The sequence below is a fragment of the Camellia sinensis genome, chromosome 14 (assembly GCF_055761805.1).
Source record: "Camellia sinensis isolate YWXY chromosome 14, ASM5576180v1, whole genome shotgun sequence".
Classification (NCBI taxonomy): Eukaryota; Viridiplantae; Streptophyta; class Magnoliopsida; order Ericales; family Theaceae; genus Camellia; species Camellia sinensis.
This window is the reverse complement of record NC_138974.1, coordinates 32,103,757-32,175,845: the sequence shown is the minus strand read 5'-3', so window position 1 is coordinate 32,175,845 and position 72,089 is coordinate 32,103,757. Positions and strand designations below refer to the sequence as shown.

Below are 72,089 nucleotides of genomic sequence, written 5' to 3'. Positions count from 1 at the left end.
AACTTCATATATTCTGTTAGTACATCTCTACTGGGCTTTGACTTACCCTACTTGAGAAATCATTTTTAGGTACTGGTGACATGCCACCTCCAAGGACATAGCTTGGGAGGACTAGGGGCTGAAGACTCTATTTTTGTTATGTTATTTTTAAATGTTCATTCAAGCCGAGGGCTTTACATGTATAGAACTTAGGACTCTTTCTTTTGTTGTAACCAACTGATATCTTGAAAAGATGTAAGCCCGTAGGATATTTATTTTGTTATCACCAACTTGTATTACATGCTGTAGATTCAGAATGAATGTTTGTGAATCTATAATACATGTAATACGTTTTTGTAATATAAATTATGATGAATGAAAGTATATCATTTTCATTAAATCGATGGATCTTATGAATGGATTATTTATATTGTATTTTGAGAGCGTTACAATCTTGCTTGCATGACTATAATTAATTATATTATTAAAACAATTTTTTGCTTCAAATGCAATGATGCAAGTTAATTCCATGATTATAATCACATGGATGACAATGTAACAAGACACATGTCAGAGAGGAGAAGAGGTTAGTTGATTGACTTCGATTTATGTTTCAATTTGGAAAATGTTTGGTAGCCCAAATTTTTGTGGCTCGAATGGCTCAAATGTGTCAAAACTACGTCATTTTACACCCAAAACAACGTCGTTTCAGGTGTTTCGAGCCATTCGAGTCATGATTTTTCGGGTCACCTAGCATTGTTGTTTCAATTTTTATTAGTAACATTCTAAACAAATTAAAGTTCGATTTACTTTTAGCGAGACTATCATTTATAATCACGTAATTTTATTATATTTAATTTTTAAAAATAAATAATATATATAATTTCATAAATAGATCATATATTTTTATTAAAGATAAATACATTGAAATCACATGAACATGACTTTAGAATGAATTTGATATTTTTTTTTTTTAATATGCATATGAGTTTACAAAATGATCGAGTATGATAAATTCACCAACCTAAGTTATGCCTCTCTAATTCCCATTGGCTACCTTCCATTTACTTTTTATTTTACAATCTTACATCAAACAAAGAAAGAAAAAGTGAATTGTGTTCACTTACATAAAGTGAATCTTATGTTCCCATTTATATAAGAAAGATGAGATTTTCAGTAAGAAGCCCTATAATCAATATCTCATACTCATTTTTTTGATTTTCTTAATTTTAAATAATTAAGAAAATCCTCATTGGCTAGCATAAAGTGATTCTTATGCTCCCATTTATATAAGCAAAATGAGATTTTTAGTGAGAAGCCCTATGATCAATATCTCATACTCATTTTTTTAATTTTCTTAATTTTAAATAATTAAGAAAATCCCCATTGGCTAGCATAAAGTGAATCTTATGTTCCCCTTTATATAAGCAAAATGAGATTTTTAGTGAGAAGCCCTATGATCAATATCTCATACTCATTTTTTTGATTTTCTTAATTTTAAATAATTAAGAAAATCGCCATTGGCTAGCATAAGGTGAATCTTATGCTCCCATTTATATAAGCAAAAGGAGATTTTTAGTGAGAAACCCTATTATCAATATCTCAGACTCATTTTTTTGATTTTCTTAATTTTAAACAATTAAGAAAATCTCTATTGACTAGCTTTTATTTAACTTTTATTTTACAATCCTACATAATTTTGATTTTAAAAATAATTTTGTATGAGATTTTGAAACTCTCATAATATTTAACTTTAAAATAATTACAATCCCACATCGAGAAAAGAAAAGAAAAAAGCTAGTTGTTTCACTTATATAAAATGAATCTTATAAAGGGAGTTTTAAGGGAGAACCTTTTAGAAGATCTAAATCGTCATTCTAAAATTATTGAATTTTTTTAATTTTAAACAATTAAGAAAAATTCTCATTTCAATCCCACACCGAGACAAGAAAGAAAAAGTGAGTTATTTTACTTATATAAAATTTTACAATTCCACATCGAGAAAAGAAAGAAAAAGTGAGTTTTTTCACTTATATAAAATGAATCTTATAAAGAGAGTTTTAAGGGAGAAGCCTTCTAAAAGGTCTAAATTCTCATTATAAAAATTATTGAATTTTTTTAATTTTAAACAATTGAGAAAAAATTTCATTGGTTAGCTTTCATTTACCTTTTATCTTACAATCCCAAATCAGAGAGAAAAAAAAAAGAAAAAAGTGAATTGTTTCATTTACATCAAGTGAATCTTATGCTCATATTTATAAAAATTATTGAAATTTCTTAATTTTAAACAATTAAGAAAATCTCCATTGATTAGCTTCTATTTAACTTTTATTTTACAATATCCCACATCAAAAAAAGACAAAAAAAAAAGTGAATTGTTTCACTTATATAATTTGAATCTTATGTTCCTATTTATATAAGTAAAAAAAGATTTTTAATGAGAAATCTTATAATCAATACCAATTTTTTATTTTATTTTTTTGTGTGTGTGTTTAAGAACACATGTACAATACTCCTAGTATATCACCCGTGCTATGTGAAGGTGCTTTTGTAAATACAGTTTCAATCTACAATCCAATGTGCATATCCATTTAACTTTTATTTTACAATCTCACATCGGGAAAAGAAGGAAAAAGTGAATTGTTTCACTTATATAAAGTGAATATTATGTTCCCATTTATATAAGCAAAAGAATATTTTTAGTGCAAAGCCCTATAATCAATACCATTTTTTTTTTCTTAATTTTAAACAATTAAGAAAATCTCCATTGGTTAGCTTCTATTTAACTTTTATTGTACAATCCCACATAGACGTTCTGATTTTAAAAATAATTTTGTATGAGATTTTGAAACTCTCATAATATTTAACTTTAAAATAATAACAATCACACATCGAGAAAATAAATAAAAAGAGAGTTGTCTCACTTATATAAAGTGAATCTTATACTCTCATTTAATATTATTGTTGGAAAATTTATAAAGAGGTAGTTGTGAATTGAAATAGACTCCATTTTGAATGAAAGGGTGTAACCTTTCATGGTGTCTTTTTGTTTTAAAGGAAGGGTCAAACCTCCATTTGAATGAAAAGGTGCAAACCTTTCATGGTGTCTCTTTATTTTAAAGGAAGGGTTATGTCCCTTCTTCATACCTTTTCTATTCAAATTGAATAGGTGCGAACAAAGCCTATATAAAGGCAACCCCATTCCAATTTTGTTGATTCTGAAAAATTCATTTTCCTTGCCTTCATTTTGCTCTCTTGCGTCCTTTATTCTTCATATTATTTTAGGAAAAATTTCAGAGAGTATAGAACACAAGGTTTGGTTCGCCGTACAATTTTGTTTGGTGTGCTACAACAATTTTGTGAAAATCATTGTATCCTGGGAGATAGACGCCACATAACCGTAAGCACTGTAGCGGGGTGAATCTGTCTTAAGGACAGAGTGTCACACACTCGACTTGGTCTTGTAATTTTATTTGGTTCGACAAAATAAATCCGGTATGTTATTTATTTATTTTGTTTGAATTTATTTCTAGTTATTTTATTTACACAGAAGATTGTTCCAACAATCTTAAGACAGATTCAAATTATTCTGTTTACAGAATTTTTCATTTGTTTCCCTTTTTTCATTCTTCGTAAATAATTTCGGAAGAAAATTATTTTCTGTGAATTTACAAAATAATATTCTAGTTGGAAAAACAAATAGTGATTATATGCTATTTGACAGATAGTAGTAATATACTGTCTCTTTTCTTTGACAACAACTAGTAGTACGAGACTGGTGTCATTAACAATTCAGAATATATTTTTGTGAAATTTTGTCAGAAAATTAATTTTGGCTTTTTAGAAATTATTTTCTGAGTTTTCATTAATTAAAATTCTGTTTTTCAGTATTTTAATTATTGAAGTGTTACTGAAATTAATTTTCTGTGTGGAATTAATTTGGTTAAATAAAATTTTATTTTATTTCCAAATTAATTGAAAAAATAAAAGTTATTTTCTTATTTCTTTCATTTTTACAGAATTTAATTTCTTGTGTGGAATTAATTTGGTTAAATAAAATTTTATTTTATTTCCAAATTAATTGAAAAATAAAAGTTATAGTTTTTATTTCTTTTATTTTACAGAATTTAATTTTCTGTGTGGAATTAATTTGTTTAAATAAAATTTTATTTTATTTTCAAATTAATTGGAAAATAAAAGTTACATTCTTGTTTCTTTTATTTTTACAGAATTTAATTCTGTGAATTTGGTTTAATTTTCTGTGTAGTGTAAATTCTAATTATAATTTTGTTTTATATATTAGAATTGATGGCTACTGAAATAAATGCCCAAATAAGTACTACTGTGGTGGCTGCAATGACGCCAATCCCCTCTCCTGTTGTAACAGTACTGGTAAATCACGGTGAAAAGCCAGAGAAGTTCTTGGAAACTGACTTTAAAAGATGGCAACAGAAAATGTTGTTCTATCTTACAACTCTGAACCTGGCTCGTTTCCTCCGTGAAGATGCTCCTATCCTGAAAGAGGATGAAACCGACCGGCAAGTGGTTGCTGTGGTTGATGCCTAGAAACATGCCGATTTCCTTTGCCGGAATTACGTCTTGAACGGACTTGACAACACATTATACAACATCTACAGTCCAATCAAGACAGCAAAGGAATTTTGGGAATCGTTGGAGAAAAAGTACAAAACGGAAGATGCCGACTCAAAGAAATTTGTGGTTGGCAGATTCTTGGATTTTGTAATGGTTGATTCAAAAAACTATGATCAGCCAAGCTCAAGATTTCCAACTTATTCTACATGACATTCACGCAGAAGGTATGTCTCTCAGTGAATCCTTTCAAGTTGCAGCCTTAATTGAAAAATTACCAAAAGGCTGGAAGGAATTCAAGAACTACCTCAAACACAAGCGCAAAGAAATTTCTATGGACGAGTTAATTGTGCGTTTGAGGATTGAGGAGGACAACCGCAATTCTGAAAAGCGGGCTGGTAAGCATCCTATGGAGTCTAAGGCAAATGTGGTGGAACATGCTTCAAAAACCAAAAAACGAAAGTCTTCTGGAGAAAGTTCATCACAAGGCTCTAAAGAGGGGGATAATAAAAAGTACAAGTTTAATGGCAAATGTTACATCTGTGACAAAGAGGGACATCGGGCCAAAGATTGCCGTAACAAAGGCAAAAGCAAAAGAAGAACAAGCAAAAAGCCTGCTCAAGCCCATATAACCGAAGTGGACAATATTTCCAATGGTGTCGAAGACATCAATCTTTCTGCAGTTGTTTTCGAGGCAAATCTTATCGGAAATCCTAAAGAATAGTGGGTGGACACTGGTGCTACTCGCCATATCTGTGCCGACAAAAAGATGTTCACATCTTATTCTACAGTGGATAATGATGAACAACTCTTTATGGGCAACTCCTCAACTTCCAAAGTTGAAGGACAAGGAAAGATTGTACTCAAGATGACATCTGGAAAGGAACTCACTCTCAATAATGTACTGCATGTATCGGACATTCGCAAGAATTTAGTTTCCGGATCTTTGTTGAGTAAGAATGGGTTTAGGCTAGTATTTGAGAGTGATAAATTTGTACTTACTAAGAATGGGATGTATGTAGGAAAAGGTTACATGTCTGATGGCCTTTTCAAGTTAAATGTAATGACCGTTGTACCCTCAGTTATTAATAATACTACATCTTCTTCTTACTTGCTTGCGTCTTCAAATTTATGGCATGGTAGACTAGGACATGTTAATTATGGATCTTTGCGTAGATTAATTAATATGGAATGTTTACCTAAATTTAACATTGATTCAAATCATAAATGTGAAATTTGCGTTGAGGCAAAATTATCTAAAACTCCTTTTCATTCAATTGAAAGAAGTACGGAACCACTTGAATTAATTCATAGTGACATTTGTGATTTTAAATCAATTCAAACTAGAGGTGGGAAAAAGTATTTTATCACTTTTATAGATGACTATACTAGATATAGTTATGTTTATTTAATTCGAACCAAGGATGAAGCCTTGGAAACTTTCATTCAATATAAGAATGAAGTTGAAAATCAACTTGGTAAGAAAATTAAGAAACTTAGAAGAGATAGAGGTGGTGAATATGAATCACCTTTTGGTGAGTTTTGTAAAGAACATGGAATAATTCATCAAACCACCGCTCCTTACTCACCTCAGCAAAATGGAATTGCTGAAAGGAAAAATAAGACTTTAAAAGATATGATGAATGCCATGTTAATTAGTTCTGGATTACCTCAAAACTTGTGGGGGGAAGCAATACTTTCTGCTAATTATATACTTAATAAAGTACCCCGAAAGAAAGTGAATCAAACACCTTATGAATTGTGGCATGGAAGAGTACCATCCTACAAATACTTAAAAGTGTGGGGGTGTTTGGCTAAAGTGGCTATTCCTAATCCTAAAAAGACTAAGATAGGTCCTAAGACCATTGATTGCATTTTCATTGGTTATGCTAAGAATAGTAGTGCATATCGGTTTTTGATTCATAAATCAGAACATTCCGAAATGCATGTAAATACTATTATTGAATCTCGGAATGCATCCTTCTTTGAACATGTATTTCCGAATAAGATTGGACAAGAGACTAGTAATAAGAAAAGACCTTTTGATGCTATTACTAGTAATGATCAAGAACATGATCAAGAACAAGAGTTAGATCAAACTGAAGAAGAGGAACCTAGGCGTAGTAAACGTGCTAGAACCTCAAAATCTTTTGGTTCAGATTTTCTAACATATTTGTTAGAAAATGAGCCTTTAACTTTTAAAGAGGCTATGTCCAGTCCTGAAGCTCCTTTATGGAAAGAAGCTGTCAACAGTGAAGTTGAATCCATCTTGCAAAATCACACTTGGGAATTAGTGGACTTGCCACCAGGTTGTAAACCTCTTGGGTACAAGTAGATTTTCAAAAGAAAATTAAAAGCGGATGGATCAATTGACAAATACAAAGCAAGACTTGTGGTCAAAGGGTTTAGATAAAAAGAAGGTCTTGATTATTTTGACACATACTCACCGGTTACTAGAATAACATCCATTAGAATGCTAATTGCCATTGCATCTCTATACAATTTAGAAATTCATCAAATTGATGTAAAAACCGCTTTCTTAAATGGTGAGTTAAATGAAGAAATTTACATGGAACAATCAGAAGGGTTTTCTGTTCCAGAAAAAGAAAAGAAAGTGTGTAAATTGGTTAAATCATTATATGGTTTAAAACAAGCGCCAAAGCAATGGCATGAGAAATTTGACAAGGCAATGATGTCAAATGGATTTAAAATTAATGATTGTGACAAATGTGTTTATATTAAAAACACAGATAAAGGTTATGTCATTGTATGTCTTTATGTAGATGATATGCTCATCATTGGTAGTAATAATGACATGATTAAAACTACCAAGAAAATGTTGAATAAACATTTTGACATGAAGGACATGGGCATTGCTGATGTAATACTTGGTATGAAAATTACCAAAACATCAGAAGGATATGCTTTGTCACAATCTCATTACATTGAGAAAATACTTGACAAATTCAGCAAAGATGATGATCATCTTGCTAGAACACCTGTAGATGTTAATTTGTATCTTTCTAAGAATGTACAGGAAAGTATTTTTCAATTAGAGTATGCCCAAATTATAGGAAGCTTAATGTACTTGATGAACTCCACTCGCCCAGATATAGCTTATGCAGTAAGTAAATTAAGGAGGTATACGAGTAATCCGGGAGTAGAACATTGGAAAGCAATTATAAGGGTTCTTAGATATCTCCGATTTACTCGTAACATTGGGCTTAATTATACTAGATATCTAGCAGTACTTGAAGGATACTGTGATGCAAATTGGATTTCGGATACAAGAGACTCAAAGTCCACTAGTGGGTATGTCTTTACTCTTGGTGGGGCGGCTGTATCTTGGAAATCTTCTAAACAGACTTGTATTGCTAGGTCTACTATGGAATCTGAATTCATAGCTTTAGACAAAGCAGGAAAAGAAGCAAAATGGCGTCGCCACTTTCTTGAAGATATTCCAATATGGCCAAAACCGGTGCCTGCTATATATATACATTGCAATAGTCAGTCTGCAATAGGTAGAGCACAGAGTCATATGTATAACGGTAAGTCACGACACATTCGTCGTCGACATAACACCGTAAGACAACTACTCTCTAATGGAATTATTTCTATAGAATATGTTAAGTCTAAAGACAACATAGCGGATCCACTAACCAAAGGGTTAGCAAGAGAGCTAGTTGAGAATTCATCGAGGGGAATGGGACTAAAGCCTATGAAATAAGAGTTACCACAACGGCAACCCAACCTAGTTGACTGGAGATCCCAAGATCTAGGTTCAAAGGGACAACCGAGTTGTGATTGACTCAGAAAGATCACTGTGGAGTCCAACTCCTACCCATTTCTATGATGAAATAAGTGATGTCTGCAGTGATTTAGGTTAAGTAATACTTTTAATGATTTTTATATCTAGGTAAACCTAGTGGAGTATGGCAGGATACTTTTTATAAGAATCACCTATATGAGTGTGAACTGGGCCGGTTCTATAAGATTTGTGAATGGCTACAAGTCTTTAAAGCACTCATGAAAGACCAGGTTGTTCAGGGCCAAAATGAATACAATAGTGAGAACTAAACTGTGTCTGGGGATATACTGTGTGAGTTCTATTGTCTTGGTTTACACAAATGGCTAAACAGTTCAAGACATCATGTTCACTGGTTAGCTAGTAAATCCGATAGTGTCTCACAAGGGAAGGTTCAAAGCCAAAAGCTACCTATCCTTTGCAGAATATTACCAATTTTTGTACTCTCTGTATTTACATCACGTTGTTGCATTTTCTCTCTATCAATTTCATTCATGTGGGGGATTGTTGGAAAATTTATAAAGAAGTAGTTGTGAATTGAAATAGACTCTATTTTGAATGAAAGAGTGTAACCTTTCATGGTGTCTTTTTGTTTTAAAGGAAGGGTCAAACCTCCATTTGAATGAAAGGGTACAAACCTTTCATGGTGTCTCTTTATTTTAAAGGAAGGGTTATGTCCATTCTTCATACCTTTTCTATTCAAATTGAATAGGTGCCAACAAAACCTATATAAAGGCAACCCCATTCCAATTTTGTTGATTCCGAAAAATTCATTTTCCTTGCCTTCATTTTGCTCTCTTGCGTCCTTTATTCTTCATATTATTTTAGAAAAAATTTCAGAGAGTATAGAACACAAGGTTTGGTTCGCCGTACAATTTTGTTTGGTGTGCTACAACAATTTTGTGAAGATCATTGTATCCTGGGAGATAGACGCCATATAACCGTAAGCACTGTAGCGGGGCGAATCTGTCTTAAGGACAGAGTGTCACACACTCGACTTGGTCTTGTAATTTTATTTGGTTCGACAAAATAAATCCGGTATGTTATTTATTTATTTTGTTTGAATTTATTTCTAGTTATTTTATTTACACAGAAGATTGTTCCAACAATTATAGTATTGTGCATGTTTCAGTTCAAGATGGTTTAAATTTTAAAATAAAATTTAAAGGTTTTAATTAATTAATTTTGTTGTAAATTAGTTAGTCTTTTGACTTAACCGATTAGGCTGAATCGTTTTCGGTTTGACTGATTCGCTGCTATAACCAAGGTTTTTAGCTGTTTTATTAAAATATATTGTTTAGATTTGTTTGATTTGAAATAAATTAAGATTGACCTTATTAAAAATTTAACAAATGAGATTGCTTGATTAGAAATGAACTTCCCGTCCAAACAACTGTTAACTTTTATTTTACAATCTCACATCAGGAAAAGGAGGAAAAAATGAGTTGTTTCACTATATAAACCTTATGCTACCATTTAATATTGTAGTGTTATGTATGTTTCAGTTCAAAACAATTTAAATTGTAAAATTAAAATAAATTTTAAAAAGTTTTAATTAATTATTTTTTGTATAAGTTGGTTGGTCATTTGACCCAACCAATAAGGTGAATCGTTTTCGGTTTGACTGATTCGCTGGTTTATCAAAATATATTGGCTAAATTTGTTTGATGCAAAATAACTTAAAGATTGACCTAATTAAGAATTAAACGGCTAAGATTGCTTGGTTCGAAATAAACTTCCTGCCCAAACAATTGTTAACTTTTAAACAAATAAAAAAATCTCCATTGGCTAGCTTTCATTTAACTTTTATTTTATAATCCCACATCGAGAAAAGAAGAAAAAAGTGAATTGTTTCACTTACATAAAGTAAATCTTATACTTCAATTTGTATAAGCAAAATGAGATTTTTAGTGAGCAGCCTTATGATCAATATCTCATACTAATTTTCTGGTTTTCTTAATTTTAAACAATTAAGAAATCCCGATTAGCTAGCTTCTATTTAACTTTTATTTTACATAATATAAAAAGAATTAAATATAATTATAATATTTTTATTAAATAATATATTATTTTATCCTGTGCATAACACGGGCGATATGCTAGTATATTTATATAAGCAAAAGGGAGTTTTTAATCCATAAGGCCTTTAAGAGCTCCAAGCTCCTAATCTAAATTTCATAATTTTTTTATTTTTAAAAATTAAAAAAAATTATATTGGCTAGCTCTTATTCAAGCAAAAAATAAAAATAAAAATCAATATTTCTTGATTTATAACTTTCAAATGGAAAGTATATCAAATCTAAAAATGATGGAAAGTATACTAATCTATTTTAAAATTCAAATTTGAAGGTCACTAAATATGAAAAAATAATCTATTAATTTAAATTTAAAATTGGCACAATATAAATTTAAAATTATAATGATCTATTCCATGATTTATAAGTTTTAAATACAAATTTTATAGTGATCCAGATTTTACCCTGACCTTTGTTGTGTTCCGGACTCGGGTTCCGTGGTTGTATGTTGTTGTCTATATCATATTTTCATCATTCAATTCTTTGTATTTGAGTTTTGGGACGTGTTGGGTAAGTTTGGAACAGGTAGGTTGCTAGTTGGTCTAGAACCTTGTTGCCCAGAATTTTGGTCTTCCGCTCGAGCGAGGTTTGCAATCATTCAGTACTTTGTGCGTCTGCAAAATTACTGTAGAAGTGTTTTCAACGCTCGAGCGGAGTTTATTACGCTCAAGTGGGTCTAAGCTCGAGCGGCCCCTCAGGCACTCGAGCGACTGTTTGAAGTCTGTAAAATACTGGACGAGTGTATTCTACGCTCGAGCGGGTCTCATTGCACTCGAGCGGGTAGTGCCTTGTTGATTGTGTCTTGGCACTCGAGCGGCCTTTCTTGCGCTCGAACGGGACTAATTTTTGTTTCTAATGCTCGAGCGTCAAAATCTCCGCTCGAGCGGACTGTACGTATATCAAATCGCAAAAGTGACTTTTTAAATCACTTTTTCTGTCCTTTCTCTCTCTAAAGTTTTTCAAAACCCTAAGTTGAGAGCCTCTCTCTCTAAAATACTCTATCTCTTTACATTTTGACCTAGATCTAGTGACCTCCTCACCCTCCTTCCTTTGATAAAAAGTTTGAGCTCTTTAAGATCTCCATTTTCATCCGAGTAGAAGTTGGTTTTGTCATCTTTGGAGCTAGTCTCTTGCTTGGCTTATCTTCTCTTCTTGAGGTAGGGATAATCTACTCATTACTATGAGCTTTAACATAAATATTGGTCATTTTGTATAAATGGTTGGTTTGGGTGAAGTTAGGATTTTGAGTTTGAAATAGTAAAAAAAGGGTTTTCTATTTTTGGGTTCTATTGTATGTGAGGTCTTGGAAATGAGGTTGTTTGTGTATAATGGGTGAAGTTTGGCCTTGGGTGCAATTTTTGAGCAAAATGGGGAAAAAACCCTAATTTGAATTAAATAACTATTTCGTATTAATAGTGAAATAAATGTGAAAATGTGAAATTGGTTTGAGAATTATGAGATTGGAGAGAAATGTGAATAAATGGTGCAGTTGGATTGATAAATCACTCACTTATGGGAAAGTTAATAAATTATCTGTTTGATAGATTTATTTATCTGTTTAGAAATAACTGTTTGGGCTATCGGTGGAGGATAGCCATGATTGTTGTAGAGAATGCATGATGATTAGGTAAATTGAAACTAATCAATTGAATTATGTCATTGAATATGACGGTTGGATATAAACATTGAATATGTGATTTAAATTGGTCATTGTATATGATGACGCGTTAAATACATTGTATATGTATCTTGTTTGAGAGGAGATAGGAGATGTACTCCATTGTGTAGGAGGAGATAGGGGATGGACTCCACTGATAATTAAGTTGGTCAGAGTATCCATAGTGAAAGTCTCGAAATCTTATATATATTTGGGTGCCGATTCCTTCGGACGTAGTTCCGTAAAATGGCAAGTGAATGGAAGTGTATAAATGATGTTCATGATTGAAGTGTTGATAATGTGAGTTATAGTTTGTAGACACCCCATTTTTGACCGTCCTCAAGACTTGGGCGTCACCGTTGGAACACTCGGTGATCATCCGTGCTTGTGTTCGTCTCGAGTTCCCGGAGGTCTCGGCTACGCGCCTCGCCTCAGGATCTCTCGACTCGACTTTTCGGTGTCTGGTTTTGCACCAAACACTTGTGTTTTTGCCTTGAAAGGCAAGGAATGGCTTGTTGGCCATTCCCACACTCCACCGGCTGTCCCCTCACATCACCGGCCGTTTATTGGTGCCACCGGCAGTGGTTTCTTAAAACCAATGGCCGGTCGGCACTATATTTTGCCGACCGGCACTTTATTTGGCCGGTGACCTATTTTGCTGGCCGGTGTACCCCTTTTGCACCCTTCAGACTTGGTGCATGCCAGCTGTGCCAGCTGGAATGCACCAACACTCCTCCCCGTGCATGAAGTGGCTGTTTTGAGCCTTTGCACCCCTTTTCCTTCTAGAAGGTTGAACCCTTTGGCCAAGCTTCTTGAGGAAGCTTGGCCAGCTGTCCTAGCTTCCTCAAGAAGCCTTGACTCCTTTGCCCCCTTTGCCCCTTTCACTTAGCTTCTTTGAGAAGCTTAAACCATTTCCCTTTGCCTATATAAGGACCCCTCTTCTCCCATTGTCAAGGGTTGGTGGTTTTGAAAGAAAAACCAGAGCTTATACATATATATATCTGATATATACACCCTCTCTCTCTATATTTTACTCTCTCTCCTCCCTTGTGTGTGTTTTGTGGCCTAAAAGTGCATTTTTACCTTAGTTTTGCACTAAGACACACACTACCACACCTTGCTTCGAGTTTGAGAGACATTGAGGGTTGATTCTTAAGGCATTGGACTGATTTTGGTTAGAAAAGAGTGGCTGGACCAACTATTCTTGAAGTGTTCTTCAAGGGTGAGTTTCTTGCTTTATTTTTCCCAATCTTGCATTGGATTTTTACCTATCTTTCATATTGATTTGAGCTTTGTGTATAACTAAAAAAAGTCTTATATTTTTATGCTTAAGAACTTTCATTAAGGGTGTTTTGGCATTGGGGGTCTCAATCCCCCTCTTAGGTCTCTTTTGGTCCCTTTTGGTGTCTTTTTTTTTAAGCCTTATTTGCTTTGTTGTATTAGCCTTCTCACCACTGAAATCCAGTGGATTTTCAGTGGTGAAGAAGATGGTTTAAAGTCTTGTATAGGGGAGGGACACCCCGCTCCCTTTGTGTCTCATTTGTGCATGTTTTGGGCTCATAAGGGTAGCATATATGCTTGGTTGTTTTTGGCTCCATATCAGATGTTTTTGGTGCTATTTAGGTCACATGTTATCTCTGTTTTTGGTCAGATTGGTGGCCCTTTGCATGCTTAACATACTTGCTTTGTATTCCCTTGTTTGTGCCTAAAAATGCATCTTGACTTTTGACTACCATGCTCTCATATTTTGGCTTCACTTTGTGAAGTTCTTGACCATATTTTGTCATGCATAAGGTCTGTTGGCCACTGATTTGGTCTTGTTTAGCATGCTTGATATAGTTGCTTTGCATTTTGGATCATGAGCCTTGAGTGTATGGATCATTAACATGCCTAACTTGGCCTATTATCATCATTTGGCATTAGTTGAGATCATATTCCAGTCCATATAATGTGGTCTTACATTGTCCTTTGTGTCTCTTTCAATACCTTGAAGTGTTGTGTTTTCATGCCTTGACATGTGCATTGTGTATGCCTATGTGTTGGGGTCATTTTAGGGCTGCCATACTAGCGGGTTTTGGAGCTATTTTGCATGCTAAAATTCTGTTTTTGGGTTGTATAGTTCATGCCATGCTTGTTTGGGTTAGTGGTAGTGGAGTGCCCTGTTGTTATGCCTTAGCCTTGGGCCCCTTTTGACTTGCATGCTTGTAGTGCATTTTGCCCATCACTTGAGACATTTTTTGCCACTATTTTGGGAGGTGTTTGAGGCCTCCCATTTCAGTCTAAGTCCCTTCTCAGACATGGTTGTATGTGTGACTTGTTGCCTCTAATCGCATGCTTGCATTGTACCATATTAGCATTGCATGATGAGTTGCATTGTAGCATTGCATGTTAGGAACATTGCATGCTTGCCATGATATGTTGCATCACATTTGGCATGCTTTGCATTTTAGTGATATGTTGCATTTTCGAGCCATGGTTGCATAACATGCATTGCATTGCTTGGTCTGGGGTATCAAACCAAGTGTGAGGGTCCCAAACCAAGCGTGAGGGGGGAGAAGTGTTCATACTACAAGTGATGTAACGCGTCTCAACTCTCGGTCACCGAGGCCCTTGACTTTGGCATGATAGGGTTTTGGTATTCATTTATATGTTGCATGTATTTTCATTGAATTGCAACCTTGGCTCCTTAGGCCATCACGCATCAAGATGCATGATTGATGGCCCGAGGGTCGAGGGTCATGCTCCCTTGAGTCCCTTGCATGATAGGGAGTGTGGCTGTTCATACATTTGCTTGAAATTCCATGCCATACACTGTTTGCCCTTGTTGCTATCAAAAACCAGTTTCTGCAGGGAGTTTTTGCCGACCGGCACTGTAGAGTGCCGACCGGCCATGGATTGGTGGCCGATAATATGAAACCCTAGCCGATGGATAAGTTCCATGGCCGGTGGGTATTCCCTTCAGCCGATGGTGTCCTACAAGGTTCAGGGAACCTGTCCCAGGATTTTGGCAGTTTTCAGAGAAGCAGGGCAGTGTAAACAGAGGCAGCAGTGGTATGGTACGGGCTTTCGGGGCAAGATAAATACGAGCATGCATCATTCACGCATCCCGAGGCGGGGGCTGCGGCCATCTTCTCTTTGCATTTAATTTGTTAATTAGATTAGAAATTTTGTAATAATTAATTTAGTATTATTTATTCGGACTGTAATATTTATTCGGACCCTCCGAGCGAGGGCAATTGTGTAATAAGTGTGCGTGAGTGTGTGTATGTCTTCCAACCCTACGTCTTTCTTCTCTTTTATTTACCCGCTTATGATGGTAGACTAGGACATATTTAAATTAGCATACCTTATGCTATGCATGCGTGCATCCACACATTTGTCTTCCATGCATCGGGCTCAGTGCATCACTTTAACTGCATTTGTATTTTAATTTCAAATTGGATACGTGTTAGTTGTAGCATTTCACATGTCATTATAGATTAGCCGAGCCTATCTTAGTTGCATTTTGTATGTGTTGCATTAGCCATCTTAACATGAACTAGGATCATGCATATGATTACTAACTAGTTTCTGTTTTGGCTTGAAGTACTCTGTAAGTTCTTTTGCTTTAGCATCCTTGCATGCGTGTGAGTGTTGCCATGATAGCATGATTACCATGAGGCTAGCTGCTTATGTGATATAACTACTTGGATGCCAGTGGATGGAGGTGGAATCACCTAAATTGGAATAATGCATTAAAACTGTGAGTTTTAAGCCCACTAGATAGTGGCAAAATCATTTTTTTCTAAAGCCCACTTGAGGGTGGCAAAATCTGCATTTTAGCCTACTTGTGAGTAGCAAACCATTTCCGAAACAAACATGAAATGTTTTGTTCCAATTTAGGCGATTTGGTCTATACTTGTCTGCTGTGCGCATAACATAGTAAATTTAGGCTAATAACCAGAATAAGAACGCATAGCGTTTTCAAAATTGGATATCATAGTTAGTAGAGGGCGATCTTCGGATCGGGCGAGAGGGGGTGCTCATAGCTGACCTTCCCCAATCGTACCCAAGTTCCCGAGCCGAGGCAACTTTGGTGATGACGGACACGTGGCCTTTGGCACCGAATCAGGGTTTCCTAAATTCCCCCAAAATAAAATATTTAGGTGGCGACTCTGTATCTGGCAAAGCAGTCCATGTTTGGTACTTCTTTCAAAAATCTATTTTTTCAAAACGATTTGCTAGATTTGGACTCTTTGGTTCAGATTAAGAACCGTGACACAAGTCGAGTCCGAACTGTAGCGGGGTCCCTCGCGGACGTGTTACATAGTCTCATTTTGAAATGTTTAGATATCAATGAATTGTTTTGAATAAATAAATGGAAGTGGATTGAAACATGGACGGAAATGTTGATTGGTTATGGAAAGGATGTAAACCAAGTGTTGAACATTTGGCATATGCTAATGTTTTAGTTAATTCTCATATATTGTTTAGCATATCTCTACTAGGTTTTGACTCACCCTACTTGGGACACCATTTTTCAGGTGCAGGTGATATGCCGCCTCGAAGATCTTAGCTTAGGAGGTTTTGGAGTTGAAGACTTCCTTTTGTTATTCGTTTTGATGATAAATGTATATTCAGGCCAAGGGCTTTATATGTATAGAGTTAGGACTCTTCTTTTGTTGCAAGCAAGTTATCTCTTGGAAAACTGTGAGCCCGTAGGGCATTTATTTGTTTAATATCTTCTGTAAAGAATACTCTGATAAAAGTAATATGTAACATATCTATTATGTTTTATGGATTTTATGAATGGATGATTATGTCTTATTTTGAGGGCATTATAAATTTAAAATTATCATAATTAGCTCATAATTTTTTGTATTAAAGAGCAATAAAGGTAACGTTATAGTTATTTATATATTTATATATTTTACAAAAAAAAAAAATACTTTTAAGAAAAGATATTATGAGAGTTTTAAAACCTCATACAAAATCTACATACTATTATAATTGCAAAACGTTGTTATCAAAACTGAAAGTTGCAATTCTTTTTTTTATTTTATGTTTTTGATCTTGTTTAATCTTTGTTAATATGTGACACAATATGATTGGTTTATAAAATAATTTTATATTCTTAAAATAAAATTTAGATTATTCCTTAAATTATATTACCAAAATAAGATTAATATTTTCCTTAATTTATGTATTTTTTATTAAATTATAAAATAAAATTTTAAATTTAAATTCTTTTAAAAATTATGTTACTATGATTAAAATAAGATCAATATTCACATGCGTTATAACGATGTGTCATAATATTATTGGTCTAAACATAATATTATTAAATATATGTATTCAAATTATTAATCGTTATTAAAAGTTTATATTTTTATTTTCATCATTTTTTGTTTTAAATTTTATAATTTTTTTTATATCCTTTTAAATTACAATGACTTAAACAATAAATTTTTTTAATACAAACATTTTTTTTAACAAAAGACAAAATAAATAAATAGCTTTTTTAACAATTGCCAAACATAATGTATTATGATAATTTTTTTTATTTTTATTTTTTTTAAGCTCAATTGCCAATTAAACAAATTAAAATAGAATTTTAGGAATGGAGTTAGGAGATGGAAAAATCAGGCTACAACCCCATGTTGTTAAGAAAATTTTAGATTATCCAGACAAATTAGAAGATACAAAACAACTTCAATCATTTTTAGGGATTTTATAACCTTAGTAGAATAATAGGACCCGTATATAGCAAGACCACACCCACATGACAAAAATATTTTAACCAACAAGATATAACTTTAGTTAGAAAAATTAAAGACATTTGTAGAAATTTGCTTGACCTACAACTTCCCTTATAATCAAAATATAGTCGTAGAAACAGATGCAAGCCAATTAAGATGGGGAACGGTATTATTAGCTAAACCTAGTAAGTATGATAGTAAAAATAAAGAGCGCATTTGTAGATATAGTTTTGAAAAATTTAAAGAAAAAGATACAACCATGACCAGCTTAGATTTTGAAATATTAGGAATAGTATATACAATAAACAAATTTAGACTATTTTTACACAAGCCTTTTACAATTAGAACAGACTGTGAAGCTATAGTTAGATTTCATAATAACCTCAATGAGCGTAAACTTAGTAGTAGAAGATGAGCAAAAATTTTAGATTGTATAGTAGGACAAGGATATAAAGTAGAATTTGAACATATTAAAATGAGTGATAATAAATTAACAGATTGGCTAAGTAAGAAAATTTATTTAGAAAAAGAAAATAACCAGTTTAATTTTTGTGCAAATAATGGAAAACAACAAAATAATGAACTTTGGGGGATTTGCTCTTTCCATTTGTGAAGCTGGAAACAAATTCAAACCATTAACAGGAATCGAGCTAGACCCAGTTCAACAGTGTCTTTTAGACAACTTTTGGAACAATCTCAATCACCCAGCTAAACGTTTGTCAACCTTAAACTCTCTCAGTATATATTTTTCAAAAATTCAGAATAAACTTCTGTCTAAAAGCTTTTCTTTCTATGTAGTAACTAAAGGAACCAAGCCCGGTATTTATCATGACTGGATAAAAGTTAAACCTTTAGTTAAAAATTTTCCCATACCTCAGTTTAAAGGATTTTATGATTTCGAGTCAGCCAGTACCAATGCCTGCAGACAGATAGGAACCATTACTTTATCAACCAAATAGCTAAAGATTATCTGGGCACATTGAGCAAGGTGCAATAAACTATTCTTGCTACTAGTGAAGTTCCAGTTAGCCAGACAATAGGAAGCAGTAGTACTAACCCTTAGCCAGATTCTCAAAATCCCCTCCAAATGTGCAGACATTGTGAAGGCCTTACTAGAAATTTCAAGAAAATTATGGATAAAAGCAAAAAGGTTAGTGAAGAGCTAGACTAGCTTCGAGACGAAGAAAAATAATTGAGAGCAACCATTCGAACCCTAACTAGCCAGCTTAAAAAACTAACTCCAGAAAAAACGTCCACTCCCTTTTCTAACCTAGAAATCAGACAGCTTACCAATGAGGAATTTGAACAATTGAGTGTTAGAATGTATTTCTTCAGGCATTCTATCATTCAATCTTTTTGTGAGAAAAATCGATAAATAGAATACCTTAAACCCTATATGGCTTCGTTTGGGACGCCATGGTTTGGACTTTTTTTGGCTATTTTAGCCACAAAAAACAAAATAGGCTATTTTAGCCATAACAAACAAAACATCACATCCAACCCATAATCATTACATTCTTCTCTCACCAAAAAACTCAAAAAAGCCAAAAAGCCCTTCCCAAACCAAGCTTTTAAGCTCAGGCTAAAATAGCCAAAAAAGCCAAAAAACCAAAAAGCCAACCCACTTCCCAAACGGAGGCTATATATACCTTAGCTGAAGATAGCAGAAATAATGAATTAGTCACTATACAGCAATTTCTTCAAGACCTCTTCATAACAGGAGTTCAGTGCCCTGGTATGGCGTATCAGTGGACTTATCTCTACGAGGACAAAGAACAACCCTATTTACAAGAAGAAAGATGTATAGATAGGCCAGAATATTTTGATAGATGTCAGTGTAATCTAGATTTCAGCATCTGTCTTTGCCAGATAAATCTAGCAACTTTTGAGCCATTGGAAATAGAAATTGAAGGCAAAACTTGTCACCTAACAGCTGTCTAATTGTTAGATTATGACTTTGTTTCTAGAATAATTTTTTCAGATCCAAATTAGACAGATAATTTTGGAAATAAACTTGCTCATTCAGTACTTTATATAATGGAAGAGCATCATCCGTTTGTAGAAATGTTGATTGATAGCAAGCTACCAGAATGGAAAGAAATAAGGTGCATTCCAACTAAACATAAAATGTACCTTAGAGGAACTTCAACATTTCCAAGATACCCAGGACTTCTCAATCGGAGACCTTGACCATGCAGAAATTTTCATTTAGAGATCAGCTCAATAAATGAAGGAAATTTGCTAATAGTACTCTATTAGCATATAATGGAATCTATGGTGGTCTCGTCTGCGAAGATAGAAATCAAAAGATATACTGCAATTTAGCCATTCCAGGTTTTCCCTTCAGCAAAGAAACATTTGTAGATGAAAGCCGGTACCCCAACTATCAGCATAGTATCTCTCATGATTCATCAGTAATGGGAGAAGAAAATAACCAATGAGAAAATGAACCAGATAATAGAGATGATTTTTACGATTAACTCTCAGCAACAGATCTTGAAGATCTTTCAGATAGATTGTATAGGTGAAAAAAAAAAAAAAAACAAAACAAAACAGTGCACTCCATAATTAGAGGTTGGTGGGTTAACTCAGGTATTAATTAGTGTTTGAAATTTTAAAATGGATTAAGTTTTTATAATAATAATAAAAAAATAGTAAACAAATTTTTGTTATTAATTTCTTTAAAAAAATGTTGATTTTTTTTATATATATAAAAAGTTAACAACAATTTCCAAATTTTAATAATGAAAAATAAAAAATTATACACTAAAGTAGAAAAGAGTAGCACACATTACATATTGGAGAAAAATAATTAAGTTGCGTGAAAAGAATAATACATTTTTTTAAAAAAATATTAGAAATTTTAAAAATTTTATTAATATTTTTATTAAAGGTCTCATGACTATACCTACATGAGACAAATTTTATGTAAGTAGGAAGAAGGAAAGTCGGTTACGTTAGAAAACGTTATGAACAAACGACGTCGGTCTACGAACCTATAAAAGCGGAACGCTGGGTTAGTTTGTTGGTTCCCTCTTCATGTCGGGAAACCCTAATTGATCTTCATTCCGATTGGAAAAACGGTGCGAATTTTTGGTTCATCGATTTGTCGATTCGTATTTCAGATTATAGGAACTATCGTTTGCTATTCGATTCAATTGTGTATATATATATATATATATATCTTCTAAAGTAAAACACTTTTCTATATCTGAATTTATTTCAGGAGATGTATGCAATTTTTCGAATCGTCACAGAAGTTGAACTTTTTTTTTTTAATCTGTTTTTCCTTTTCTTTAATGGCAAACAATTATATTTGTATTGGGTGAGTGTCAATGGACTCATCTATGTGAGCCCTAAGAAGCCAAACAATGTTTGAGGAGGCATGGTGGCAGAGAAGGGTTTGATCAGGGTTTTGGATGGTGCAAGGATTGAAATTTTTGAGTGTCTTCTAGTGAGTAATCTTACTAATTATTATGCATAGAGGTATTGAGATAACAACCAAACACTAGTGCACATACAATCTGCAAGTTTGAATGGCAATCTGTTATTTGGGTCCCAACAATTCAAAGTGCCAAGAACTTTAGTTTGGTACACTTTCAATATTGAACATTACACTTTTGTGATCTCCATGTTTTTACAGAAAAGATATTGAACCAAAACCTTTTTTACCCCCATAATGTTTCGAATGAGTAGGGCAACTGATGTAACATGTAAGGGATGAACAGATTGGAATTAAGTTTTATTTCGGTTCATTGTTTTTTCTATTAAAAAAAATGTGCAATTTATAAGATAATAATAATGTTCAGCCTATACTATATTGGTAATTAATTCTTGTCTATAGAACTAACTTATGACACGTAAATTTCTCATCAAGCTGTATGTGCAAGCTATACAAGCGCCACCCTCATTTTATGCCTTTTCAGTTCTTGAAGTACGCAGATATGAGCTTTGGAATCTTGCATTTTATATGATTGGCTGTTTATATGTTGTTGGTAACATTCCATCCTTATTCATGCACTGAATTTCCAGTAGCATATGAATGACCTTTTTTTTTTTTTTTTTTTTTTTTTTCAACTGAACTAGAAGTTATAGCTTGTATAATGTTTCTTCCCCATGTACAGTTTTAGGTACTCAACATCAGGAGCTCAACTTTTTTGGTATTATTGGTCAACTAATATAGGAAAAATCTATTTGGACCTCTGAGATCTCTATGTCACCAGAATGTTTTTTAAATGATGTTGCATGCATCTTAGTTTTCTATGGCACTAAAAACTTTTTTAATTGATGTTGAAGGATTATTACCATGGATTTAAATGCATCTCTTCCATCCGAAGAATATGAAAGGATACATAAAGAGCACATAGAAAAGCAGTCTGCAGGAAGGAAGCTTGGCCTGGCTGCAACTGAAACCTTGCACCAAGTATTATTCTGTCTTTCTTTCTAGTTTACCCGTTTCTTTTTTTGATTAGAAAAAACAAATAGTATTAGGTTCAATGGTATTCTTTTGAAGGAAGGAAAAAAAAAAAGAAAAAAAAAAAGAAAACAGTTGTTTCAGTAGTCTAGATATGATGGCAACCACATCCAGTCCTTATACATGTTTACGCTTGCCTCATAAATTAGCAAGGACTTGAAATTGGATTTTTTTTTTTTTTTTTTTTTTTTTAATATGGTTCCATCAATAGGGAAAGTATCCAGTGTGTCAATGTAACACAATACACCTGACGTTGGATATTTTTTAGTGTCATCAATTCCTTCTCCTCCAAATAATGTAAATGTTAGCACTACTGAGTGTGGGGTTGGTGATAAACCCCTTATTATTCAGTACCTTTCCAACCTGAGTTTGGGTGGTGCACTCACCCTCTGCTTAAAAAATCTTCCATGGTTAGGTGATTGCCATGATATGATGTTGGAGGGTTAATTTAGGTGATTGTTAACCTTTTGTTCATCCTAATGCATTTGCTCATGAAGGTTTACTTAACATGATGTTCAAGGGTGTGGCTTGAAGATGAGCACATTAGTGGGTCATTATTGTTGCATGCTTTTGCATACAGATGAAGTTGGATACTGTACAATATTCTCGTTTTCTATTCATAATTTCTTCTTTTTTTTTTTTTTTTTTTTTTCATTGTTGGTGTTTTATTACTGATTTTGTGATTCATGCATCAGGAAAGAGAAGAAAGACATCGAAGGTTGAAAAGAGAATTCCCAGACAAGGGACCAATGCATGTTGTCCAGTCATCGACTCGTAACTCCGGATTTCAGATGAGAAACCATAGAGCTTTTGACCAGAACAGTCTTCCTCCTGGTAAACTATGAAGGTTATTGATTTGTTTATAAATATTAAAAATATCCATATTTCTCTAGCTTAACAAATATTTAGTGCTTGTATGTCACTCAACTGTGGTATTTAATTATTAAACAGTATATGAGTGTCTTTTGAATAATATTCATCTTACTTTTCAAAATCTTGAGTTTGGTTTTTTGTTTTTAAATTGATCAGTCTTGTCATATAACATAACTATTAGGATTTCATGCTTAGCCACTTTTCCCCTTCGTTTACTTTGGTTGTACCAGAGGATAAGAAGAGTGACTAATGGGTATAATATAAGTTCACTGTTCTAACAAAATGCAGTGTTGAAATTTACCCTTTAAATGTTTATTGTAGAAGATTGATGTTCTGACATGAAACTGAAATTGATCAAGTCATATTCCAGTAGAAGGTAGAAGCAATACAAGTGTGATTTTATGCCTAAGTAGGGTTTTTAAATCCTTGATAGTCTATATTTGATATTTAATACAGATGTCCTTTACCCATCACTACAAGAAGTTGGGGTGTGTTGGGGAGCTATATCTTTTCACATTTCATTGTTATGTCTTTTCTTTTATACATTTTTATCATGTGTTTTGGTTTTTTCATGAAAAAAAAGGCATCTGAATTAGTTATTTATTGAGAAAAGCATATTATTTACTGTTGCAAACAATTTATATCAGCTAGACAAATAGGTGAACTGGTTGAAATTGCAAATTCAAGTTTCATGTGTGAATTGAAGCTGCACTAACCCTTGTATCCAATACCGGGTTTTGAACTGGATGACATGTGGGAATTGCTTTGGTAGTGTCTGGATGCTTGGTGAAGATCTGTGGTATTCTTTGTTCTTTTATTGTTATGATTTGTAAATATTTGAAGAGAATAATTAAGTATTCTGTATTGTAAAAAATAATGTGCTATTCTTGTAGAATTAATATTTACTTAAATTTATTATTTGGTCAGAACTCTTCCGGTGTTCGGCATTATATGAGTTTTTTCAAATTTTCATGCTTTAATAGTGTTGTGGTTTCTATCTTTCTAAAGATTTAGGGTATTGAAACTTTATATTTTGGATTAAAATGTGATTTTTTTTTTTTTTTTTTTTTTATAGCGAAGTCAGATATTGTTTATTTTTGCATTATCCTCACACTGCAGGTTGGTTGGATTGCCCCGCATATGGTAATGAAATAGGTGGTATCATTCCTTCAAAAGTTCCTCTTGGTGAATCCTTCAATGAGTACATCCATCCTGAAAAAAGATACTCTTCGAGGCAAGTCATTCATCAGCAAAGACAGTTAGGAAGAGAAGTAAGTATAGATCTTATGGAGTTCTTCAAGTATGATGTATCCTCCTTTGGACTCCCTTTTTTTTTTTTTAGTGTGTGCTCGCGCGCCCTCTCCCCTCTGTATTGCAAGGGTGCTGTATTGACCCTTGAAATTTAAGATGTCACTTAAGTTGCTAATATCTTTACTGTTATTTTGGCCGATCAGCATATATTTGCCCATTGAATTTTTTTGTTTGTTTGCATCAATGTTCTTCAAGAGGGGCCTGCCTAGTGCTTTGGTTTGGAGGGGGATATTGATGACCCTTTTATGGAAGAGGCCAGATAATTTTTTGGACTCTTTGGAAGTCTCCTTGTAACATCAGGGGAATATTCAGTGATGAGCTTGCATGGTCTTATGAATTGATGCCACTCCACTCCTCCTTGTTAGCCTATATGACACTTCTTAAGTCATAATATTAGTTATAGAGGGAATAGCCACTTACGACCCACTTGTTCTTTAATTTCTTCTTATTTTTCTTCTTTTTTGGCGAAGTATAACTTAGATATACCAGGTCAATGAGTTTGTTACATGCTCGAGTGGACGATGAGCAATATGGTTGGTTAGTTTATGCATCACAAATGAGTGTGTTTCCTTGAATAGTTTCTGATATTGTATTAATGACAGTTGATTTCACATTCCTTGCATATGATTTGGTACTTGAGCTTTGTTTAGTTTTGGCTTACTTTTAAAGTGTCATAAATTATTTGGAGAGAGTTTCACGGAATCTTGTTTTATTATTCTTATTATTATTATTATTCAAACAACAACAACAACACCCAATTAGTACACATTAATGTGTGCTTGAGAGGGGAAAGATTGGGTACACACCTGACCTTTGGCATAGTGTATAAAGTGATTGCCCCAAGACTTGAACCCATAACCTCTAGGTTATTAGGCCAAGGTTTTACCATTGAACCAATGGTCACCCCTTATTATTATTATATAATTTTAGAGAGATTTGCCATTGAACCTCGTCCACCACCACGCCTATCAACATTCCCAACATAATCCTCACACCCTTAGTTGGTTCTGGAATCCATCCTGTCGAGCATCCTTGTTTGCAGGATCAGCTGCTTGCCAATTCGAAGATCTTCTATTGTATCCACCCCTGCCTTGACCACATCCATCACGCCTATCACACTTCTCAACCTCACCCTCAGCCGGTTTTAGGAACACATTAATGCTCATTGACTTGTGAACTTTGTCATCCTTCTTTTTAAGCTTGTCCTTCTTAGAGTCCTGTTTGCTGTCTTCTGCCTTTTTCCCAACTACCTGCATCGATTCAAAATCCTTGACAAGGGTGACCTTCCTTTCCTCTGTCTTTAAAGCTTCCAAAGCTTTCCTCTTTTCAAGGAGCACCTTCTGATATTGTTCAAGAGTCATTTTCTTTACTTCTTCCCTTTTCTCTTCCTCCCAGGCCTTCCTTTTAGCTTCCTTTTCCAATGCCTCTTGGGTCCTCCTCCTAGCTTCTTTCGCCTCTTCATCTTCAGCCTTGTTCCCAGAGGAATCATGAGCAGCATCTTGAAAAGCATCTTTTGATACTTCAGTAGTTTCCTACGATCACACTATCATCATCACCTTCATTACTGCTAAGTGCCTCCTTAGCCCCAAAGGTATTCATCACCTCATAATTATTTCCATTGTGGACACCAAAGAAGCTATCCCCCCGAGTTTTGTATCCTCCACCACCACCATCATTATCTTGTCTCTCACCACCATAACTTGAACGGTCCTCAGTCACATGTTCCTAACTGTCACCAGTACCCCCTCCCTGATCCTTATTTTCAAGTTGCTGATTGCCCTTAACAAATTGGCTCTCTTTCTCAAACCCATTATCTTCATTCAGTGCCCTTCCTTGACCAAAGCCTCTTCCTCTAGCACCTCCATGTCTACGCCCACGCGCACGCGCACGCGCACCATTATGAACCCATCCCTGCCAATTGCCATCATCCTTGTTCCCAGCAGTATCCCCACCATAACTCCCTTGATAACCATCAGTATTTCCAAAGCTTTGTTGATACCCAACGTCCCCTCCACGATTCCTTCTAGGACCATCAAACCCTCTATTGTACCTCCCATAACCATCAGTTCCACCACTATTCTGTTTATAACCATTGGCTCCTCGGTTATTTGGTTGAGAACTATTTGCATAGCCCTCCTTCTCAAACTGCTGCACATCATTCTGACTAGACCTCCCTGAACCATGACCTTGGCCTCATGTTCCTCCCCGGCTTTCAGTTCTCATAGATTGAGGAGGAGGAAGAGGTTTTGACGGAGGAGAGTGAGAGTGGTGGCTCCGTTCATTCTTCTTCTTCTTTTCCGCAGTGGCGGAAGAAGCCTCGGCCTTCAAGGCTACGTGGGTGAGAAAGGTCGAGATATCGTCCCCTTCGTCATTGCCCAAGAGAGCGAAAGAGTTGTCATCGCAAGCCATTGAAAGCCAAAAACAAAAAGACGATGACAAACAGAGAAAGAAATATTGCGATCAAGAACACGACCACATCGAAAACCCAACTCTAAACCCTAACCTAGAAGAAAGAATCATCAAACCCTCCATTCTCAAGTTCGCATTACGACTCTCTCTCTCTCTTTAAAAACTGCAAGTAGAGCTGTGTGTGTTTAGAGAGATTAATTTATAAATCCTATTTAGAGAACTTATAGCCAAAAAAGTCCACAAAGTATTTTTGTGTTCCACTTAGTCCCATACATTTGAAATTATATTCCAATAGGTCCTTTCTCCCATATTAGAAGTATTATATGGACTATTTTACCCTTATAAACTTCTATTATAATATATATATATATATATTTATACCATATATCTAGGAGAGAGAAAATTATTATTACATATATTTCATTTATGATATATATATATATATAATATTGTGTATAAATATAGAAGATTATTATTTTTAGTATTTTCTTTGCCTCAATGCGAGGGGTTCACTTGATCAAAGATTTTCCTTCACCATTATTTTACAATAAGATCTTGTCATGGAAGAACATTTGGAAGATAAGGTTAGTTATACATGTAGACCAATGATAGAGATGATGATGGACTCACAACAGAGATGATGGCAAACCGGCGATGAACAATCATTTTTTAGCCATTGTTATACATAAACTGTAGTTCCATTGTCGGTTTGTGTAGTCACCGATGTTGTGTAGTTTATTCGCCGGTGTTATGTTGGAGTTGATTATATACAGATTTTTCTAAAAAGGTGCGTCTATATATATAAATTATTTGATGATTTTTTTGTATATTGTTATACAAAATTATTTGCTGATTTATTGTATATTGATTGTTACTATGCTTTTTGGTTAGACAATCATCTTTATTGCCATTGAACAATCAAAATAATCGATTTTCACTTTTTTTTAATTTTGTTTCGTATTTTCACGTTGCAATGTGAATGTTCACGTTGGTATGAGTTTAGTTTTTTTTAAGGCTAATTGTATGTTAATTGTAAACTGTGAACATTCACGTTATATTTTGGTATGAATTTTGTTTTTTTGAAGGTTAGTTGTATATTTGTTTGTTGTTTTTGTTACTATGCTTGTTGGTTGAACAATCATTTTTGTTACCATTGAACAATTGAAATAGTCGATTTTTACTTTTTTCAATTTTATTTTATATTTTCACGTTGCAATGTGAATGTTTATATTAGTATGAGCGTAATTTTTAAGCGTAATTGTATGTTAATTGTAAATTGTAAACATTCATATTGTATTTTGATATGAGTTTTATTTTTTTGAAGGTTAGTGGTATGTTTGTTGTTTATTGTGAACATTCACATAGTACATTGATAGGTGTTTTATTTTTTCGAAGGTTAGTTATATATTAGCAGTCATACCAGCACAAACATCATGTGTATATAGAGATGTGAATGTTTACATTAATTCTGTAATACAAATAGGTAGTCACACCCAATATTAATGTTCATACACTCATGTAACATTGAGAGTATGTATGGTTCCACGAGGAGATGTTTATTTATCAGCATACATTTGTAATGTGAAAGTTCACATCAACATGAGAGGTTTTCAAAAGGTAGATGATTTAGGATTTTAAGAATGTGAGAGATTTTATTTTGTGGAACGAGGGAGAGATTTTTTCCCCTAGAATGAGGGAGAGTTTTTCTCTATGGAATAAAGAAGAGATTTTCTCCCTGGAATGAGGAGATTTTCCCTAGAATGATGAGAGATTCTCTCCATAAAATAATGGAGAGATTTTTTCAATGAAATAAGGAATTGTTATTATTTTTTATTATTAATTTCAAAATAGAAATAGGTGCAGAAAGCTAGAAGGGTGATTTGGTCATATTACACCAAATAAGACCTAATGGAATAATAAAAAGAATATGGGTTAAATGGAACACAAGTCATAAAGAATAGGATTTATTAAAAAAGCTCCCATAATTTTAATTCAATTTGTCCTTTTGGGAAGTTTCGTAAAGATGTAAGGTTAAGGGTCATCTTTAGAAGGAATGGTTTTGTAGGTGTAGACTACCATTCCAAGTCTTTCAAAGTATTTGAGATGTGTGGTAGACCCCATTTGGGTTTGTTTCTAGAGGGTGCTTCTGTTTAAGCAGAAGGTCTGAATGGGGCATTTGCTTAGGGTGCTTCCACTAATTTTAAGTGCCAAGCTAGTTTTTTTTTTTTCTTTTTTTTTTTGGAGAAGTGCCTCAAGGTTCTTCTTAGCTTCACGGTTATTTGGGCCCCTCTCATACTTGCATCAAATTATACCTACTTTCAAACTTTGCTCTACTGAAAGTGATAATTCAATACATGTCCCTATTTTAGCAATGTTTGAATAACCTTTGTAAGACATATTCACAATCACAACTTATTTTTTTCATCGCGTAATTTTCCAGCACCTTTTAATAAAGCATCCTCAAATAAGTTTGGCAAGCCCAAATGGGTTCATCATCTTATACCCATTATGCTCAGGGATAAGCCTCTTGGGAGGTAAACATATTGATATGAAGAGGGGATGAATTAAAACATACACATGCATGTATTTTAAATAGAGTTTGTGCTCTGCCTGCATTATTAGCTAGTGGTTGGTGTTTTAGCATCTGTTTAAACTAGGTTTTCATTGATGAATTTTTATTTAACTTTTTGCGATGAATAGTAACTAAAAATTTTCACTTCACTAATTTGTCAGCTGGGTTTGGTGATTGATCTTACGAACACAAGTCGTTACTATCCGGAATCAGACTGGATAGGAAAAGGTATTGAATATGTTAAGGTAAGAATGTGAATGGTTGTTTCTCATCATGCTTTTGGTGTGTAAATGGATTACAAAAATTCAATACCTGATCACTTGCTGTTTGACCCAGATCAAATGCCAAGGAAGGGATTCTGTACCTGATAATGCATCTGTAGATAAATTTGTATATGAGGTACAACCTTCCACTTAACTGTCTAAATCTCTCTCTCTCTCTCTCTCTCTCTCTCTCTCTCTCTCTCTCTCTCACATGTTAGATCCTCCGTGTGGCAGTATTTGTCTAAACCTGATAGAGAGACAACTTAAATGTTTTCTGTTGGCGCTGTGTCCGTATAATGAGATGGTTTGTCTATTGATCTAAGGAGGAATGGCAATTTTCTTTTATTTGGAAATATTGGCGCCTCAAAACAGTTTTTTTTAAATATTATTTTATTTTTGTTACTGATACTTGTCGTATAATTTGTTTAGGTTTTGCAGTTTAGATCTCAACAGATGCACTTAAATAAGATTATTCTTGTCCACTGTACACATGGGCATAACCGCACAGGTTATATGATTGTTCATTTTCTTGTCCGTACGGAATCAATTTCTGTGACCGAGGTATGTAACTTGATTATCTTGTGACAAATATATATCGCACTGGGCTCTTTTGGCAGTGTCCTTAATTTTGCGTATTTGTTTCGCTTCATTTATCATTCAGGCGATTGAGAAATTTTCTAGAGCACGTCACCCAGGGATCTATAAAAGGGATTATATTGATGGACTCTACAGTTTTCATAATGAACAAAAGCCTGAATTTGTTGTTTGCCCCCAAACTCCAGAATGGAAGAGATCTTCTGATCTTGATATTAATCATAGAAGTGTGCCTGATCAGGATGATGATGGGGCTTCCATTTTGCATGTACGTGCTGTCTGTTTGAGTACAATCTTGTTACCAGTTACTAGTTCTGTTTTTCTATTTGACTGTCAACTGTTGACCATTCTCATGCAATATAATATTTATGGGACTGTAGGGTCAGGCACCTTTGTTACATAGAATTAAGGGTGTTGGCTGTGGTTATGTGTCTAATTGTTGTATTCTTTGAATCCCCATGTCTTAGGACACTTGTGCATGGCTCGTCTTTTATTTTAGGGTAAAATGGTGTTTACAAAGTAGCATAGAACATCTAATACATAGAGTTTAATGCATTGTTATATGGTAAACTCAATTTCTAACACTGCATAGCCTTGTCCTTGTAAGCGAGGTCACTTGATCATTTGCCTTCTGTTGCTCCTGATATGCAGATCATCTTTTGAATGGTTCATCTTTCTCCTTTCATTAAGCTCATAAACTATAATACTAGGTCCCTATCATTTCTTAAATTTCAAGGTTAATGCCTGTAAGATTGATTGATTTATTTTTGTTACTCATCATTTCTTTGAATACTGCAGGAGAATCTTGTGAGGAATGAAGTAATGACAAATGATGATGTTTTGGGGGATTCCATACCTTTTGAAAAACTACAGACAATGAGACAATTCTGCTACCAAGCATTAAAGTTGAATTTACGGGTAGGCACTTTTGAGGTCCTCTCGTATCTTTGTTTGTTTGTTTGTTTGTTTTTTTTTTTTTTTTCCCCCTTCCTAATTCAAATTTACTTCTATTAGGTGTCAATTTTTGAGATTGATGGCTTGATCATTTTTATCACATCATTGTATTCATATTGGCAATTTTGATATGTAGCTTTCACTGCCCTCTGTAATTAGTCTTCTAGAATTTTTATATAGGTTCTGTTATTTTTCAACCTCTAAGGTACTGCCTCTCTATTTCATGCTAAATGTTTCATTTTATATTTACTCATTTAAGTTGTTTAAGGTTTTTACTAGTGTTTTCTTTTGTTTTATGGATGGCTTAACCCATGATGGTATACTACTGTTGTTTCTTATCACAAAAACAAAAAAACAAAAAATCTTGGTTTCATATCATGTATTGATATTTCTTCTTCTTCTTCTTCTTCTTCTTCTTCTTTTTTAAACATTCAAAATTTTAACATATGCTTTTGTATTTCTCTCTCTCTCTCTCTCTCTCTCTCTCTCTCTCTTTAACTCAAATTTTACCTGAAAGTTGGAAATCTATTTGACGTTAATTTTATAATTTATATAGATATCTTTACCTCACAAATGTTTTTCAAATCTAAAGACATCATTGGTTTAGGTGTTTGCTTTTTGTACTTGATGTGCTTTTCATTTCTATTTTATCTGATACATTTGGGAAAATATCCCATTTTCTTGGTCTTCAGGCGAGAGGAAACACACAATTTCCAGGGTCACACCCTGTCTCTCTCAGCAGGTCCAATTTAGCCACACCCTTGTTAGTGATAATTATGTATTCAATGGCTCTGTTTTATTTTGTTGATTAAAATGATTAAAATCTCAAGTCTGTGCTCCATTCCCTCATGCATTAAGGTTGTTTCACAAGTTTTGAACAGGTAAATATTATGCATGATTTTTCTTTTTTTTTTCTTTTTTAATTTTCTACAGTATCCTTACTAAATTAGAAGAATGCACGAGAAGGGAAGATCAGAAATTCTTCTAAAAGGAAAATAGGCAAATGTAGCACTAATGATGTAGAATGGCATGTATAATCACCTGCAGTGAATGAACAAGCTTATGGGGGTGGGGGGTAAGAATGCACTTAGAAGTTGTTTGAAGGAATTATCTTTCTTGTCTTAGCTATAACTCTGCTATGGGATTACTCCTAATTGTAAAATTCACTAATGAGGATATTTCCAAAATTTCCTGAAGTATAGGTGAGGGTAAGGAAGTGTTTTAGATATAGGTTTCTGAGATGAGAGATCCTCTCAAATACCTGAAGGATCCCTCCGGTATTCTTGATGTTCTCTCCATATTTGGAGCAGTAGGATTATTATCAAGAAATGAAAAATGCCTTGTAAGTATAAGACAACAGTGCTTTTGCACATTTGTTTCCTAAAAGAAGAGGATTTACAAAATCACAAGACTGCTTCATATATTCATGGTCTTCAAATCACAAGAGCGCCTGAGATATTCGTGATCTTCTCAGTATTTAGGAAGGAATTTCTTATTGCCTTGATCTGTCTCATGAAGTTAGACTAAACTCAGCCTTTGCCAGCAAGGGCCTAAGACCTTTGCCATTGGAGCAAAAGTCGAAGTAGGTCCATTGGAGCAAAAGTCAAAGTAGGTGTGATTTCTTAAATGTTTCTATTATGTTTTGTTCTTTTAACAATTTCGAGCTGCCCTTTTTTGAATATTTTAAATTCCCTCCTTGATCCCCTTCATGTAGAATCTGTATTTGGTCTCGTCATTTTCTTGTTCACCAAAATTTTTTATCTTTGTGCCCCTTTTGGGGATTTCTTTCTAATGGGTTTTGTTTCCTCATCCAGTCCTATGATTTGTTGATGTTCCTAGATACAAGTTTTGCACAACTCCTCCAACATCTCTCAGACCCCCAACCCCAAAAAATAAATGAAGTAAGCTGCATGATCTCAAAATTCATTTCACCATTTTCAAATTCATACAAAGAAAAATCGCAGTTATGCCTCATACTCTCTAAGTAAATGAACAAGTTCTCACTTTATGGCATTAGACTTCATGATTATTAGTAAATGGTTAGAAGTTGCTCACAAGAAAGTTATGCTAAACAATAGTAGAAATGTAAAAGAAAAAAGAGAAATGTGCAGTTAACAACTTAGGACTGATTGATGCTGTATTAATTCGTGAAAGAAGATTTGCTTTATTAGTCAGTTAGAGTAAAAAAGGAGGAACAAATGTGTAATTGATGCTTTATGAATTTAGTAATTAATGAGGATTTTGAAATAATAAATTATGTTTGGTTGCCCAGAGGGTTGAAAACTTAACATAAGTTTGCTTTTGGAATCACATTATTCTTGTCCCAGGACATAATAATCATAATAATAATGATGATGTGGAAGGTAGTGTATTTTTGCTTTTACCTAGATGAGTTGGGGATTGTACCCTACTGAATTCTATTTTACCTTTATAGTATCTATTTTTGTCTCATTATTTTCAAAATTTTAAGTTTGCATACTAGTTTTTCAATTTTCAGGGACAATTTACAACTTTTAAGGCAGCGATATTACTATGCCACATGGAAAGCTGATGGAACACGATATATGATGCTAATTACTTGGGATGGGTGTTACGTGATTGATAGAAATTTTTGTTTCCGAAAGGTTGAGTTGCGGTTTCCTTGCAAAAGCACAAATAAGGTAATCATGCAATATGCCATATTCATATTCTCTATCCTAAGAATGTTTTTGGTTTCCAAATAAATCAATTAATTAATTAAATTAAAAAAATTGGTAGATGGCCTTTTTCATGTATGTTGTTTGTTGTCAGGGTATATTTGAGAAGACGCATCACTATACATTACTTGATGGAGAGATGGTAATTGACATTGAGCCAAAGACGCAAAAGCAGGAGAGAAGATACCTTATTTATGATCTGATAGCAATTAACCAAGTGTTTATTATGGAGGTTAGACATATCATATATGGTGGCTATACCAATTGAAAAGGCTATTCTACTTGTATAATGTAGTTTTACTCCCATATATTATTAAATTGCAAGTATCTGTTGATTACATGTTGATGTGGAGTTCTACTCCACGCTAGAACATAGGCATGTGGTCTGCAACAGGTGGATCCATCATTCCTTCTCAAAGAGTGGTTCAGTTAGTCTTTTTGACTTTTTTTTTTTGTTTTGTTTGTTTTTTCCCATAAGTCTTTTCGTAAGAGCAGTTTTCACCTCACTGCTGCTTATCTTAGAATAGTTAGCCTTCTCTGAAATGTAAAAGTACGCATTGAATTTTTTAAACAATGTCAGGTGTCTACAGGCTATAAAGACTTAACAGTTGGTCCTTTAGTATTATTTCCCTGATAACTTCTCTCTAAACTCCGCAGAATCTCATAGTAGGTTAATGTGTGGTTGTATGTTCCTGTTTTCTTTTTTCTTCTTTTTTCCCCCTCCTTTTCTTATTTGGTTCTAAATTGTCTGGTGGTGAATAATTTGGTCTTTGAACATCATTACAGCGACCATTCAGTGAACGGTGGACTATACTTGAAAATGAAGTGATCAAACCTCGAAACAGTGAGCGTGACTTTTTGTACAAGAGCAGAAATCCATACTACAGATACGACTTGGAGTCATTCAGGGTATGAAAGGGGGAACAAGAGATCATTAACTGCCCTCAATTCTATTTTCAATCATTGCATTCTTTTCTTTTATTGATTATTTATTTTGCTTTGTCAGGTGAGGAGGAAGGATTTTTATTTGCTGTCTACAGTTACTAAGCTTTTAAAGGAATTTATTCCAAGACTTTCACATGCAGCAGATGGTCTTATATTCCAGGTTCTTAAGGATTATTTTTTGGTAGCTTTATTAAAAAAATAAATCTGGAACTTTAAATATAATATGATACTGTTCAAACAATGTGATTTTTGCATTCTTTTACTTTTGAAATATCAGTTACGAACACGGGAATGTTCAGTGCATAGGAAATGTGTGTCAAGAAAAGTGATTTTGCACTATTTTATTTTGGAAATATTAATTACTATGCACAAGAACATATTCAGGTGATATTATGTGTTTGAAAATAGAAAAATGCTCCATACCCCCCCCCCCCCCCCCCCCCCCGCCCCCCCAACAACCCAAAACCCAAAATGATGTGGCAAACAATAAAATGTTTTACTTTGGAAATTCCCAATTGCTTTGTCAAAAGAATATTGCAACATAGTCAGTTGATAGTATGTATTTGAAAAATGTGATTTTTCACATTATGTTACTTTGGAAATATTAGTTACTTTGTCGAAGGAACAGAGGAACAGTATCAATTCGTAATATATTTCTAGTTCAATGTTTTAAAAATGATTCCTTAAATCTTTTTGCTTATGATAGGATGCTCAAACTATATATGTTAAAGAAATATTTTCCTCAATGTTCTAAGGATTTGATGAAGATTTTGTGCCAGGCGTTAGACAAGAAAGAAAATTGTAATGGCACTTGTATATATATATATATATCAACTAGAGATAAAAATGGGAGAAAATTTGGTAATTTGTTTCAGCATTGTTCTAGAAGGCCAAGAATGCACCGGTGGAAAAGAGTGATGTGTCCCACCAAGGGAAATGCTATGGTGAGAGAGATTAAAACTAATGTGGGTTGAGGTAAAAAGGAAATTTATTGTATCAGTGTTTAGCATCGACTATTGCACTTGATAGGGTGGAATGACGAAATATGATTCGTTCGGAAAAACTTGTTGATGTTGTTAGGGCCTCTCGGTGATATGATCGCCTCAATATCAGTTTAGTGTTTTTTCTTTTCTTTTTTTTTTTGAAAAAAAACTATAATGACTATCAAATTAACTTGGAGATGAAGTTCGTGATTAAGTCTTTCATTTCAATTTTTTAAACCCTTCCCTGCTCCCCATAGATAAACAGTTATTGATTAATGGTTTGGTCACATTGATTACTGATGGTTTTATTCTCCCAGGGCTGGGATGACCCTTACGTGCCACGCACACATGAAGGCCTTTTAAAGTGGAAATATCCTGAAATGAACTCAGTTGATTTTCTCTATGAGTTTGTAAGATCGATTTTGTTCAGATGGAGCTCTTGTTCAATCTTTTTCCTTTTCAGACTTGTTTGCATTCACTTGCTACCATGACCATCTAAATGTAGAAGATATTTGTGTTGACAGGTCGCAGTTGATAACCGTCAACTACTTTTTTTGAATGAACGTGGAAAGAAAAAGCTAATGGAAGGAAACAGGGTTGTTTTTAAAGGTTTGGGGCCATCATTTTCTTGTTTGATATTTTCCATTTTTCAACAATATGAAAAAAAATATCCCTGCATCGTACCTGCATCTGGAAGGCCATCTGGCTAGCTTTTGTCAAATAACCTACTTTATTGCAACAATGTTTCTGTTTTCAATCTGGATGCTTTGTGTTTGCTATGAACTCTTGATCATGATTCTTCATACTCTGAATGAACGTGCAGATGCATCAGCTATCAGTTCCTATTCAGGGAAGATTATTGAGTGTTCTTGGGATGCCGAGGAAGGGGTTTGGGTCTGTATGCGGATCAGGCCAGATAAATCAACTCCAAATGAATTCAACACCTATAAGAAGGTCCGCCTTACTATTTAAACTATTTTGTTCTCGTTTCCAGAAGCTTTTGTACTTGTTTTAGACAAATGAAGCTGCTTGATAAGTTGAAAACAGGTGATGCGGAGCATAAAGGATAATATCACAGAGGAAGTTTTGTTCAATGAGATTCGTGAAATTATTCGCCTGCCAATGTATGCAGACAGGATACAGAATGATTGCAGGGCTTTTACAAGTGCTGCAAGACGAAGATGATCAGTGAATGACACTTCTCAACCAATGGGTGCCATACAAAGAGGGTGTACTCATTGTGTGCCTAAATCAAATCCGAGGCATAGTTTTGGAAGGTCTATTATGAAGTTTGATCCAGTCAATACGTTCAAAACGATCTTTCGACACCAGTCTGGAACTCCATTGGCCCCTGGATTTAGGTTAAGAAGATGCAACACCTCGCTTTCCATGTATATTACCATTTTATTTTTTTTTCCTTGCTTGATTGTGGGGGTGAAAGTCAGGCAATTTTCAACCCAAGGCTCTTCTACTTCCAGTGTTCCATATTAGTTCTGCATCATTATCCCCATTTTGAGGCTCTCCTTGAAATTTGAATATCTGTCTTCTTACCCGAGTAAATTGTGTTTGAAGATGAACTAAAATGTAAGCTGTTGTAACATTGTTTAGTGAATGAGTTTCTGAAGTATTTCTTTAAAAGAAATATATCTATGGCCCCTGATTCTTCTTCATGTGATTTCTGTTTGTCTTTGTTTTATAATTTTTTTGTTGTTATTATATAAAGAAGAAGAAGAAGAAGAAGAAGAAGGCATGACAACTAAAACAATTGTTCGGACCATGCCAGAACTACATCCTTTTTCTGCAATTTTTATCAGAAGGGAGATAAACGATAGGAATTACAGTAACAGGAAAAGCAGCACGCTCAACCTTGAAACCTGTTTGGTCCATCAGCTCTCCCTAGTCTATTTATATGCCACTCAGAACAATCACACTAGTAGTCTCCTCTCTCTCTCTCTCTCTCTCTCTCTCTCTCTGGGGGCGAAAGTTGTGGCAGTAAAGGGATCTTATTCTGTGGCGGCAAGAACTGTTGGTCCTTCCACCTGAAATTCAAATCCCGAAGTTCTGATGTCAGCAGAAAAATATGAAATTGGGTGGAATTAGCTCTGATTTTCCTTGATTGGACAAAAAACTTTAAAAAACACAATTTGGATCCAGAACCTAGAACTTCTGACACTGTAAACTTCAATTTTGTGCCATTCTGCTAGATTATCATAGTTTCACCTTGAACGTTGCACCCCACATCTCTTCCTCTGCCGCAGGAACAGCTGTGATCTTGTTCTTCGGATTTTCATAGCTTTGTAGCTCTCCCACTGCTGTTGAGTAGAAGCATCCTGCAACCAATTCACGAGTTCAAATTGTGGAAATAGTCTCTTTGCGTGGGTACCTCGACCGGGAGATTAACTATTAATTAGAAACGAAGTGTAATAATTGAAAATAGTCACCCTGAGGGAACGAAGCGAGCGACTTGCCACACGCTCCCTTAAGCAGTTCGGCATCATCAGCAAATGCCAAGAATCCATCAGCAGTGATACCCCAGTACAAAGGAACCTTGCCTGATTCATCCTGTTAGAAGAAATTCCATGAACATATAATGAATTGCTAGTATCCATTTATTATTGTGTATTTTTCGATGTTAGAAGAACCACTTACGGAGGCGACAAAGATTGTGAACATGGACTTGTCGAACACAATGAATGCAAAGTTGCCAACGAGGTGTCCGACCACTTGGTTTAGAGGGAAAGGGGCTCGGTCACGAAGCGCTTTGTAAGCTTCTATCACTAAAACTACTTCATTTGCAGGCTTGGCTAGACCATACTCTCATCGCAGGCTCCCCAAGTTATCCAGCACTCCCTCGAACATGCAGAATATCTCATCCTTCACCCCAAATGTCCTGCACCCCCCAAAAAACAGAAATCAGAGTGGAACTGCTTAATAAATAATAATAAAATAGAAAATTATGTGCAACAAATGACAAAAATTTCATACTTTCACTATCTACATGACAAACTTACAAACTTCTATTGGAAAGAAATAGAGTAAACTTTCTTTGTGCAAATCCTTTTGGGAAAGCCAGTGAATTCTCACCAAAGCTAGATTTGATATGATTAATTTAAAAGACACCATTTCATATAAGAAAATTTTATAATACACACCCATATGCTCGATGTTTGATTATATCTATTGTGGTATTAGTTATGACTTAATTATAATATTTAATTATATTTATTATAGTGTTAGTTATGACTTAATTATAACATGTATAATATTGAAGATGATGTTATTCTAATTATAATCGATTTTTTTATAATTATATTTATATGATGTTTAATTATAATTTATATATATTTTAATTATAATTTAAAGTAACATGATCCATATATATATATATATATATATATATATATGTATGAGAGAGAAAACGAATCCATTAACATGGGCAGGCTGGTTAGAACCTGCAACTCTTCCGGGAAGCGTGGAAGTGGACTATGTGCTTGTCCAAATGTCTGGAAATAATTTTGTTATTATTATTTTTTTTAATTTTATATTATTAAAAAGTGTTCCGTTTTTATATATTAAAGCCACCAAAGTTCATCGTAGGATCAACGTACTCATTTATATTTATTATTATTATTATTTTCTCTTTTTGCTTTATATATCAATGATCAATCCTCATCATGGGCACAGGCCGTCGTTTGCAATTGTTGTTTCATCTAATGGGACTTCATTATCATGTAATAGCGGTTCACACATGTTATACATGTCTAATTTAGATAATAAGAATAAAAAATAATAATAATAAAATTAATATTATAATGTATACTTAATTTAAGTAATCTTTTTATCCTAAATTCATAAACATGGTGTGTGGGTAATTTTCTGACCACACTGCCCGCCTAGTAATCAGCTGGAAAAGCACTGGTAGAATAGATGGCTTCAGCTAACCTGTAACAGAAAGAAAAAGTTTTGGCGGTGGCTCTTCTACCCGGGGGCACTCTGACGATTAAGTCAGTATATCTCTCAAAGATAATCAAGTGCTTACACTTACTACTCAAAGCATAAAACTGCGTACCTTAAACCCACGGGGGTGCCTATCTTTTTATAGCCAACTCAATCCGAATCCCACTAGAAGCTTGACTTCTATGAATTCCTGTTCTGTACTTACTTTGGACTCCTCAAGAGATAAAGATAAACTCCCTAAGAGCTTTATCCTTATCTTGGTTAAGTCTCCTCTTTACTCTAGGACTCTTGTCCCTTATCCCTTATCCGCTTATCTCGGATTCCGATATCTTCGGAGATAACCTTGGCCTCACCGAGATAACCTCGGCGTCATAACTCGGATACGTGGCACTTCGGCTGACACTTCAGTGACACCTCGGCCACATGTTGGTATTCAAAAAATACATCCCCACAACTGCCCCCTAAGTTTTATTACCTTGACATTCTGAGGTGATGGAACCTATATCTGTATTTTCTTCTAGTAAATCGGGTTAAAATTTTGACAGCCGAGATCATTCATTTCAGGCCGACATGCTTTTCCTAAAAAGTTAAGATTTTTAAGGAGCTTCTCACGCGCATGAGCTGTCATGCATTTCAACCCAACCGTTTTAGACATATGTTTCCCTCTTATTGGTTCATACAAGTGACACGCCCGTTAGCCGCCTCTTTCTTTATGTGCGTCATCTGACGCCCTCGTTCTTCTAGGCATATTGATTGTTTTTGCCGCCGTTTCTATTTAATCAAAAACTTTTTCCCTTTTTTCCGTCTCTTCACTTTTTCATTCGAATCTCCTGCTCTCTCTCTCTAGCTTTCGAAATCCTCCATCGCTCAAGCTTCCAAAGCTCTGCAACCTCCTCCGTTCACCTCTTCCGGCGAGATTTTCACCGGTCTTCTGCTCCTGAAATCGTCGTAGGACATCGGCAAATCCCTTTCCGGCTTCCCTTTTTCTGGTAAGCTACTGTTCCTTTCGTTTTCAGTTCCTTGATGTTTCTTTTTCTTTTGCTGTCGCCATTACTGTATTGTTTCAAGCTTTTTTAATTTATAAATTGTACATCTGAACGCATTCATCCATGATTTTGCCTTTGCCCACATTTTGAACACACGCACTGTTTCACCACATCTTTACACTTTTCCCACTGTTCTTGGCCATATACTCTTGTATTCTTCATGTTCTTGATAGCCCATATCAATTCTTGTTTCTGAAACTTTGTTTTTGTTTTTTGTTTTTTTTATCTTTTCCAGATCTGTGCCTTTGATCTTCATCTTCATAGCTTTAGGTTTGGGATTTGTTTATAGAATCCACGATTTAGGGCAAAACTGAAACATTGCTTACAAATATCTATACCAGCCTAAACCTAGGTTTTTGCCGAGGTCCCATCAATAAGAGACATCTTCCTTCTGAATGTCAACTCTTCTAATTTAGGCCGATATCATGGGTATGTGGAGACATAGGGTAGATACCCCGACCAAACTTGAGTACTTTAGGCAAAAGTTCTCCATCCCTGCCGATGTCCATCTAAGACTGGCTGGGGATGATGACTCCATCATGCCTACCGAAAACTCCATGCCCTTCCCTGTAGTTGCCTTTATAGAGTGTGGACTTCGGCTTCCATTAAACATTCTGTTTCGTGAGGTTCTCCATTACTATAAGTTGAACCCCATGCAACTGGCAATCAATTCTTATCGAGTGATCTTTGGTATTATGGCCCTAGCTAAACGGGAAAATGCTAGGATCACCATTGCCGACATCCAATATTGCTATGCCATGTGTGGCCTTAACTTGAAAGAAAAAGGCTACATTTATTACCTTAAGCCGAGATCCACAGAATTCAAAATTGTAGCCGACCTCTCAGACTCCAACAAGGGAGCTGGTGATGATTATCTCATTACCTCGGGGAACTGGGAGTTCGCCCCAGATGAAGATCTCCATCTCTTCCCTCTCCCACGATCAATCTTTATAGAGGGTAATGGTAAGAGCCATGCATTCATACTTGTTTTACTTTTAAAGTCTTCTATATTTTATCTGTTTCCTAATGTCCGCTTTGCCTTTACTTTTGCAGTTCTGCCTCAGCTGCAAAAAAACTTTCGCCAATCCTTTGTTCCCAGCAAGGACTTAAAGAAATTACTGGACCTGCCAGTTCAGAAGCGAAAGGCCCCCCTACTTCTCAACTTCATCCCAACATACAAATCAGCTCTCCCTGACGTCCCTAGGAAAAAGAAGAAGAAGAGCTTATCTCCACCTTCTGCCACTACCCCACAGACTGCATCCACATCTCGGACAGATTAGGGGCCAACTTCTGACCCGGTCGAGCAACCGTCTACTTCAGTTCCATACTTGGTTCCAATTTCACAGCGCCGCCGCCGACGTCGAACGGTTTCTACTGCCGAGATGGGTCGCGCAAAACCAGTTGCGAAAAATCTTTTGGCCAGCATTCCATCATCGGTTGATGATCAACCAGCACAAACTCTTCCTCCACCTAAGCCAAAAAGAATTAAGAAGGCCCAACCAAAGGCTAAAGTTACTCAGACTGAGTCTGAGGATGCTTTGCCTATATCAAAGTTGGCTAAGAGCGACAAACCTCAACCCTCTGCTGGGAAGAGGCGTTCTGAAACACAGCCATTAGAGTCCTTAAAATCCAAAAAGCCGAGGTCCTCATCCGCGATGACTTCGGGGTCCAAACAGAGCGATATCCCTTGGACCCCTCAAATTACTCTAGAGGACAAGCCAATCCTGACTACTGACAGTGCCGATGATATTAATGTCGGCGCAGCACTTAGTACCGCTCTGCTTCTGCTAGGGGACTTGGAGCGAAATGCTGGCTTTAGCGAGTATGAGAATTACGCCCTAATGCTTCAACACTCTGTTCAGGTAAATGTCTTCTAATTGGTGAATTTTTTCCTTTCTTTATTTCACACTTTGAATTTTCTTTAATACCTCTGTTTTCTTTTAGGCCATCCAACATGCCTATTCTTTTTCAATGCAGTCTTTTGAGAATCGGCAAAAGCTAGCCGACATGAAAAAGGAGTTCTCTTCTATTCAAAAGATCAATAAAGGCCTTGAATCAAAAATGAAGAAGCTGGAGGATCAGGCCGAAGCTGCAATTAAAGCTCAGAATAATGCTGAAGAGAAGGCTGAGGCGACTGAGGCTATCAGAAAGGTAGCTGAATCTCAAAGGAGAGAGGCTGAGGAAAAAATGGCCCATGCTGAGAAAGAGCTTCAGGAGGCCCTGGCCACCAAAGAAGCTGAAATCAAAGAAGCCGACGAAAAGGCATATTCACAGGGTATGACCGACGTCACTGAAGCCTATGAAAAACAGGTGAAGGAGGCATGCGATAAGGGTTTCACCCTTGGTTGGATGTCCCTTCTTAAAAAGTTTAATATTCCTGATGACTCTCCGTTGCGAAAGGTCGACGCCATTCCCTTGCCATTTCCTCCAGTCCCAACTCCTAGTGAAGATGTCGGCGAATCTGATGCTAAGGATGAGGCCGAGGAGGAAGAGGACGAGGCTTTGATAAGAAAGTCAAAAGATGCTGATGGGGCCAAGTCCCCTCCTCAGAACGAGCAAGTCCTAGACTTGACTCAGGATGAGGAAGGTGATGAGGTTATCCAAGAAGCTGTTCCCGACATTGTACCAGCTGACATCCCTTCTGAGGTCAAGACTGTTGAAGCAACTCTCTAAGAAATTGACACCGAGATAGCGGCAGAGAAGGAAGCCGAGGTGGTATCTGACATTCAATTTCAACAATCTGGCGGAGAGAAGCCTTAGCTTTAAGTCTTCTTCTTATTTGTATTTTTTTTGTTTCTTTATCTTAGGGAACAATGTATGTTCTTTGTATGGCCGATGTGCCCCCTTTTTCTTTGAATGTTAATACAAGGTTTTTCCTTTATTGAATGCTTGTACTTCTATCTTCTCTTCTTTGTCTTCATATGGTTCTATACTTAGAATATTCTACATATATGTACTCTTTCTTCTTTGTACAATCTTCTCAGGGTAACATACCTCGGTTATGTCACCTGATAATTTACCTCGGCAAGTACTTGCCTTTGTTTTAACTTCAACTTGTAAACTGTTCCAAATTTCAACAAGTGAAGATAAATAATTATCTCGGCTTAACTTCAACTTGTAAATTGCTTCAAATTTCAACAAGCGTTAAGCATTATTTCGGTTTAACTTCAACTTGTAAATTGCTACAAATTTCAACAAGTGAAGATAAATAATTATCTCGGCTTAACTTCAACTTGTAAATTGCTACAAATTTCAACAAGCGTTAAGCATTATTTCGGTTTAACTTCAACTTGTAAATTGCTATAAATTTCAACAAGTAAAGATAAACAATTATCTCGGCTTAACTTCAACTTGCAAATTGCTACAAATTTCAACAAGCGTTAAGCATTATTTCGGTTTAACTTCAACTTGTAAATTGCTACAAATTTCAACAAGTGAAGATAAATAATTATATCGACTTAACTTCAACTTGTAAATTACTACAAATTTCAACAAGTGAAGATAAACAATTATCTCGGCTTAACTTCAACTTGTAAATTGTTACAAATTTCAACAAGTGAAGATAAACAATTATCTCGGCTTAACTTCAACTTGTAAATGGCTATAAATTTCAACAATCGTTAAGTATTACTGTCTTCTCTCTGTCCCCAATGTGAACCTGAGTTCCACTTGGGTTCTCATTAATCAAAAACAATCATTATGTATCTTTTATCAATTCACAAGTCTTGGAGAATTCTGCTAAGATTTTATTGATGATGTTTGGAAAAAAATATCAAGGAACATTTAATGATAGAAAGATTTCAAATTACAAGTGTTCCAAGGTCTTGGCAATGCTTTGCCCTCATTATCTTCAAGCCGGTATGCTCCATTGCCCAATATCGAAGTAATTCTGTAGGGACCTTCCCAGTTTGGGCCAAGTTTGCCCTCTCTTGGATCCTTCTTGTTGCCAACAACTTTTCTTAGGACTAGGTCATCGATTTGAAAATCCCTTGGATTAACCTTCTGATTGTAAGCTCTAGCAAGTTGCTGCTGGTATGTTGCGAGCTGAATTGCAGCTTTTTCCCTTCTTTCTTCCAAGAGATCCAAATCTCGAGCTAGAAGTATATCATTTGTGCCATTCTCTACTCCTTCGGTTCTGATCCCTGGGATACCGATCTCCAGTGGGATGACTGCTTCTGTGCCATAAGCCATGGCAAAGGGGGTTTCCCCTGTTGATCTTCTCAGCGTAGTCCGATATGCCCAGAGTACATTGGGCAATTCGTCTACCCACTTTCTTTTTGCTGCCTGCAGCCTCTTTTTTATCCCATCCAAAATTACTTTATTGGATGCTTCTGCTTGCCCATTGCTTTGGGGAAAACTTGGTGTTGAAAAGTAATTTTTTATCTTGAATTTCGCACAGAAGTTCTTGATAAGTTTGCTGTCAAACTGCGTTCCGTTGTCGACAACTATTGCCCTTGGAATGCCAAATCTGGTGATGACGTTTCTCTATATGAAATTCTTGACGACTACATCTCGGATTTTGGCAAGGAGTTCTGTTTCTATCCACTTCGTGAAGTAATCTGTTGCTACCAACAAATACTTCCTTTGCCCAGTTGCTTGGGGCAACTGTCCAATGAGATCCACACCCCATTGGGCAAATGGCCATGGATTGGAAACAGGGTTTAGGTCAGCAGCTGGCTGGTGTATCAAAGGTGCGAACCTTTGGCATTGTTCACACTTCTTCACGTAGGCTTCTGCATCTTTTTGTATGTAGGGACACCAATACCCCTGGGTAATGGCCTTGTGAGCTAGTGATCTACCCCCAGTGTGGCTACCACAAATTCCTTCGTGAATTTTGTATAGAAAGTCTTCAACCTGCGAAGGGTGTACACACCTTAAAAGGGGTCCTGTGAAGGACCTTCTGTAGAGATGTCTGTCCGCTGTCAGACTGAATCTTGCCGACTTCAATCTGATCTTGTGTGCCTCCTTATGGTCTTCTGGCAGCTTTCCCTCTTTCAGGAATGCAACAATTGCATCCATCCAGCTTGGTCCCAAGTCTACACACATTGCTTCTTGCTCTGTGATCGGCTGTTCTATGCTCGGGCTTGACAGATAGTCAATCATTATTGTTCTTGTTTTTCCAGTTTGCATTGAGCTTGCCAAGTTGGCTAACGCGTCGGCATGGTTGTTATTATCTCGGCTGACTTGAAGAAGTCGGCAGTTGCGAAATAAGGCTACCAGTCTGATGACCTCTTTTGCGTATGCCGACATCCTCCCATCCCGGGTTGCAAACTCTCCTGTTGTTTGATTTACTATAAGTTGTGAATCATAAAAAATTATTACCTCATCTGCTTCTACTGCCACTGCTAGCTTCAGTCCTGCAATCAGTGCTTCGTATTCTGCCTCATTGTTTAAGGGCTTGAACCCTAATCGAATAGACTGTTCCAATATTTCCCCATCAGGAGATATTAACACTACTCCTGCCCCCACTCCTTACCGGTTTGAACTCCCATTGACAAACAGGCGAAAGGAGTCGCCGATGTAAATGCTGCAGGGTCTTAGTTTTTCTTTTCCTTGTTCTTTTGTCTTTGGCTGGGCTTCTCCTTATTTGCTTGGACATCGTTCATCTTGGCTCAACGGAGCATGATGTTCAATGGATTCCGGCATAAATTCGACCACGAAGTCGGCCAAAACTTGGCCTTTAATTACTGTTCTCGGCCTGAACTCCTGATCGTACTGGCCCAAGGCCATTGCCCATCTTGCTATTCTTCCAATTAAGTCTCCTTGTTGTAACAAGGACTTCAGTGGGTGTTCTGCTAGCACTATAATCTTGTGTGCTTGAAAGTAATGGTTCAGCTTCTTTGAAGCCATTACTAAAGTTAGCGCTAATTTTTCCAAGGGTAGATACCTTGTTTCTGCATCGGCTAAGGTTCTGTTTACATAGTAAACAGCCTCTGTTTACATAGTAAACAGCCTTTTGCTCTCATTTTTCTTCACGAATTAATACCGCACTTATTGCATGCTCTGAAACGGCTAAGTACAAAAACAGTTCTTCTCCAGGTTCAAGCGTTGAGAGGACTAGAGCCGTTGTCAGATATTTCTTTAGGTCGGCCAAGGCGGCCTCACATTCCTCAGTCCATAGGAAGTCTGTGGCTTTCTTTACCAGGTTGAAGAAAGGTTTACATTTGTCTGAGCTTCGGCTTATGAACCTGTTTAGGGCTGCGGCCCTTCTAGTAAGCATCTGAACCTGTTTTGCCAACGCCGGACTTTTTAGCTCAAGGATGGCCTTGATTTGATCTGAGCTGGCCTCAATGCTCTTTCCTGTTACTAGGTACCCCAAAAATTTACCTGATCCAACTCCAAACGCCCATTTCGATGCATTGAGTCGGAACCGGTATGTTTTGAGTATCTCAAAGACCTCTTTTAGGTCGGTAAGATGACCCCTTGGTTCCTTGGTCTTCACGACCATGTCGTCAATGTAGACTTCCACTGTTTGGCCAATCAGATTTTTGAACATCTTGGTTACCAACCTTTGGTAAGTTGCTCCTGCGTTTTTCAACCCAAAAGGCATTACCTTGTAACAATACAGTCCTTTCGAGGTGATAAACGCAGTCTTCTCTTCGTCTGGGGGGTACATGACTATCTGGTGGCATCCTCTTAGGTGTCCAGGAAGCTCATCCTTCCATGTCCAGATGTGGCGTCTACCAACTGGTCAATCTTGGGTAGAGGAAAGCAGTCTTTGGGACAAGCTTTGTTCAGGCTTGTAAAATCTACGCAGACTCGCCATTTACCGTTCTTCTTCTTTACCACTACTGTGTTGGATAGCCATGTCGGGTAATGAACTTCTCGGATGGCCCTGGCCTCCAGAAGTCTGTCCACTTCTTCTTCTACTGCTTCGATGTGCATCAACGTCGGTCCTCTGGCTCGCTGAATCACAGGTTTGCCGACCTGTCGACATTCAGTCTGTGGCAAGTGACCTCGGGGTCAATGCCAGGCATTTCGTAAGGTGTCCAGGCGAACACCTCAATGTTGGCTCTTAAAAAAGTTTCCAATTCTTTTTCTTTCTCGTCCCTCCGTAGGCACCTATCCCTCCATACCTGAAGGTTGTCTTCGTGATAGTACTTGCCTTGGTCTATCCTCTTTGAAGTGTCGCCCTCCTGGCCGACGTCTTTCTCTCCGTGGCCCTGGTCATGAGTTTCTGCATTATGGTTGTCTCCTTCAATGTCAAGGTCAATTGGTCTGCCACTCCCAGCAGGAGTGTCGCCCCCAATGTTTTCCTTCTGTCCGTTACTGGCCATCTATTCTTCAAAGTTTCCCACAGACGACACCAAATTGTGTGGGTAATTTTCTGACCACACTACCCGCCTAGTAATCAGCTGGAAAAGCACTGGCAGAATAGATGGCTTCAGCTAACCTGAAACAGAAAGAAAAAGCTCCGGCGGTGGCTCTTCCACCCGGGGGCACTCCGACGATCAAGTCAGTATATCTCTCAAAGATAATCAAGTGCTTAAACTTACTACTCGAAGCATAAAACTGCATATCTTAAACCCACGGGGGTGCCTCTCTTTTTATAGCCAACTCGATCCTAATTCCACTAGAAGCTTGACTTCTATGAATTCTTGTTCTGTACTTACTTTGGACTCCTCAAGAGATAAAGATAAACTCCCTAAGAGCTTTATCCTTATCTTGGCTAAGTCTCCTTTTTACTCTAGGACTCTTGTCCCTTATCCCTTATCCGCTTATCTCGGATTCCGATATCTTCGGAGATAATCTCGGCCTTACCGAGATAACCTCGGCGTCATAACTCGGACACGTGGCATTTCGGCTGACACTTCAGTGACACCTCGGCCACATGTTGGTATTCAAAAAATACATCCCCATACATGGATTAAAGTCTCGCCCACCTCTTTGTGTAATTTTTTTTTAAAAATAAAAAACATTGTCCTGTGATATGAGGAGAGAAAGACTTCACTACACCTATTGAGGGTTCATTGAGGGTTTTACTTAGGGAGTGTTTGATAATATAATTGAACACTTAAAACTGGATGTATTAAGTAATAATCAAATAAGTTCATTTGATAATCATAATTGATATCATTTAAAAATTTAATGCTGCGTTTGGTTTGAGTGTGAAATTATGATTCCACACTCAAAATTTTCAAAATTCATAAACAAACACACAACTCAAAATTACTCAAAACTCAATTCAAAAATTAATTTCAAAACTCATAACCAAACACACAACTCAAAATTCAATTTAAAACTTTTTTCAAAATTCAAAACCAAAACTCTTTTCAAAACTCTATTTTTAAAAAAAAAAATTTAAAAATATTTTTTATTTTGTTTTTTAAAATTATTTTAGAATCATGATTTCAGTGTTGTCTTTTAAAATTTTTTGGATTTATTTTTTTAAATATTTAAAAATTTTCTTACTTTTATTTTTTTAGTATAAATATTTTATATTTTAAATATTTATTTATTTATTTTATTGTGCACTATATTTTATACATTTTTGTGCTGTATTTTTTTAAATATTAAAAAAAAAATTTTAAAAATATTTCTTATTTTAAATATTTTATTTTATAAAAATATTTTTAAATATTTAATTTTTTTTTTTATATGTTTGGTTACGATTTGAGTGTAGAGCTTTGAAAGTAATGTAGAGTTTCGAGTTATATTGTTTGTTATGAGTTTTGAAAATAATTTTTAAATTGAGTTTTGAGTTATATGTTTGGTTACAATTTGAATGTGGTGGTGTTTTGAGTTTAAAATATTAAAATTAAAAATTAAAATATTTACAAAATAAAATAAAATATTTAAAATAAAATTATACATTAAAAATAAAAATAATAAAATTTTCTTAAACATTTTTTTACTATTTTTTAAAAAATCCGAAAAATTCAAAATACAACTCAAAATTCAAAAACTCAAAACTCAAAACTCAAAATTCAACTTAAAACTCTTATCAAAATTCAAAATTTAAAAACTTTTTTCAAAATTCTTTTCAAAATTCATAACCAAAAAAAATTTTTCTTTTCAAAACTCAACTCACAATTCTACACTCAAATCACAACTTCAAAACGAGAATCACAATTCCAAAACTAAACCAAACACTATCTAAGTATCTCTTAAAATATAGCATAAAATTTAAGAAATTTTTAAGTCATGAAACTTATTTAATTCTGATTGAATTTATGAATACTAAATATAAGTATCAAATATACATTATTATAAACTCACCACCACTACCACCATCACTATTGCTACCACCACCACCACAGCCACCATCATGTCGCTGTTACTGTTACTACCACTACTTCCATCACCATTGTCATTATTGCCATAAGCACTGCCATCATTTTACCACCACTATTATCGCTAGTGCCACCGCCGCCAACTCTATCACTACCATACCATCACCTACCACTACTATCACTACCATCACAATATAAAAAATAAAATATATAATTTAAAAATAATAAATTTCAAATTTAATCATATACATATCAAACAATTTATTTTTAGTTCAACACTTAAATTTTTATCAAACAATTTTTTAACTTAAAATCTAAACTTAAACAACAATTTATTTAATAAGCGTGTTGTGGTTGAAAGTGTTTGGGTCACGATAGGAAGGGATTTGACTTGGGTCGTTGCGGTGGCTAGGGAGTTTGGGTTGACAATGTTGTTGGCTAGGATAAGGCGGGGTTGGGGTGGAGGAGAGGGGTAAGGTGGGGGAGTGGCAGGGATGATGATTGGAATTGCAAAGGGAAAAAAAAAAGAAAAAAAAGAATATTTTGATAAATTTACTGTGTGTTTTTTTCCACCTTTCCTTTAATTAATTTGTTTTTCATCTGACCCTAGTGTCAATTTTCTTGTATTTTCATTTTTAACAAAGCTTATACACCAACAAAAAACAAAAAGGGGAAAAAAAAAGAAAAGAAAAAAGCTTATTCAATTTCATTTTAAGTGGTTCTCTCCATGGAAAGATAACAAAATTATCATCTAAAACTGCAAATGAATCGAACTGTTTGCGAGCTAACTTGTCTCGTTAAGGGCTCAACTTGTTTAGTAAACGAGTTGAATTCAAGTTTGAATTTCATTAATATTAACTAGTTAAGCCGAACTCGAGCCTAGTCTGTTATCGAGCTGATCTTGAACTCAATAAACGAACTCGATAAGTAAATGAATTAAGTTTGAACTCAGTAAAACTCGACTCGACTCGTTTATAGCCTTACTATCAATTTCTTATGCGTTTCTGGGACTGACCCACCGTGACAGTTTACTGTTATTATCCACGACATCAAAAATTTAGCATGTGAAGGGCCTATCTCTTTTTCTTAGAGTGGAGTATTTCAAATTCAAACCTATAATAATGTCGTCTCTTTCACTCATCCTCCTTTTCTTCTCCCTCTTCATTCCTTCTTCAACATTGGCAGCTTTCCTCTCTCCCATCACCAAAGACCACACAACCCGTCTATACACACTCTCAATCTACCTCAAAACCTTTCTCCACTAAACTCCTCCTCGACCTTGGCGCCTCCTTCACTTGGGTCGACTGCACCCTCAACTACACCTCCTCCACCTACCACTCCATCCCCTGCTCCACCCCTCTCTGCGACTCCCTCCACTCCCTCGCCTGCTCCAATTGCTTCCAACCCCCCTCTCCTAGCTGCGCCAACAACTCATGCACCATGTTTCTCGAAAACTCCATCACTCGCCAAGCCATCGTCGTAGAGGCCTTGGTCGACTCGCTCGCCTTGCCCACCACTACCGATCCGGGTCGACTTGCCCGAATCCTTGACTTCGTCTTCTCCTACTCCAAAACCTCTCTCCTCAAGGGTCTCACCAAGGGGGTCACCGGCCTCGCCAGTCTAGGCCATTCCAACATCTCGCTCGCTGCACAGGCTAGCACCGCCCTCTCTTTGCCATTCTTGTTTGTGCTCTGCCTCTCCGGCTCCCGCTCGACTCCAGGAGTCACGTTTTTTAATGCCGGTGGGCGCTACTATTTTCTTTCCAAAATTGACCTTGCGAAGTTTCTCATTTACACTTCACTCGTTTTGAACCCAGTAGCAAACACCATAATAACTTACCTACACCCGTCTGAGGAGTATTTTATTGGAGTCAATGCTAAAAAAGTCAACGGAAAGGACGTTCAGATTAATAAGACATTGCTAACCATTGATGAGAATGGTTTTGGTGGGACCAAGATCAACACCGTCGCTCCTTACACAGTTCTCTAGACGTCGATTTACAAGGCTTTTAATGAGGCGTTTGTGAAGGAATCCATTGGGCTCAACCTCACGGTAACGAAACCTGTGAATCCATTCAGTGTGTGTTACGGAGCAGTGGATGTGCTGAGTACGCGTGTGGGACCGGCTGTGCCGACCATTGATCTGGTGATGCAGAGCAATTATGTGTTCTGGAGGATCTTTGGTGCGAATTCGATGGTGAGGATTAAGAAGAAGGATGTGGATGTGTGGTGTTTGGGGTTTGTGGATGGTAGGATGTCATGGACCGACTCTTTTAGAGGCGTAGTGGATCAATTTTTTGCCTGTGTGGCGCTCAAACTCCACCAAGTTTAAGCCCGCTATAGCTCATTGACAAATCGAGTGTTGATGGTCTCACCTATTTGAATATTAGGGCCCAATGCTTTGTCAAGCAAAACAACTTCACAAGGAAGCTTCGTCTTCACCCGGATGCCACAAGTAGGCCTAGCGCCTCAAGTGTACCAAGCACGACATAAGTCGCTTCATAGCGCCAAGCTTACCTCAGCAAGGTGCTCGCCCAACTTAGGTTTATGTCACCAAGGTAACAATGTGTTAGCGAAGGCCCTCGACTTAGCCAACAAGCCACCATTGCATGTTGGGTCTTTAACAGCATCTCTAAGTGTCGTAGGGTCAAGCATGCCTTAATAGATGCATATTGGATGGCCACTTGGTCATGCGAAGCCCACAAGCCACCGAAGGTCAATCTTTTGCTCACGGCGTAGTCCTCATGCCAACATGTGTGTTAGATTCCGCCTAAGGCCCTTGCACACCTTAGCATTGCACCAACGTGTAGCATGAGTAAGGCAACGTCTCAATCCGTAGCTTGCTTGTAACATAATGTAGTCCCTTAATAGACTTGGTCAATACATAGCTTGATGCCTTCATTCAATAGCCCACATATGCAGTGTCGCCTTCTAACCGCTTAGCTTAAGCTATGAGATCCCCTCGTGCAAGGTTGAATCCAAACCAAGCACTTGAGTCCGCACACGAGGCTTTTAGTGGTGCCTCGATAGCCCATTCGGTCCAAAACGAGTCCCAAAGATGCCATATTGCGTGGCATAATAAAAACAACGTAGTGAACCTTTCCCTCGGGAAGGTGCGCGCAGTGCCTACATTATTGCACCATCCACGGGACTCCCAAACTCACGTGGAGACTCTAGACACCACTCTGGATGCCTAAAGCCCGCCCTTGAGTTGCCCCAAGGTTGCTTACTTGAAGCCCAGTCTGGGTGGGAAGGTAGGTAGGTAGGTAGCACACATTGCTCCCTTATATATGCTTGTTAAGCAATTAGCCCTCTGGCAGGAGGAAATATCAATATGTCTGAGGAGTCATAATGATTTTTCATAAATTCCACAAATTGAGAAAAATCATGAAACTTGGTCGGGAAAACACTTCCCCCAAGACCTCTTTCCATTAAAAATTTCAACTCGAAACTCCTTCATTTGGATGCCCAAACAACACACCAAAAATTTGCACTATTGGCTACTGTTGCTAGCTGCTACTGCTGTTGGCCGTGTGCTGCTACTAGTGGCCCGCATGCCTTGGGTTGCTTGGGGCCAATGTTAAGCTACGTTGAGGCACTTCCAACGGCCACTCTTGAGCACTCAAATGGCCATACCACCGCAAGCGAAACGTCACGGAGTTAGCCTTGTAAGGCAACCCGTGACATGGGGCCAACCCGAGGACGTCGATCGTGATCGGAGGGCTTCAGATGGAGGATAATCTTCTAGAGTTTGATGTGGGCTTGAAGAGACTTGGATTTACTTCTTTAGTCTTGCTTCACGGTACCACGTGTACTAACTTCAACTTCACTACCAAATAAGCATTAGGTTATTCTGATTTTATTTTAAAATTGCACTATTTAAATTCACAATAAGTTCAAGTCAAACACAAAATGTGTATTTAAATTCACAATAAGTTTAAGTTAAACACAAATTGTGATAAAGTCATGTGACATTTATGTTTTATGTTTGATTTATGTGTTTTTAGTATAATTTTAAATTTTAAATTATGGATAAATTACACTGATATCTTCTGAAATTTGAATTTAATATGAATTCCACTCTCACATCACATTCTGAATATTACAATCCCCTTTGTAAAATTTAAAGTTACATTACAAATTGTCTTCTCCATTAAGTGACTTTTTAGTTAACTAATAATTTTTGCTACTCTCAACTATTAATTTTTTTAAATATTAATTTTACCGTCATTTTATCTATTTGCTCTCACTATATTTCCTTTCTTCATACATACTGTAGCCATCATTATTGCTCCATCATTGTCCACTACTGTCACTGTACCACATTTACTAGGATTTGGAGTGGTTGTTGTGCAGTGAAATGAGCTCATTTTAGAGCTTATTTCGATAATTCAAACCATTCACATTTATGTTCTCTATCACAACCTCTGAAACCCATCACCACCAAATCAACATCCAAATCCACAAACCTCTGAGGAAGACGATAGGGCTCACGACTGTATTTAGTAACATTCCAATGGTATATTGAGCAGCAAGTCAATGGTAGCTCATGGTTTTACCAGAGAGAGAGAGAAGATGGTGGCTCACGGTTTTACCAGAGAGAGAGAGAAGATTGGTAAAACCGTGAGCAACCATCGGCTTGTTGCTAAATACACTATTGGAATGTTGCTGAATATAGTCGTGAGCCACTATCATCTTTCTCGGAGGTTTGTGGATTTGGATGTTGATTTGGTGGTGATGGGTTTCAGAGGTTGTGATAAAGACATGGAATTTGGGTGTTGATTTGGTGCTGATGGGTTTCATAGATTGTGGTAGAGACATGGAATTTGGGAATTGAGACAATATTGCTGGGTTTGGTGGCAAATTGGCACTAAGACAATATTGGGGTGGGTTATGGCAAGTAGACTAACATCGCCATTGTCACCCACTGCTGCCATTTTTCAACTAACCATCACTCTACAATTACATCTTTTATTGCCCAACTTGTATGCCCCATTGGCATTATCACCTCTATAGCCCAGCAAAAAGTTGTACTCTGTAATAAATTCAAAGCTAAAGAACTGTTCAATAATTTGTTACTCAAATTTCATAAGAATACCACAACTGCTCGAGGGTTGATGAAGAGAGCCAGTGGCAGGGGTAATAGGGAGGTGGTGCTGAGGATAATTTGTTTCATTTTAGTATAAGAGCATCTCCAACAATCTCCCTAAACTCGCCATTTACCTATTTTAAGGGGTTGAAATCGCTTTATACTCTTCCAGCAGCTTCCCTAAACAATACACTAAACTAATTTTTACTACAGTGACTCCTATTTGTAGGGAATCACTGTAACTCCCTTATATCTGATAAATTCTTATTTTATTTCATTGAAGGCATGAAGGGGAAGTTCCCTGGATGTTCCTTGGACGTCCCCCCGGACATCTCCCGGATGTCCGTGAGTGCCTTGTAGTTGAAGAAGAAAAATGCTCAAAAATGACCTAACCGATCGACCGCTTGGTCATCCGGCCGATCGACCTTCCCTATTTGTTTTCCTCTGCTGTGCTGCTAGCGTTTGGTTGGCTTTTCATTATTTTATTATTAAAAAAAGATTTAAATTTAAAAGTAATTTAAAATATTATTTTAATAGAATAGAGAAAGAATATAGAGTTTGATAGAAAAAGCAAATGAAAAAATGATTTCTAAAATAGAGAATGAATTTTTTAATAATATTTTAAAATAAAATTTAAGTAAACTGTTAGGGATGCTTTAAGGATAGCAAAGTTATTTTACATTTTATACTACCTCAATTAAGGCTAGGTTTGGCAAGTCCCAAAAAATTTAAAAAGCCAAAAAGTTACACAAAAAGCAAAAAAGTCATTACTATTCACAAATAAAAAATATTAAAAAAATATTTTATACATTTTTGTAATACAAAAGTTTGAATTACACTGTCAGCCGTACTGACAGGAAGGCAGGTCATACACTTTTTTGGACAAAAAAAAAATTACATAGGTAAAGCCACAAAGTTTGATGGTAATGTTAGGCCCTTGGGGGCCCACTAAGGGTTCCGTTTTAATAATCCGAACCGTTCAATATGTAGAACTCGTCGAGTACTATGTGATTTTAAAAAATCACATTAATCAGATATCGTTAACTATATGATCAAATCAGTTTTGTATAAACAAAACGGATGGTGTGATAGTTAACTATTGAAAAAAAAACTAATCCGATCATATAGCTATCGATATCCGATCAACGTGATTTTTTACAGGCATATAATACTCGACAAGTTGTACATATTGAACGGTTCAGATTATTAAAATGGGACCCGTGGTGAACCCCACAGACCGACCATCACTATCCAAATACTTTGCCCCGAAGGAGGTAATAATTTGTTGTGTAAGACAAACCGTACAATCTACTCAACTTTCTTCCGCTATACGCGTTATTTATATAATTTTTTATTACACATTTTTTCGTAAAAAGACAAAAAATTAACTCAAGCATCCTTATTTTTTTCTCAATTTTTTAATTTAAAAAGATAAAAAATATACTTATTTAAGACACCTCAAATAATTCCTAAAAAATAATATAATTTTAAAAAAAAATCTATAATAAAGTCAAATCTCAAAAAAGTTTCGGTGTAATTTTTCTTTAAATTATTCATGTTTGTTAGTTGATTTGAAATAAAGTTTAATCCAGCTGTGTATGTGCACATGTAAAGCTTTCAAAATATCTCTAAATTTGTCCTAAAAAAATAAAAATAAATAAATATATAAATTTATAAATAGATAATAAACATATTATAAACAAAAATATGACTTGGATTCCAATTCACCGACATAAAAGTCGTATATATGTCAATGTATATATGAGTAGGTAAATCATTTAGACCGGACGAGACAAACACATGTGGAATAATAAATGGACATAAATCATAATGGTCAATATGACCGAGTCCTATGGGAAGTTGGGGTGCTGCTGTGCACCAGCACAGCAGGTAATGTTATACGATTTTATGGGCTTATTTCTGGCTTTGTTTTGATAATTCGAATCGTTTATATTTTAAAGTATATCGAGTAGAATATATTTATAAAAAATTAAGTTAATCGGATATCGTTAACCCTTTCATCCACTCACATTTGTATTTTAAAAAATAAATGACATTATGATTTAAGATATTAAAATTAATATGAATGTGAGTAGATAAAAGGGTTAACCGATTAACTTAATTTTATACAAATATATTTTACTCGATATATTTTAAAATATAAACAGTTCAGATTAACAAAACAAACCCCAAAATAAGTTTACAAAGCCACATAGCAGACACCCTAACTCCGTCCTGTGGCATATCTAATGAAATAATTTGATTTTATATATGAATTATATAAACATAATAATATAAAATGAACTTCTTAACTTATTAAAATAATATTTGTAAATTTTTTATGTTCAATCTTTTAAGATTATAATAATATTCTCACATATTAGTTAAATTCGTGATTTGAATAAAATTAACTCCGCTTCTACAATAATAACTTCATAACAATGACTTTAAAATAGGTCAAAACAAATAAAGAAAAGAAGATCAAAGTCCAAGAACCGAAGACAGAAAGATGAAACTCACAAGATATTCATCCCCAAATAAACTAGGATATGGGTAAGCCACTACCGGTGGCCCACATGACCACTACCCCTTTGAGGGCCCACCCCGACAAGCTATATCAATTCCATGGTAGCAAAGCAATCTGGAATGTTGTTCACATGATCATAACAACCACCACAACATGCAGGAGCTGCAGTGGCAGCGGATCCAACTATCTTTTTACTCTTGGTGGTGTCAGTTTTACGACCCAAATTGCAGTTGTGGTTATCGAAGGTCATCTTCATGTTCTTGGAATGGGTTAGCTCCACTTGTTTCAGGCGATTAATTTGTGACAATTGAAGAAGCCGTTTGGCATCCTTATGCTGATCAATGCCTTGAACTCACGTGGGTTGAGCAGCTTGCATAGTTTGGTTGTGGTTGTTCATTTCCGACAACAGCTCTGCTTTCTTTCCAGCTTTCCCCAGCATCGTTATGATCGTGTGTGGATCCACAGTGCCAGATATGGTTACCTTCCCTTGTTCTGCATCTATCTTAATTGAGTACACTCCTAGCCAAAAAAGAATGCATAACTAAATAAATGAACAAAACAAAGGAAATGTATGGTGTCTAATTAAATCAAATACACCAGCATGGATGGACACTCACTCACAAAAGGCAACTCCAAAGAACTGGAAATTACCGTTAATGTATAGTGGCTTTCTTGCTCTAGGCACACAAGGAGTTCAATTCAGTTGAGCAGCATGTATCATGCCAAGATGCACTGCCTTGCCTTTTATTGGACATCCATTTATTCACAATCTCCCATTGGGCCAAAACTTTAGCTTGCCAGTGACTGCTGGTGCTGCCATTGTTGCTATAGATCCCAGTACAGTACCGCAAAACAATAACAAATAAAGATTGCATTTCCTATTTCCAAATCACACTAATGAAGAGTGAGTTGAGGATACAATCAAACAAATTAAAAGAAAAACATCTTATGTGATTTCAGGAATTGTTTTAAAGATCTTAATTTAGCAATTTGCATCAACTACACAGGTTGTGTTCTACTAGTCAGTGGTGACAATAAAAAGAATTCCCATAGCAAAATTATATACTGAATGAAATTCTTAGCACACATTCAAAGGGAATAATCTGGTACATTTATGTCAAATAGGGCCAAATGTAATTTTACAGAAGATGTCTAGTACAATGAGTAAAGTCAACTTGGAAGCGTTCAGAACTCAAACCAAGCCTTCCTCACATTAACAGCCTGCCTTCCACACATTAAAAGCCTTTTATTTCAATTGCTTAATACATGCAAAGATTGGGTAATTCCTAATTAAACCAAAAGAGAGCCTTCAGTTACAGTGATGGCTTTCCCCCGAAGTAATACTCTCTGATTCTTTTCATCTAAATGGAGGTTTAGAATGCCACCTCTAGGTGATGCCTACATCAAATAAACAAAATAATTAATGAATGGGCAAAAATCGCAAGTGATGCGCCTGCGCACAACTCTGTGTGTGTGTGTGTGTGTGTGTGTGAGAGAGAGAGAGAGAGAGAGAGAGAGAGAGAGAGATTTTACCTGATATGCAACAAAATCACATTTCCCCAGCTTTTTAGACCAATAGGTTGCTAAGGCACAATGTGCACTCCCACAAACATGATCCTAAAAAATAACAGCAAGTAACATATGGGGGAAACTGTTGAATGTAAGTTCTTTATATTTTGAGTATCACAATTAGTAATCCACCAAAGGAGGATTATGCCAAAAATATGTTATGCCAAAAATAAGTTCTTATTTTTTCTCATCAGCTTTCATTTAATTATTATAAACAAAAACTTCCCACTTAGAGAGACACCTAGAAAGATGAAATGAACTGATTTAAATCATAAGGTAGTTTGGGACCAAATGCCAATTTATTACCTCATTGATCCCCATTTTAGGACCAAAGACGCGACTAAAAAAGTCAAACCCGGATCCAGGGGGAGCAGGCCCTGTAATAATGACTATCCTTCCAGGGCATCGTTGTATCTCATCAAATTGGGGCAGTAGATCTGTAACAGCCTTTCCCGACGGCAGCACAACCTGCCAAAATGCATTTACATTCACTTTCTTTCAAGTACAAAATGAATACCCATGAATCAGTTCAAGTTGACATCCCTCTTTGAGAGACATCCATGAACCAACTAAAGTTTGAAGAGAATTACTCAGAACATCTTAGAAAACACATCACTCCCACCATTTAATTCTAAAATTGAATGATTACTCCCATTTGATGAGGGTCTGGGAGGGGATAAATTGGGTATAGACCTCACCTTTGGCATAATTTGCACACCCTTTTAATCATTTACTTCAAATACAAAGTTGCATAATTATGAATAATTAAGAAAAGAGTGCAAAAGCAATGCATACAATGAGGTCATCTTCAGTAGTCGTAATCTTTAAGTCAATCACAGAAGCACCACCCAAGGCTTTAGAAATTGATGGAACCTCAGCAGAGTCAAAATCAGCGAGTGGAACTATTGGAAAATCCAACTCAATTAAAAAGCAATCTTGTGATTCTGGAACTCTTTTAGCAATCAAAACTCCAGACAATGTCAGAAACTCTATTCTGTTGGCATTTACCAAACCAGAAGTGAATAGAAAGTGAGAAGCTGCCAAGGTTCCATGACCACAAAGTTTAACCTGCAACATGAAAATTTCCGTGTCCAGATTAAATTACTCACTGCCGTGGACTTAGCAACTGAAACACAATCCTCAATTATCACACCTTGTGATGTATAAGAGCATCTCCAATCCTCACTATCTTGTTTTCATCAAATTTGAGTACAAATTTGTTTAAAAGCCTGATCCGATATGATCATTTTGTCATCAAATCTTCCTGAAAAATTCCAGACTTATCTTAAAATTCTGTTTTAACCATTTTTTATGAAAGAAAACTTCTCCAATCTTTTACTTTTTTAAAATTTCATGAAATTTGATTGAAAATATGACTATTGGAAATTTGATGAAGGATTTGGTTCATCTTTGACTTGGTAAAAAAATTGAAACTCCCTTGATTTCATACAGATTTGATGAAATGGTTGGAACACACCCATTTTTTCATCAAATATGAATTTGATGAAGAATTGTATAAATACTTTCAAATTAAGTTGAAAAGAAAGCAGGTAATAATCTAAAATCAATCAATCAAAATTTAAAGAAATCTAACACCAAAAAAAAAATAAGTCTACAATTTTAAGTAATTTGAGTAGCCAAATGAGAAGATTGCGCAATTCGGCAGGGGAATTCGACGTTATATTTCATTTTTCTTGTTCTTTTTCTTTTTCCTGCGATTTCTCAGCAACCAAACGGATCATTCAGGAGGAAAAAAAACAGTTCTATATTTTTTTCAAACTTTGGACGATGGTGAAGTGACCTCGGTAGCTGGAATGAACCATCGGAGGCGAAACCGAGCATTCGTGGATGAGTGGGACGAGTCATGAGTCTCCGACTCGAAGTCAGTGATCCGAGTCAAGAAACAGGTCATGGGGAGGTTGAACTCACCAGCAACAGTTCGAAACCACTCATAATCGTCTCTCTCTTCCTCCAACAAACATACAGCTGCTGGGTTTCCTTTGAAAGGCGAGTCGGTGAACGCGTCCACCTAATTCCACAACTCAAATCAGTGACTCACACACAACAACAACAACAACAACAAAAAGGACAAAATCAAGATGAGAGAGAGAGAGAGAGAGGATCACCACACAGTATTTAACAGGCTTCTTTCCCATCTTCAGAGAGAGAGAGAGAGCGCCTGAGGAGGCAGGTGAACACAAAACAAGCCGTTTGGGAAGGGACATAAAAAGCCACGTTTTTTTATCCCTTTCCAAAAACGTAAGTGGCCAAAAACGCAACGAATTTGATTTGGAAAGGGCAAAAAAACAGGTGTGAAATTATAAATTAGTTTCTATGACAAAAAAAATTAAAAAAATAAATTTTTTATATTAAATAAAGATATTTTGATTATTTTAATTTAATTTAATACCGTAAATAAATATTAAACTAAAAAATAAAAAATAAATTTGTTACTAACTTTTCAAATCACTCTCTAAAAAGTTAAATAACAATGCTATATATCCCCGTACGGACAACTCCCACCGATCCCCAGTGCCACGTGTCGGCCTAAAATTGGCCAGAAACTTTATAAAAAAAAAAATTATTTTTTTTCCCAATCATGGGCGACCCCCAGCTGGGGTCCAAGTCATTTTTCAAAGTTAAAACACCCAAAGAGAGCTGTTGGAAGTTTAATTTGGAGTGCTGGGTCTATTTATACTAGTTTCTCGTCGGCTTTACCTGGCCTGCTTGGGGCATGTTTGGTTGCTGGGCGTCAAATGCTCCATTCATTGGCTAGGGCTTTCTTGTATCGATTAAGGTAATCCGAGTTCTAAAGTAAGAGAAGATTAGTTATATCTTTAGATTTTAACCTTGTATTTGGTTAAGAGATTTGAAAAAAAATATATATATAAAAATGAAATATAGGTATATTTTATTCACATTTCACTTAACTTTTCTTTTTCTCTTTTAAATTTCTGTTCAAATCTCCCAACCAAACATGATGTAATTAGATTGTTTTCTTATTTCTTTTGTTGGAAAAATTATTGACTCATGAAAAAAATTATCACTAATTTAAAAATATTTTTCTAAACATACACTAAAATAAAATTATCTTCTTTTTTAGTCACGAAAATCACTCACTCTCAGTGTATATATATTTGAAAAATGCAGAGAGAGAGAACTAAAACGCAGAGAGCTTTTGGAAGATGAATTCATGGCTCTGGGTCTATTAGATCATATTCAGCCTATGTTTGTGAAGTTGGGTTTGAGAATTTTTTTTTGATTAAAATAGTCATAAAAAATAAAATAGACTTTTTAATTTAATAAAACAAAATATTACATCTAACTTATAATTATTACATTCTTTCTTCCACAAAACAGCTAAAAAAGTCAAAAATCCTTTTCAAATTAAGCTTTTTAACCCAAGTCTAAAATAGTTAAAAAAACCAAAAGGCCAACCCACTTTACAAACGAAGCCTCAGTTCCTCGATGGCTTCCTTCACTTAGCCTACTTGGGGTATGTTTGGTTGCTCAGCGTCAGATGTCCATTCTTCAGTTGTCTATTTTTAGCATTTGTGTATTTTAATGAGATCTATAAATAATGTATTTTTGTAATAAAATATATTTTTTTAAAAAAAAAAATTCAATTAATTCTTGTAGATGAAGTTTTTAAAATTGTTGAAAATAGAATAATTATAAAATATAAATGAATTTTTTGAATGTATTAAATAGTGAAAATTGACAAATAATTTGAAATGGAGAGAATAAATTATAGAATCTTGATGATTTTTAAAGTGATACCAAGTAATAAATACAATAGTGATTAAATTTGAATATATAATGTTAGATATTATTATGTGATATGTTATCATTGACTATAGTGACACATCAAATACTACATTGATTTGATAGTATTATTAGAATCTGAACTGAAAGTGATATTGTTGACTTTCATATTTAGTTGTCTAAATGACAGAGTAAGCACTGAATTAGTACAAATTTGATTTGTTAGATTTCAATTATTAGGTCTCCGTTGGCACTAAAATTTGTGCTCTCTGTTGAACAAGCGTAACAAAATATAGAGAGCTGATCCAGTGAATGCTGGGGAGAAGGCCATGAGTTTGTAGTGGAATGTGGGTTCCAAAATGCAGAACATGTGACAGAAGTGAAATAGTGAAAGAGGCAGAGGTGGCAAAAGTAGTTTACTCTGTCGATTCATCTGATGGTGTAGTGGAATGTGGCCTAACGTGGCCTAGGAGTCAAGCGATGAAGTTAGGCATGTAAGTGATGCAAGGCATGTGGTTTGTTTGCAAGAGAAAGAGGAGGCTGCAGCAAAGAAGCAGTTATCAGCGGTTATGGAGATCATGAACAGCAAGCCAGTAAGTGGAGGTAACTTGCTCTATGGTGGGACATGTGTCAGCAAGCCAGTAAGAGGGCCAATGGCATAAAGGCTGGAGATTCGAAGGAAAGAAGGATAGAAAATCCAACTCTCAACCTGGGAAATCTAGGAGTAGTTCAATATGTTTTAGGAGTAGCAGTTATTGTAGTTAGCAGTAACATTAGCAATACTAGTTTAGTACTTGAAACCTCTGTTGATTGTAATGTTTATTAACTTGTAATTTGGTCCTGATGGTTGAGTGATAAGTTTTATCATTATCAATCAATTGTTCGTTACATTCTATTTTGTTTATTTAGGAAGTAAACCTCCAAAAAATTCCTTGAATCTGTCAAGGCATTAAGACACACAACCACATTGCTTGATCTTGTTGTTTGTGAATGGTTTGGTTGTTGACTGTCTATTGTGCACCCAAACTAGATTTTTGCTAACAATCTCTTGCCAACAATTTTGTTTAGCAATGTTTTTTCGTGAAAGGAATAACAAACATAACAAGAGTTTCGAACACACAAACAGAGAGGGATAGTTCTAGTATTGGTAATGGCATCTACATACTGATTTTCTTATTTGTGAATATGAGATATGGAGTTATTGCATCCTTGTAGAAGGAAATCTCGAGTCTTCAACCAAAGTTACAACTTTACAAAGAAAGTTCATGTTAGCCCATTTTTTTGGATCAACTTGACTGCTATTTCAAATGAAGATTATATCCAATTGAATATTTCCTATTTCCACGTCAATTATGAAGAGTGAGTCGAAAAAAATACAATCAAACTAATTAAAACAAAGAGAGAGAGAGAGAAAAAAAATCCCTTATGCGATTTCAAGAATTGTTTTGAAGATCTTAATAAGTTGGAATTTTGCATCAGTTACACAGATTTTGTTCTAGTAGTCAGAGGTACCAAGAAAGAGAATTTCCATTATAAATAGCAGAGATATAAATTTATGTTGAATAATAGTGCCAAATGTAACTTTACAGAAGATGTCTAGTACAAAACTTACGGGGAGTAAAATTAAGTTTGACGGCAAAAGTGTCAATCAAAATTCAAAGCGAGCAGTCCAAACGTTAATAGCCTTTTATTTCAATTGATTCATACAAGCCAAGATGGGGGCAATTACTAGTTAAACCAAGAGAGAACCTTCCATTACAGTAATGGCTTTCCCCCGAAGTAGTACTCTCTAAGTCTTTTCATCTAAATGGAGGTTCAGTATGCCCCTTTGAGCTGATGCCTATGCTAAGTAAACAATACAATAATTAATGAATAAAGAAAGAACACAAATGGCACAACTACACGAGTGCGCATAAGAGAGAGAGAGAGAGAGAGAGAGAGAGAGAACCTGATATGCAACAAAATCACATTTCCCCAGCTTTTTTGACCAATACCCTGCAAGGGCACAATGTGCACTACCAGTAACAAGATCTTGAAAAATACCAGCAACATATGAAGGAGCAGCCATCAACTATAATGAGAGTTCTTTATAATCTGAGTATCACCATGTTATTTTATTTTTTATTTTTTTTAATCAGCTTTCCTTTACTTAGTATGAACATATTTTCCCACTTAATCAAGAGACACCTAGAAAGATGAAAGGAACTGATTTAAATCGTGAGGTAGTTTGGGACAAAATGCCAATTATATCTTACCTCATTGATCCCCATTTTAGGATCGAAGACACGACTAAAAAAGTAAAACTCGGATCCAGGGAGAGCCGGCCCTATAATAATGACTGCCTTTCCAAGGCATCGTTGTATTTCATCAAATCGGGGCTGTAGATCTATAACAGCCAAGGTTTTAAAAAGCGGCAACAACCGTTACGTAACATCATTACGTAACGGTTTTGGCGGTTACCGTCACCCGTTACGATCGCTTTTACAGTGTGATTGAGATTCACAGGTGTGTTGGCCGTAGCGGTTACCGTATCGGTCGTAACAGTGCCATAGCGGCCTGTTACGCACCATTACGTAACGGTTCCAAACTGTTTCTTTCGAAAAAACACACAAAAAAAAAAGCTGAAAATGAGAAAAGAGGGATAGAGAGAAGAGGGAAAATAAAAAGAGAAAATGGAGGAGCAAGAGATAGAGAGAAAGAAGATGGAAGATGAAGAACATGTTATTGATTTGTTGAAGCTGTAAGACCTATGCTATTCTATTAAGCTGCTATCACTCAACCATTTTGTTTGTGTGTGTCCAGCTATATAATGTTTGAAAATAATAATAATAATAAGTGTGATCATTATCTATTTGGCTTGGTTAAAATGTATATATATATATATATATATTTAGGCTCTTATTTATTCTCTTATTTTTGTCATTGTTTATCTTATATATAATAGTTAGTGATTTTGTATAATATAAAGTCACTAATTATTAAAATAAAATGTAAAAAACTCAATTTATAGTATTTAAAAATATTAAATATATTGGATCATACTTAAAAATTTACAAAAATTGATCAATATTTATTTGTAACCCAATAAATATGATCATGGAAAAAAAAGTATGCGTATCGGTAGGTTTTTTTCAAATTGTGTGAAAAATAAATAAAAATTCACGATTCGGGTTACCGCAACCGTTACGCTACGGCCTTTACACCCTGCAACCGCAACGGTGCCACTACCACCGTTACGGCGACCGCAACTGCTTTTCAGAACCTTGATAACAGCCTTTTCCAATGGGAGCACAACCTGCCAAAATGCATTTACATTCACTCTCTTTTAAGTACAAAATGAATATCCGTATATCAGTTGAAGTTGACTTCCCTCTCTGTGAGACATCCATCCATGAACACACTAAAGTTTAATAAAAATATCTTAGAAATCATATCATTCTCACCATTTAATTCTAAAATTGAATGATCACTCGACCTCACCTTTGGCATGATTTGCACACCCTTTTAATCATTTACTTTAAATACAAAGTGGCATAATTATGAATAATTAAGAAAAGAGCACAAAAGAAATGCATACAATGAGGTCTTATTCAGTAGTTGTAATCTTTAAGTCAATCACAGAAGCACCACTCAAGGCTTTAGAAATAGATGGAACCTCAGCAGAGTCAAAATCAAAAAGTGGAACTATTGGCAAATCAAACTCAATTAAGACGCAATCTTGTGATTCTGGAACTCTTTTAGCAATCAAAACTCCAAACAGTGTCAGAAACTCAATTTTATCGACATTTACCAAACCAGAAGTGAATAGAAAATGTGAAGCTGCCAATGTTCCATGACCATAAAATTTAACCTGCAAGCAGACATGAAAAATTGTGTCCAGATTAAATTACTCACTACCATAGACTTAGCTATTGAAACACAATCCTCAATTATCATACTTTGTGATGTATGAGAGCATTTCCTATCTTTGCACTTGTTTTTTCCATCAATTTTTTTTTTTATCAAATTTGAGTAAAAATTTAGTTAAAAGCCTGATCTGATATGATATACTTCAATCCTTATTATCTCTTTTTTGAAAAATTCCAAATTTTATCTCAAAAATCTGTTTTAACCATTTCTTATTATATAAAAAAAAAATCTCCAATCTTTAAAATTTCGTAAAATTAGAGTACAATTATGACTGAGAACTTTGACGAAGGATTTGGTTCATCTTTGACTAGGTAAAAAAATTGAATCTCCCTTGATTTCATACAAATTTGATGAAATGGTTCAAGCAGTTTTAGCCAATTTTTTCATCAAATATGAATTTGATAAAAAAGTTGATGAAGGATTGTATAAATATATTCAGATTAAGTTGAAAAGAAAGCAAGTAATAATGTGAAATCAATCAAATCAAAATTTAAAGAAATCTAACGCCAAAAAAACTAAGTCGACAATTATAAGTAATTTGAGTAGCCAAATTAGAAGATTGCGCAATTCGGATGGGGAATTGGATGTTATATTTCCATTTTTTTTTCTTCTTTTTCCTGCGATTTCTCAGCAACCAAACAGATCATTCAGAAAACAAACAGTTCGATATTTTTTTCAAACTTTCAACGATGGTGAAGTGACCTGGGCAACTTGTTAAAACCTACTCCACTACACCTACTCCACCTACTCCACTACACAACTCCACCTACTCCACTACACCTACTCTCCACCCACATCTCCTATATAAAGGAGACCAACTATGTACATATCAATCAATCAATAATACAATCAATATCTATACAATTCTCTATTTCTCTTTATACATTGAATTTTAACATGGTATTAGAGTGGGTTTAGAACCTAGTATTTTCGCTTCACCGGCGGGCGGCAACCTCACCTTAGCCGCCCGCCGGACCTCAACCTATTCCGCTGTCATCTCTATCAATACATATAGCTTCTTCCATGGCAGATCTCTCTCCTTTCACCTAAAGATTTTGAGTTAAAGAGCTTTGAGTTGATATGGATCCAAAGAGGATGAAGGACTCGTCCGAGTCGACTCGTTTTTCGCCATTTCCAGATGAAGTTCTCGAAGGAGTTCTCTCTCTTTTGAAGTCCCACAAAGATCGAAGCTCAGTCTCTCTCGTCTGCAGAGACTGGTACAAGGCCGAGCGATGGACTCGAACCCACGTATTCATCAGCAATTGTTACTCTGTCTCTCCTGAGATCGTCGCTCGTAGATTCCCCAAGATTCGAAGCGTAACCCTAAAAGGGAAACCTAGGTTTTCGGATTTCAATCTGGTTCCTGAGAATTGGGGAGCTGGTATTCATCAATGGCTCGTTGTTTTCGCTAATTCGTACCCGTTTTTGGAGGAATTGAGGTTGAAGAGGATGACTGTGACCGATGACAGCTTGGAGTTCTTGGCGACTAGGTTCTCCTATTTCAAAGCTCTTTCTCTCTCCTCCTTTGTTGTGTGAGACTGATGATGGGGTAGCACAGCAGAGATGCTCCATTTTTTTATCTCTTTCTTTCCAAATTCAACACCCTCTCTCTCCACTTTATCACATGGGCTTGTCCCCTCTCTCTCCTCCGTTTGATTTCAAAATCCATTATTTTTATTTATTTTCTCCAAACCACTTTTAATCTTTTTCAAATACCCACTCTACAATAATATCTCTTTCTCAAATAACCCATCCAAAAATATTTTTTTGTTTTTATCTATTTTTTTTATTTTATTTTATTTTTATTATTAAACAAAACAACAACACAAAATAACACCAACAACATTCCACAAACTTGTCATTTCTTCATGCTGGGGATCAACCCCGATCACAATTTTACACCAAAAAAAAAAAAAAAAAAAACAAACAAACAAAACCCAAACAACCACATCCACAGGCGGGATTTTTCTTCTCTACTCTGCCGCGGTCTCTTCTTCTTGCCTCCGTCTTGAGCGGCCCTTGACGGTGCTGCCTCCGTGTTTCCCACGCCGCTGAGCACGTTCACTCCCCCCTGCTCCTCCACTACAGCATATGGCGGACCTCCAAATCGGAACATAAAGGTGGCCTTCCGCTTCAGCTCCTTGTTTTCCGCTTTTAGCACACATATCTCTGTTCGCGCATCCTTATACATGCGCTGGAGCAGAGCCAGTTGGGTGTTTAACTGCTGCACCTCATTTGTCCTACTCTGAAGCCGGTGCGACAAGTTTGTAACCGCAGTCATGGTCTCCACACATGACTTCAATGTATACTGATTGGCCTCAATATCCGATTGCACTGCCATTTTTTGCTCCACCGACCGCATAGGAAAGTTCAACGGAGCAAAACCAGAGGTGCTTGGTTAGGGTTCAAGGGCAACCGCACCAGTTATCTCTCTTGTGGACTCGTTGAGGTCTGGAAAGAGAGTGAGCAGACCACGGGAAGAAGAGGCCATGTTTTGGGTTGCTGAGTGTTTTAGAGAAGCAGCGATTTCCGACTGGTAATGTCAGAAAGGGTTGGTTACAGAGTTTTTCAGAATGAAAGTGTTCAGTGGTTTCAGCCTGGTTTGGTTTAGACAGCCTCCGCATTGGTTTATAGACAATGACAACGCGGACGACACGACCCTCTGTCGATCACGTGCCTCGCCGCGTGTCCGGCACAACTTTTGATGGCTCGACGCTTTCTGTCGGGCACATCTTTTGATGAAGTGGGCGCGCCTTTTGAGGGCGTGACTTTTGAGGGCTCGATATATATATATCCATGTATACATATTTGGGCAGCCTATATACACCATCATACAGTGTATTTTACAACGGTCCGGCATGACCCCATAAACTGTCCCGACATTGATTCCGGTTAGCTTTTACAATAGTCCGGCATGACCCCATAAACCGTCTCGACATTGATTCCGGTTAGTTTCTACAACGGTCCAACATGACCCCATAAACTGTCCCGACATTGATTTCGGTTAGCTCCTACAACGGTCTGACACAACCATACAGTGTCTTCACCAACGGTCTGACACGACCATACAGTGTCTCCTATCCTCTTTTATTTTATGTATTAGTCTATTTTCTTATTTTGTTACTCTTTCCAAACTCAAGTTGATTTGTGTCTCTCCTCCTTGAGTTTGCGGGGGGCTGTTAAAACCTACTCCACTACACCTACTCCACCTACTCCACTACACAACTCCACCTACTCCACTACACCTACTCTCCACCCACATCTCATATATAAAGGAGACCAACTATGTACATATCAATCAATCAATAATACAATCAATATCTATACAATTCTCTATTTCTCTTTATACATTGAATTTTAACACAACTGGATTGAACCATCGGAGGCGAAACCAAGGGTTTGTGGATGAGTGGGACGGGTCATGCGCCTCGGACTCGAAGTCAGTAATCCAAGTCAAGAAACAGGTTATGGGGAGGTTGAACTCACTAGCAACAGTTTGAAACCACTCATCATCGTCTCTCTCTTCATCCAACAAACATACAGCTGCCGGGTTTCCTTTGAACGATGAGTCAGTGAACGTGTCCACCTAAATTCCACAGCAAATCAGTGAGTCACACACAACAACAACAACAACAACAAAAAGCACAAAATCAAGGTGAGAGAGAGACAATTACCACACAGTATTTAACAGGTTTCTTTCCTATATTGAGAGAGAGAGAGGAAGAGAGAGAGAGAGTCTAAGGAGGCAGGTGAACACAATGAAATTAGTTAATAATTCCCGAACACTATGTAACAATATTACAAGTCAATCATTAATTACTTAGTCTCATATTATTCTTTTATCTCAACATAAATTGTGAATCTTTTTCCCTTTTTACTAATCAAAATCTTATAAAATGCGTATCCATATTCCGAAAAGATTGAATAATCACTCGTAAAGACAAAACAAAGAGAGCTGTTGGAAGGTGAATTTGGAGTGTTGGGTTTATTTATACTAGTTTCTCGTTGGCTTTACCTGGCTTACTTGGGGCATGTTTGGTTGTTGGGCGTCAAATGCTCCATTCATTTGCTAGGGTTTTTCTTATACGTGTTAAGGTAATCCGAGTTCTAAAGTAATAGCATCCACATCAGACTTAATAAATTTTGAGCTAAATTATAATTAAAAAATTATTTTTATATTTTAGCTGACATTTTGCTATATGTACACACTATATGAGTCTCTTTATTCTAAAATTTAATTTTGTAAAATATTTATTTATTTTTATTTATTTTATTTTATTTTTTTAAGATAAATGATCTAGTGGATCATTTTGCACATGATATACGGAACGCTAGGAAAACAAAGCAAGATTTGGTGGTATATGAAGATTTGGTGCAGCAGTTAGTTGTTCGGTAGGATGTCTGATAAGTTGTCATCATTTCTCTTGTCATTCTCTAGAATAAATAATAAAATGTAATATAATATGTGAATAGTATATTATTACATCAAGTGATATATTGTAATAATATCAAATTTAATTTTGATATAGTCAGGCTAATACAAGAGTGATTTTAAACCTTGCCTTGCTAATATAACTCCAAAACTACTATAACTAGACTAATGTTGATAAGAAGATTATTCATCTTTATGCAAATTTTAACGCGTTTTTTCTTTTTCTTTTTCAGTTGGATTGTTTTCGTGATTTTTTGTTTTTTTTGAAAAAATATGTCAATGGAGTTTTAAAAAATTAATTATATATTCATAAAAAAATTATGATTTTATTTTTTAACATTCATAAAATTTATCACTAATTTAAAAATATATTTCTAAACATACACTAAAATAAAATTACTTTATTTTTTATCACTTGAGTGTATATAAATATTTAATTTTTTTTTTGAAATGACATCTTTGTCAACCGTATGATTTTTGAAGTGATATACAGTAATACTATAGTGATTGAATCAGAAGTTAGATATATATGTCTTTGTCATTGACTATAGTGTCCCCTCAAATGACATCAATCGCTTCCGGATGCAAATCAATTTGTGATATTAATTATGCTCGATATTTAATGATATTAATTATGATTTAATT

The 72,089-nt window shown here is 35.7% G+C and overlaps 2 protein-coding genes and 1 pseudogene across 11 annotated transcripts; 2 read left to right on the top strand and 1 right to left on the bottom strand.

Annotated features, from left to right (window-relative positions):
- Positions 1-20,777: 20,777 nt before the first annotated feature.
- Positions 20,778-37,560, top strand: LOC114287661 (uncharacterized). Of its 9 annotated transcripts, none has more exons than XM_028231095.2 (18): positions 20,778-20,927; positions 22,141-22,267; positions 23,014-23,152; positions 24,311-24,462; positions 29,645-29,728; positions 29,820-29,882; positions 30,176-30,307; positions 30,408-30,608; positions 31,139-31,258; positions 31,987-32,036; positions 33,792-33,954; positions 34,085-34,222; positions 34,777-34,899; positions 34,997-35,095; positions 36,236-36,328; positions 36,443-36,527; positions 36,742-36,872; positions 36,966-37,560. In XM_028231095.2, exons 2-18 carry the CDS (start codon positions 22,151-22,153, stop codon positions 37,101-37,103), a joined length of 2,028 nt encoding a protein of 675 aa, XP_028086896.1. In that variant the 5' UTR covers positions 20,778-20,927; positions 22,141-22,150; the 3' UTR covers positions 37,104-37,560. The 9 variants fall into 9 exon arrangements, 6 of the variants coding, with proteins under 6 accessions (XP_028086896.1, XP_082762205.1, XP_082762207.1 ...); XR_014350849.1 differs by having other exon boundaries at positions 20,787-20,927; positions 36,424-36,527; XR_014350848.1 differs by having other exon boundaries at positions 20,787-20,927; positions 33,777-33,954; positions 36,424-36,527.
- Positions 37,561-51,275: 13,715 nt separating this feature from the next.
- Positions 51,276-53,993, top strand: LOC114288161 (putative aspartic proteinase GIP1 pseudogene; annotated as a pseudogene).
- Positions 53,994-58,857: 4,864 nt separating this feature from the next.
- Positions 58,858-61,603, bottom strand: LOC114287643 (uncharacterized). 2 transcript variants are annotated; one of them, XM_082905562.1, is made up of 6 exons: positions 61,465-61,603; positions 61,140-61,367; positions 60,134-60,406; positions 59,645-59,806; positions 59,303-59,420; positions 58,858-59,167 (listed from the first exon to the last, which is right to left on the bottom strand). In XM_082905562.1, the coding sequence occupies exons 1-5, from the start codon at positions 61,561-61,563 to the stop codon at positions 59,337-59,339; spliced, it is 846 nt and encodes a 281-aa protein (XP_082761688.1). In that variant the 5' UTR covers positions 61,564-61,603; the 3' UTR covers positions 58,858-59,167; positions 59,303-59,336. The 2 variants fall into 2 exon arrangements, with proteins under 2 accessions (XP_082761688.1, XP_082761687.1); XM_082905561.1 differs by having other exon boundaries at positions 59,303-59,386.
- Positions 61,604-72,089: the final 10,486 nt, after the last annotated feature.

Bases quoted from the DNA above. Each gene is read 5' to 3' on its own strand.
- LOC114287661 (XM_082906077.1), top strand. From the start codon at position 22,151: ATGGATTTAAATGCATCTCTTCCATCCGAAGAATATGAAAGGATACAT. The intron at 23,153-24,310 runs GTAAACTATGAA...CTCACACTGCAG, and splicing joins CCAGAACAGTCTTCCTCCTG to GTTGGTTGGATTGCCCCGCA. The intron at 24,463-29,644 runs GTAAGTATAGAT...CTAATTTGTCAG, and splicing joins AAAGACAGTTAGGAAGAGAA to CTGGGTTTGGTGATTGATCT.
- LOC114287643 (XM_082905561.1), bottom strand. From the start codon at position 61,563: ATGTCCCTTCCCAAACGGCTTGTTTTGTGTTCACCTGCCTCCTCAGGC. The intron at 61,368-61,464 runs GTGATCCTCTCT...TTGTGGAATTAG, and splicing joins AGCCTGTTAAATACTGTGTG to GTGGACGCGTTCACCGACTC. The intron at 60,407-61,139 runs GTCACTTCACCA...TTCATGTTGCAG, and splicing joins GGTTCATTCCAGCTACCGAG to GTTAAACTTTGTGGTCATGG.